This window comes from Canis lupus, chromosome 4 (genome assembly GCF_011100685.1).
Source record: "Canis lupus familiaris isolate Mischka breed German Shepherd chromosome 4, alternate assembly UU_Cfam_GSD_1.0, whole genome shotgun sequence".
NCBI lineage: Eukaryota > Metazoa > Chordata > Mammalia > Carnivora > Canidae > Canis > Canis lupus.
Genome location: NC_049225.1, coordinates 66,544,546 through 66,616,634, shown reverse-complemented (window position 1 = coordinate 66,616,634; position 72,089 = coordinate 66,544,546). Strand labels below are relative to the sequence as shown.

Sequence of the window (72,089 nt, the reverse complement as noted above, 5' to 3'; positions counted from 1 at the left end):
TGGTCATGACATATGAACATTAAATCTCATGGTTTAGAGAGGGATCTTACTTAAAATGACATGAAATGTCATAAATATATTGTATGTGTCTTTACTAAAGGAAAATATTTAATATTTTTAATCAAGGGCAAAAAGATACACTATATTCAAAGATATGCTTCCGAAGAGCCTTTCGTAAACGAAGTTTTAAAAATTTTGTTTAACAAAGCAAAACAAAAAAACAACAACAAAAAAAGCCAAACAAAGTTCTTTGCTCCTATGTGGAAAATGAAGAAATAAATATGAGAAATATATTTTTAAACAACTAAAGAAAATAAAGATAAAAGATTTTAGCTAGCATTCACTTTTTTGATACACCTCCGTAATACCATTTCTACTTTACAGTTTATCAAATCACAGAGAACACTTGATTCATCTGAGGTCATATAGAAAAATGTAATTGAAACCACAAAGTCTCAAAATGAGTTCTGAAAGGTCACTTTTGGGGCGCCTGGGTGGCTCAGTCAGTTAGGTGACCAACTCTTGGTTTTGCTTAGATCATGATCTCAGGGTCCTAGGATGGAGTCCCTCATTGGGCTCCACAGAATCTGCTTCAAAGATTCTCTCCCTCTGTCCCTCCTCCCAGTGACAGGTGTGTATACACACATGCACACTCTCTTTCTCTCTCTCTAAATTAACAAATATTTTAAGATTACCTTAAAGTCTATGATGTGATAGGAAATTAGTTCTCTATTAAAAATATAAGAAATTTTTAGCTCCTCTTGGATATTTTGTAATGAGGTAATCCTTTCTGTGAGCTTTAAAATAATTTATAAAGCATTTGATTGAAATTATATATGCCAAACCAAAAGACTCACTGGTTTGAGCTTATATAAGCTCTCTTTTTCCTGCCTTTTAAACGCATTTTACCTGTGAGTACATTTTTTCCTACTCAACACTTTTCCCCAGAAACTGCTCTTCTGAATTTTAAACTATTCCCTAATTTGTTTTGAAATTTCCTAGATAAGCTACTATTTTTACCCTGCTTGCAGAAAGATCAAACATTTCAATTTTCTAAGTTTATCTACTCAAATATGTGTATTTTATGACTTTTAGTAAAGTTCTGGCACCAGCAATGTTGTCCTTTGGACCAAAAAAAAAAAAAAAAAATATGAGTCCTAAAGTTTCGCTTATCAGCAGAGATTGAAATGCAGGAAAGAAAAGTTGCAATGGCAACAAAAACAAGAATACCGGAGGATCTATTGTGCCATTAAAGTCAGCCCCATACTATAAGTTATGTTTAATTAAAAGCCCTTTACGTTGTTATGTGTGCAATGTTGTTTCTTTTATATAAGGTAGTTCCAGGCTATTTTAGGTTTGCCTTCTGGTCTAACGTGCTGTATTTTGGTTAGAATAAGATTGCACCAAATCCACTTGCAGACCTGCATATTTTCTAATTACCTTTTGTTAAGTATTGTTAATACAATCATATATTATATGATACTATAATGTGATGCAGGCAAGAGGCCAAAGGATATTTCTGCTGGAGAATGTAGAGACTTTGGCATGTTTTTATATTGGAAAATGTCACTTACTTGTTTAGAGATTATTATCTTTTAAAGGTTTGTAGGGCAAATCTTTGGATTTCCATTGGATTCTGTATGTAAATCCACTAGTTTGAATCTGGAAAATCATATACAAGAACATTCTTCTTAGTCTCTTTTCTACATTTAGTGTCCTAGGGCAAATCACTTAGCATCTGTAAGCCTCAGTGTTAACTCATTTGAAACTGAGGCCAATCCCCCTAATAGGCATATTAGTCTTAAAAAACATTCCCGTAGTTTATATCTGTGAACAATATAGTAAATTTTTGGGTCCAGAACTTCCTTTCAAGATGATATGGATCAAAAATCCTCATCCTGAATGAAAAAAATTGTGGCCCTGAGATGATAATAAGGAATGTATTTTACACATTTAGAAACACATTTAGATTTCAAGAATATTTGATTTAATAAGGATCTTTATTATTAAGCTATGAGGGATTACCTCACTTTTATATGGAATTAGTCTATAGTAATTTATGGAAGCATGTTTCCAATTGTATCTGACATAATAATCAAAACTGTTCAATAAAATATGAAGTAAATAAATGTCACCTTGAGTTTTGTATAACTCGGATCTGTGATCCATAAAATATTTAGAATTCATTAATGCCATAATTCTATTTGTTTCATATTGGACTTCCATTCCTCAATAAAATGTAATCTCCATAGAGTTATTAAAAATCCTACAGATTTGTGTTATTTGTTCTTTATGGTAAAGAAACAAAGATATGTTTGGCAGCATATTCTAATTTATATAACTTATTACAAATTAAACTCAGGTTTCTCTTATTACCTGGGCAAATTCCAAATAGCTTACTCTTTATTTTTGTTCAGTCACCAAAATGATTACCGTGGGGAGCAGAGTGAGCTGTTCTAGAACAATTCTGGAAGCACCTCTTTGCATTAAACAAATCCAATAAAAACTATAGGAAAGCCTAGTTGAGATGCCATAGGTAATGGCCCATGAGTAAATTTGATTATGGAATTTTAAATGATTCCTGTGGTGGTGGGGAGCAAAAATGAATCCTGAGCTGTTCACCAGACTTTTTGTTGTTGTTGTATATTATACTATTCTTCCAAAATATAGACATTTTGTTTTGTTTTGTTTGTTTTTATTTATTTGTTTGTTTGTTTTTTAGAATTCCAGTATAATTAACATTTGGTGTTATATTGTTTCAAGCGTACAATACAGTAATTCAACAATTCTATACGTTACTCAATGCTTACCACAATAAGTATACTCTTAATCCCCTTTATCTATTTCACCCATCCCCTCACCCACCTCCACTCTGATTACCCTCAGTTTGTTCTCTATAGTTAAGAGTATTTTTTCATTTGTCTCTTTTTTTTCCTTGCTCATTTGTTTTGTTTCTAAAATTCCACATATGAATGAAATAATATGGTATTTGTCTTTCTCTGAATGACTTCTTTTATTAAGCATTATACTCTTTAGGGCTACCATGTTGTTGCAAGTGGAAAGATTTTATTTTTGATTCTTTATTATTATTGCTGAGTAATATTCTTATGTGCGTGTATGTGTGTGTGTATGTGTATATATGCTACTTTTTTAATCCATTGATCTATTGATGGACACTTGAGTTGCTTCCATATTTTGGCTATTGTAAGTAGTGCTACAATAAACATAGAGGTGGGTGCATGTATCTTTTCAAATTAGTGTTTTCATATTCTTTGGGTAAATACTCAATAGTGGGACTAGATCATATGGTAATTCTATTTTTAATATTTTCAGGAACCTCTGTACTGTTTTCCACAGTGGCTGTACTGGTTTGCATCCCCACCAACAGTGCACAAAGTTTCCCTTTTCTCCACATCCTTACCAGCACCTGTTGTTTCTTGTGTTTTTTATTTTAGCCATCCTGATAAGTGTGAGGTGATACCACATTGTAATTTTGCATGGCATTTCCCAGATGATGAGTAATGTTGAGAATCTTTTCATATGTCTGTTGGGTATCTGGATATCTTCTTTGGAGAAATATTTGTTCCCGTTTTCTGCTTATTTTTTATTTTTATTTATTTTATTATTTTTAAAGATTATACTTATTTATTCATGAGAGATACAGAAAGAGGCAGAGACATAGGCAGAGGGAGAAGCAGGCTCCTCACAGGAAGCCTGATGTGGGACTTGATATCCGAACTGGGATCACACCCTGGACACTCAACTGCTGAGCCACCCAGTCATCCTCTGCCCATTTTTAAATTGGATTATTTAGTTTTGGTGTTGAGTGGTGTAGGTTTTTTATATATTTTGAATACTAACTCCTTATTTGATATATATTTGCAAAAATATTTTCCCATTCAGTCGGTTGTCTTTTAGTTTTATTGATTGTTTCCTTCACTGTACAGAAGCTTTTTATTTTGATGTAGTCCCAGTAGTTTATTTTTGCTTTTGTTTGCTTGCCTCAGAAGACATAACTAGAAAAATATTGCCACAGCTGATGTCAAAGATATTACTGCCTGTGCTCTCTTCTAGGATTTTTATGGTTTCAGCTCTTACATTCTTTAAACCATTTTGAATTTATTTTTGTGCATGGCATGAGAAAGTGGTCCAATTTCATTCTTTTACATGTAGCTGTCTACTTTTCCTAACACCATTTATTGAAGAAACTGTCTTTTTCCCATTGTGTATTCTTGCCTCCTTTGTTGTGGATTAATTGACAATATAATCGTGGGTTTATTTGTGGGCTCTCTATTTTGTTTCATTGATCTGTATGTCTGTTTTTGTGCTAGTACTACACTGTTTTGATTACAGCTTCATGATACATCTTGAAATCTGGGATTGTAATACTTTCAATTTTGTTCTTCTTTTTCAAGATTGCTTTGGCTATTCAGAGCAGTTCCATATAAATGTTAGGATTATTCATTTTAGGTTTGTGAAAAATGCTCTTGGTATTTTGATAGAGATTGCATTACATCTGTAAATTGCTTTGGGTAGTATGGACTTTTTAACAATGTGCTCCCAATCTATGAGCATAGATTATGAGCATGAAATATTTTTCTATTTATTTGTGTTATCATCAATTTCTTTTACCAGTGGTTTATAGTTTTCAGAGTACAGATCTTTCATCACTAGTTTATTCTTAGGTATTTTGTTATTTTTGGTGTATTTGTAAATGGGATTGTTTTCTTAATTTCTCTTTCTGCTGCTTCATTATTAGTGTATAGATATACAACAGATTTCTGTATATTGGTTTTGTATCATGACTTTACTGAATTCATTTTTTGGTTCTAGTAGCTTTCTGGTGGAGTCTTTAGAGTTTTCTATATATATCATCGTGTCATCATCAAAAAGTGAAAATTTTTACTTCTTTCTTACTGATTTGGATGCCTTTTCTTTCTTTCCTTTTTTTTTTCTTTTTTGTCTAATTGCTAAGACTTCCATACTATGTTGAATAAAAGTGGTGAGAGAAGATATCCTTTATCCTTGTCTTGTTCCTGATTTTAGGGGGAAAGCTTTTAGTTTTTCACCATTGTGTATGATGTTAGCTGTGGGTTTTTAATGTATGGCCTTTATTATATTAAGGTATGTTTCCTCTAACCATACTTTATTAAGGCTTTTTATCATAAATGGATATTGTAATTTGTCAGATGCTTTTTCTGCATTTCTTATTGAAATGATCGTATAGTTTTCATCCTTTCTCTTGGTGATGTGACGTAGCATGTTGATTGGTTTGCAACTATTGGACCACTCTTACATCGTGGTATAAATCCAGCTTGATCATGGTGAATGATTTTGTTAAAGTATTGTTAGATTTAGTTTGCTAATGTTTTGTGGAGGAGTTTTGCATCTATAGTCATCAGAGATATTGGCCTGTAGTTCTCTTTTTGTGCCTATGGGGTCTTTGTCTGGTTTTGGTATCAGGGTAATACTAGCCTCATAAAATGATCTTGGAAGATTTACTTTCTCTTCTATTTTTTTTGGAATAGTTTAAGAAGAAAAGCAATTAACTCTTCTTTAAATGTTTGGTAGAATTCACCTGTGAAGCCTTGTGGTCCTGGACTTCCGTTTGTTGGGTATTTTTTGACTACTGATTCAATTTCATTGCTAGTAATCAGTCTGTTCAAATTTTCTATTTCTTCCTGATTCAGTTTTTGAAGGTTATATGTTTCTAGGAATTTATCCATTTCTTCTAGGTTGTCCAGTTTGTTGGCGTATGTTTTGTCATAATATTCCTTTATAATCCTTTATAATTCTGCAGTGCCATTTATTATTTCTCCTCTTTCATTTCTGACTTTGAGTCCTCTCTCTCTGCCTCTCTTTATGAGTCTGGCTAAGGGTTTATCAATTTTGTTGGTCTTTTCAAAGAGCCAACTTCTAGTTTCATCAGTCTGTTCTATTTTGTTTTTGTTTTCTCTTTTAAAAATTTCATTTATTTTGATTCTAATATTTGTTATTTCTTTCCTTCTACTCGTTTTGGTTTTGTTTGTTCTTTCTTTTCTTAGTCTTTTAGGTGTAAGTTTAGGTTGTTTATTTGAGATTTCTCTGGCTTCTTGAGATAGACCTGTATTGTATAAACTTTCCTCGTATAACAGCTTTTATTGCATCCAAAAGATTTTGGACCATTGGGGCTTAATTTTCATTTGTTTCCATTTATGCTTTGATTTCTTCTTTTATTTCTTGGTTGATCTATTCATCATTCAATGGCAAGTTGTTTAATCTCCAATTCTCCATGTATTTGTGTTCTTTCCAGATTTTTTCTTGTCATTAATTTCTACTTTCATAGCATTGTGGTTGGAAAATATCCATGGCATGACTTCAGTCTTTTTGAGTTTGTTGAGACTTGTTCTGTGGCCTAATATATGATGTATTCTAGATAATGTTCTATGTGCACTTGAAAAGAATGTGTATTCCATTGTATCAGGATAGAATGTTCTGAATATATCTGTTAGATCTATCTGGTCCAATGCATCATTCAAAACCACTGTTTCCTTATTGTTTTTCCTTTTGGACAGTCTATCCATTGATGTAAGTGGGGTATTAAAGTCTCCTACAGTTATTGAATTACTATCAACTATTTCCTTATGTTTGTTAATAAGTGCTTATGGGGTTTCCCTTGTATGTAACTATTTTCCTTTTTCTTGCTGCTTTTAAAATTCTCTCTTGATCACTCATTCTGGAATCCCTATAATGCAAATGTTGTGATGCTTGATGGTGTTGCTGAATTCCCTTAATCTATTCTCATTTTTTTTATTAATATTGTTTCTTTCTCCTGTTCAGCTTGATTGCTTTCCGTTACTCTGTCCTTCAGGTCACCGATCCATTATTCTGCTTCCTCTAGTCTACTATTTATTCCTTCTAGTGTTTCATTTAAGGCACATTCCTCTGTCTCCTCATTTTGTCTAAGTTTCCCTGTTTGTTTCTATGTGTTAGGAAAGTCAGCTATATCTCTTACTCTTGCAAGTAGTGGCCTTATGAAGAAAAGGTCCTGTATTGTCCTGCAGTGCAATGTCCCCTGTTCACCAGAACTTGGTGCTTCAGGGTAATCTGCTATGCGTGTTGTATATGGCCTACTGTTGCGGCTGAGCCACATTTGTCTTCAGTTCAGTCATCTTCAATGGCTCTCTTTGCCTGTTGTGGGCAGAGTTTGGGCCCTTTGTTGTTAATGGGACAGTGGGGGGCCACCTTGGATTTGAGCTGGGTTGGACCAGGTGTTTGCCAGACCTGTAGTCACAGTGAACTGTAGGGTACTCTCTCTTTGTTGTCCTCTGAGAATCCTTCATTGGTGGGCAGGATCTGCCATCAGATTAGATGTTTGCCCATAGCTCCCTGCTGGGGCACAGTTGAACTGATATGTGATTATCTTCCCCTCTCTGTGGAGCTGGAGTTACTTTGGAGTTGTGCTAGGTCCTGTTGGGGCTGTTTGCACAATGTCACACTTGTTTGCCAAGACATTTTTTAAATGGGTTATGGTAGTCTATTAAAGCACACACACTTTTTTTTTTTTTTTTACTATTTACTTATTCATGAGACACACACAGAAAGAGAGAGAGAGAGGCAGAGACACAGGCAGAGGGAGAAGCAGGCTCCATGCAGGGAGCCCAATGTGGGACTCGATCCCAGGTCTCCAGGATCACGTCCTGGGCCAAAGGCGGCGCTAAACCGCTGAGCTACCCGAGCTGCCTGCACACACACTTTAAAAAAACATTTTATTTATTTATTCAAGAAAGACAGAGACAGAAAAAGAGATTATGGGGAGAAGCAGTGGGAGAGGGACAAGCAGACTCCATGCTGAGTGTGGAGCGTGATATGGAGCCCCATTTCACAACCCATGAGATCATGACCTGTGCCAAAACCAAAAGCTGGACAGTCAACCAATTGAGTCACCCAGGTACCCCTTAAACCATACATTTTTTACTGAAATTATTCCATTACCCCACATATTGAAAGAGCAATTTATATGTAAGTTCAGTGACTTTCCAACTTTTTATCATAATCATATATTGCATTCATTTTGTATTAAAGACCAATATATACATATGTGAATATATCAGTACATATCTGTGTATAGGTAAAAGCAAAAATGTAAAGAGAACGATATCCTTACTATGTCCAATACAACTTTTTATCTTCTGTTCTATTCTATTCCATTCCATTATATTACAATGTGTTGATCATAACTTTATGAGCTGATTGGTCATAAATATATTAGTTTGAAATACTGGCCCTAAATTTGAAAGAAAGGTACTAGAATCTGTTTCTCTGCAGTCAGAGCTAGTATTAGGGTAACCAAAAATGTGAAATTGGGTATCATATGTCTAGCAACCCCTTTCCCCTCCTTTACCCAAAACATGGTTACCTTTCTCCCCCTCCACAACACTGAAGTTCAGAAAACACGTAGGTACCCCAAATGGAGAGCTGAGGTGACAAGACCAAAGGTTGAGGTAAATATATTTTTTCTGCTGAAGGAACTCATGAAGAGATACAACCAACCTAGCCTGCTTTTCAGGCTTTGGAAGAGGCAGTCTCTTTGCCTCAGGGCCTTTGCCCCCACCATTAGTCTTTTTGGAATACTCTGTCCTACATTTTTCATTTTGCTAAGTATTCAACACGATAAAAAGTTCGGTTTTCTGTTCAAATGTCATTTGTCAGTCTTCTTTAACCCCACAGTAAAAACTGCATCCTCGCAGTTAGTCTCAGTATGCCTATTTCTGTTGCTTGAGAAAAGCCACGTGTTTGTTTAATCTAGCTCCTCAACTATTCTTTGAAATATGTGAGAACACAAATCCTCTCTGATTGTCATTGTTTTATACCTAGCATGTCATGTCACATAGCACCTGGATTAAAGTGCTTAATCAATATTTGTTGAATAAATAAATGAATAAGCTGAAAATAATATGAGGTTTTATGTATCATCTATCTATCTATCTATCTATCTATCTATCTATCTATCTATCATCTATCTAATCTAGAGATTAAAACTGCATAAGAAAGTCAAGGAAGAAAGGTCTTGAAGAGTAATATTAAGAAGTTAGGGATTCATTATGTCACTTTTATATTGAGCTAAATGAACCTCCTAATAATTCAGGCTTCTTGGTTCCTTGCTTTCAGAACTTCAGAGGATGCCTTATTCTTCTCCATGATGACAACATCCCTATTTCCCCAACTGCCTTTAACCTTTATTTGTGTTCTGAGTTAAGCAGAAAATTTTGAGTCATTTTGACTCTTCCTTCTCTCTCACCCAATTTTAAGACCAAATCAGTTTATTCTACTTCCCATATTTCCTGAACTTCCCCTTTCTTTTCCATCCTTGGCATCACCATAATATTATTTCATCATAATTTTTGCGTGAGTTATTGGAAGTATTTCTCAACTGACCTCTCTGTGTCTTCCCTTACATATTTCAAGTTAATCATCAAACTTCCTGTCAGAATGATTTTTTAAAAGGGACAGTTATTTCATATCACTTCTTTTTTTCAGAACCCTGCAATGGCAGTTGCCTTTTAGAAAAGCACAGCCTCCTCAGCATTGCATAAAATCCCGGATGAGCTGGCTTCTGTTCACTATCCTATTTCTCCTGTCAGAGAAGTTTGTGGCCTGGGAATTTTGAAGTTCCTGAAAGCACTATCCCCTCTCTCACCTTTGTGGCTTTTTCATTGCTCTTCCCTTCATTTGGAATATTCTTCCTCATTTTGTCCTAAAAAATTACTTTTATTTTTCATAGGCCACACAGTATCTCCATTTCCATAAAACCATCCCATTCCTGTTGCCCATACAAACCATTCTTTCCTCTCTCCTCTTTGTGTCTGCAAATATTGTTGAACACATAATTATATTTAAATTGTGTTACCTAGATTTTTTTCCATGTAAGCTACATGACATGGGTCCAGAAATTCTAATTGTCATCAGATGTTCTTTAAGAGTGCATGCTCCAGAAGGAGACGGGTGTCACTTCAAATCCTGATTCTGTCATTTACTATCCCTGTGATCCTAGGCAATGTACTTTATCTCTATACTTCCATTTCCTTACCTGATAGTGGGGATGCTAAGAATAATATAGTATACTTATGATCCTAGATTAAGTGAGATCCCGAGATAATGTATGTAAAGTATATAAAACAGTATCTGGCATTTATTAAGTGCCCAATAATTTACTAATTATTAGCTATATTATTATTGCTATAATTTTCATACTAAAATCAGATTCTAATAACTGGTCAGAGAAAATAATGATAAATAGTCATTAATGCTATGATTATTATTGCTACCACTGTTACATATTCTGTCAGAGTATAAAAAGGAAGCAGGCTAAAAAGATCCTTCATGTTACATGAATTCTGAATAAGACAGTTATGACTAATGTAATAAATAATAACACCAAATATCTTTCATTCATTATAGCATAGAACTGATTGTCATGTTCACATTAAACTTCAAAGTATTCTCACTTCTCATAGGAAGATATATCTATTGACCTAAATATGAACAGCAGAAGGAAAAATGAAAGACCTAAAGACTCAGCATAGCCACAGGAGTAAAAATAAACTCTTAGATGTATGTTTTTTAAGATTTTATTTATTTATTCAGGGAAAGAGGCAGAGACATAGGCAGAGGGAGAAGCAGGCTCCCTGCAAGGAGCCTGATGTGGGCCTTGATCCCAGGACCCCAGGATCAGGCCCTGAGCCGATGGCAGATGCTCAACCACTGAGCCACCCAGGCATCCCAAACTCTTAGATATTTGAGAGTATTATTACCTTTTTAAATAGACAGCTGTCTCTTCTATGTCTATTTCTGGAAAGCCTGAGCATTTGTTTTTAGGTAGGCATAGTCATTTTTAAGTGATTTTCCCATCAGCCAGAGAACAGTTTGAAGCAACCATTTTCTTGATGGCCTGTGACTGACCCAAGAACGGTGACCTACACAGGGCGCCTTCTCGTTCTCCCCTTCAATATGAATGGAAGTGAGAGAAATTGCAACTTTTTAAAACACTTAACTTTTGAAATCATTTAAAGATACATTTCTATCTGTCTGATTGTTAAAGTAACCATGTAAATTTTGTTAAAACTCACATAAAATCAAAAAACATATTTTGCTGCAGATAAATGTTAACCCCCAAAAGCACCAAGAAATTGGTGCTAAGTTTTGTGAAGGTTTTTCAAAATCAGTAACTATAAAACCAAGTAGCAGTTTTCAGGTCTTTGGTAGTCTATGTAACATACCAATAGGACAGAGAGGATAACATGGTATTTGGGACAGAATCCGCTGCTGCTACTTTGTCTTCATATGGATGACACCTCAATGTGTGGGACTATTGTCTGTCACTAGAAGCATTTCTGTCCCTGGTGTATGTATGCGTGCTTTTCTCCCCAAACTAATATTGATCAGCTAAATTATAATCAAATAATTTTATCATTTGAGCTTTTCAGGGTAAATTCAATGAATTAGAATTAAAGGTACACATAAGTTTTTAAAAATCTTCAATTTTTCTAAACTATTGGTGACAGAGTAATTTTGGTTGCATAGCAGAGGTGGAATTTGATTACAAGTGAATTAAAGAATGAATAAGAAATAAGTAAATGAAGGCGAATCTCAAGACTTGATAAAACACTGACCATGAATAGAAGGCAGATTTAAGGAGGTGCCTTGAGATGGACAGAAGCAATTTGAAGTGAGACAGATTCAGGAGAGGAGGAGAAGTATAAAGATGAGGCAGCAGGTCTACCTCTGTCTCTTGGATTAGAGAAGAAAAGGCAAAAATTGTATGGACATGGTTAAGTGAGTATGTTGCAGTGGAATTATGGGAAAGATGAAGCTGAGCATGTTAATGGATGAAGGCCACTCTTTTTTCTTTTTAAGTGAAAAGTGCTAATAAGTGAAGGATATCTGGGTAGGGCAGAGTGCTAGGAGAGATGAGCCCTTTCTACCAGGTCCCTCAGATGAGCCCTTTCCATTCCCTACCTCTAAATTCTCTGTAATTTCTACATATTTGTTATTATATTGCTGTTGTGTGTGTGTCAGTGTGACAGCTGTTAATGTTATATCTTTCTCTATTTTACTTCCCCAAAATGGTTTTACTTTTGATCTTAATACCAATCTAGAAAGGAATAAGAAACAAGTAAAAATGAAAATATAACTTTAGTTATGCCTAATTTATCTGATACAGTTAAAGAATGCTTGTAGCTATGAATATGGTTTCCATGTAACTGAAACATAACCCAAACTAGAAAGCCAAAACTAGAAGATGAGGAAAAAATAACTTTTGATGGAAAACATTTTAAAGGGTTGCTAACATTCACCTCACATGTCAGTAATGTGGAGAATGGGTTTTCCTATTTGAGCCCCTCCACTTTTTCCCTGGTTACTTTGTAAAAAATACCATCAAGTGCCTGATGTGTAGCCATGTTAGGACTTGTATGAAGCTGACACACAAAAATAACAAGATAGAAACACAATATCTGCTTTATAAATATAATTAAATTACCATTTTTATAATTGTGTCAATATAGAGCTAGTAAATGTCTCTAATAGGAAATACCTGATATTACTTAAAGTATATCACCCAAATGTTAAAAATCACTGTTATTTACTTCAGAGTACCTGTTTATATCATAAGACAGTGATAGTCTTAGATGTCTGCTTACTGGCTACCTGCCAAAACTTTCCCTGTCATCTTTGCGAATATTCTTAATAATCAGAAGTTAACATTTTTAATAATCATTTGAAAATCTTGTAAGCAATTAGGATGGATGGGCCCTAACAGAAGTTCTAATATCAGAAAACTGCTCTTGTTAGCAAATTCTCCTGGTAATTTGGATATATGTAGTCCTCAAACACACATATAGATGGCTAGTATTTTCTATTCATCCCTATCAGCTTAGCTGGAAGCAGGCTAAATATATTCCTTTTAATTATCATGCTTTAGTAGCCTACAGTTTTTAAAACAAATTGGCAATTTTTCTCAGATACAGCCTTGAATTTATTTTCTTCTAAAACTTAGTGTCCGCTCTGGGGCTGTTCTGTTGTCCCTCAAACATTCTATACTTAGTTGTGTCATTTCATTCATATACACCTTATCTTCTGCATAACATTTGTTTAGTTGTTTTCAAATGACACAAAATTTACTTTAAATTCAAGTTGATTTAAAATGTGTTATACACTTCCTTACCTTTTAAAACAAAATAAATTCAATGTAAATGCTTCTTATTAGTATCCATTGTTAAACTATTAGGCAATATAATTTCTTCTTTTACATTTTCTGTGCCATCTTTTAATGTAAGATGACATGTCAGCTGTTATTTTTTTATGCTGGTGTTATGTAGGTTTCATGGAATCTACTTAAGAATACTCTTTCAAGAATCCATAGGATGTTTCTGTATTGATTTATGTAACTTTCCACATTTAATAATACCTTATTATACATATTTTAATATGTCCAATATATCATAAACTTTTTGAGAAAAGAAATTCTGAATAAATAATTTTTGTATTTTTCTAATACCCAATAGTGTCTTGCCCATAGAAAATGCTCAGTAAATACTTGTGGTAAAATCAAGTTAAATAATAGTAAATAAATGGCAAATGCTAAATAAATGATAAATAAGAATCTAAAAGGCTGTGAATGAGGGGCTAGCATTAAAGTATATGTCTTTAGTGCAGGAAATTTATGACATATCTTTAGGATACTAAAAACATCTTTGGCATTACTGGGTTTCAGAAAGTTAAGGTTGATAAAAGACTGAATTATTTTAAAGTGTTGTAGTTCTATTTTTTGGTAATTAAAGATACGTTCTAGATATTTGCAAATGATATATCCAAAAGGGATAATATCCAAAATATATAAAGAGCTTATATATTAGAGCTTATATAACTAAATACCAAAAACTCCCCCAAATAATCCAATTAAAAATGGGCAGAGAGGGTGCCTGGGTGGCTCTGTGGTTGAGCTTCTGCCTTCGGTTCAGGTCATGATCCTGGGGTCCTGGGATCAAGTCCTGTGTCGGGCTCCCTGCATGGAGCCTGCTTCTCCCTCTGCCTGTGTCTCTGCCTCTCTCTGTGTGTCTCTCATGAGTAAATAAATAAAATCTTTTAAAAAAATGGGCAGAGAACATGAATAGACATTTTTCCAAAGAAGGCATAGAGACCAACAGACACATGAAAAGATGCTCAACATGAGTAATCATCAGGGAAATGCAAATCAAAATTACAATAAGATATTACCTTACACCTGTCAGAATGGCTAGTATCAAAAAGATAAGAAATAACAACTGTTGGAAAGGATGTGGAGGAAAAGTACCCTTATGCACTACTGTTGGTAAGAATGTCAATTGGTTCAACTGCTGTGGAAAACAGTATGGAGGTTCCTCAAAAATTAAAATAGACAAATACCCACCATTTGCTTCAACGTGGATGGAACTGGAGGGTATTATGCTGAGTGAAGTAAGCCAGTCGGAGAAGGACAAACATTATATGTTCTCATTCATTTGGGGAATATAAATAATAGTGAAAGGGAATATAAGGGAAGGGGGAAGAAATGTGTGGGAAATATCAGAAAGGGAGACAGAACGTAAAGACTGCTAACTCTGGGAAACGAACTAGGGGTGTTGGAAGGGGAGGAGGGCGGGGGGTGGGAGTGAATGGGTGACGGGCACTGGGGGTTATTCTGTATGTTAGTAAATTGAACACCAATAAAAAAAAATAAAAAAAAAATAAAAATAGATATACAATATGATTCAGTAATTCCACCGAATTTACCCAAAGAATATAATTCAAGAAAATATATGCACTCCTATGATTATTGCAGCATTATTTACAATAGACGAGATATAGAAACAACCTAAGTGCCATCAACAGATGAATGAATAAAGAAGATATGGTACACACACACACACACACACACACACACACACACACACACAGAAATATTATTCAGCCATAAAAAAGAATGAGATTTTGCCAACTGCAATAATAGAAAGAGACCTAGGAGGTGTTATGCTAAGTGAAATAAGTAAGACAAATCAAGACAGATACCATACAATTTCACTTACATGTGGGCTTTAAGAGACAAAACCAATGAACAAACAAAAAAGAGACCAAAGCGTAAATACAGAGAACAAATTGGTGATTGCCAGAGGGGAGGTGGATGGGGAATGAGTGAAATAGGCGAAGGGACTTAGGAATAAACTTCCAGTCAGCAAATAAATAAGTCAGGGGAATGTAAAGTACAGCATAGGGAATATAGCCCATAATATTTAATAATGTCATATGGTTACAGATGGTAGCTACCTTTGTTGTGGTGAGCATACATAATGTAAAGATCACTCTTGTGTATAGATCACACATAATGTACAAACCACACTTGTAAACCTGAGACTAATATAATATTGTGTCAACTCTACATCAGAAAATGTGTTCTCTATGTATATACATTTTTATATAAATACTTTCACTTTGTGACTCAATTACCAATTTGTTCTTTATTTGGAAACAAAATTAATTATTTGTAACATTGATTTGAGTAAATAAGGAAATAAACAGAGCAAACTTTTAAAAAAAATCTAGCCTCTTTGTGTAAATATGCATACAAATAGGTCTTTATGTCCCCTTAATAGTTTCTTATCACATTGCAGAAAATAGCCTATCATCACTCTATAACATAAAAACTTTTGTCCTTGTGGAAAATACCTTCTATTCCTCATGCTTGAGGAAATGGTAAATATCATTCATACTTACTAATCTAAGGTTCAAGAATATGTCTCACATTTATATTGTTACAAAACCTCACATTTAGATTTTGCTTTAGATGTTATCTTTGACATGCTTTCTTAATTGAAATCATTAGCATTTATACACCATGAGCCGTATTTTATGATACCAATGTTTGATGCTATAATTTAAAATTTTTGAGCTGCCAATTCATAGTGATCTGCATCTCTCCTTGGTTATTTGTTTATTGGAATAGAAGAGGAAAGATGGCATGTAAATGTTTTTTTTTTTCTCCACATTTGTTTACTCACAGGTAAAGTTAGTCATAAATGAGAAAAAATTCAAGCATTACTAGAAGTTCCCTAAATTAAGAATGAATTGTTACTTTCAGTATAAAGTTATACTCAAATAATTTAATGACTTGTTCACATATACTGCCCATTTCTTATGTGTGAATAAAAATCATTGGAAAAGTAAATAAAACTTCACGATGTTGATTGTAGTATATGACACTTCTTTTCAAGGCCCTGAATCTTCTTTAGTGTTTTTTTGTTCCTTTAAAAAGTGGAAAAAAATTGATAAACTTCTAATTTGATTCAAGTGAATAGTCATTAAGATTAATATTGAATGCTCTATGCATCTCTTGATATACTCCAAGTTAGCATAAACTTCATGATTTTTCTTTTTTTATAGTGGGCACATAAAAGATATTATAATTATGTAGAACCACACCCTTCATATAAAGCACACATTCTACAGTTCTTAGATATAAAAAACACATAGCACCAATTTGATTTAGACGAGGTAAGGCATGCTCAAGTTATCTAATAGTTTGGGATGACCATGATAAAAACCTGAACTAGATTCATGCACCTAAAATCTGCCTCTGCCTGTCCTTTGCTATTACCAAAGGAGATTAGGGATGGGTGAACCCAGCCATGATTTGGGTTCATCAAACATCTTGAAATACTTTTCCAATGTTCTGGGTTAGGCAAAACCCAAAATGTGTTTTGCCAAGCACATTTTCTCTTAATTCTTAAACCCAGGAGTATTTTAAGGTAAATTTAATCCATATGCTTCTGATTCATTTACACTAAACTCATCAAAATGTTCTGTCTTAAGAGCTGTTTGATGTGAAAGAAGTTTTTTGAATATTTTATAAGCCTTTTAAAGTCCAATTCATTGGACTTTTACATTTGGCTTGGCCAAGAGCAAGTGAACTCAAACCCTCAAATGATCAAGTTTGGTTGCAAAGTCTAAAGCACCAAGGTTTGCAAAGGTTCTAAACTTGGCTATGCATATTTGATCCTTAGTAAGAATATATATTAACATGATTTTTGCAGAACGTAGATTGTGTAACACAATGAGTAGTGAATAAAATGCAAAAAAAGGGCATGGAAATATAAAGAAGCCAAGTGACAAATAATTCAAAGCAGATTGAATGTCTGTTCTTTAGCAAGAACCATGCACAAGCTAACATAATGGAGGATGACACTGCATCTGTTTTCATTTTTCTTTCTTTTGGGAAAACTTCCTTCTTTTTGGACTGTATTTGGACTTTTCTGCAAATTCTCTCCCATTTCTATCTTTTGGACAGTTACAGAATTTATAGCTAACATTGTAGCACTAACATTAAATAGAGTAAAATTATGTTTAATATCATTTAAAAGACTTTTTCTTATGAAAAAGTGAGAATGGATTACTAACTTTATTTCTTAATGTGTCGTTGTACCATTATAACTTCTAAGTTTAGTAAAGAACATCAAACAGGTTGAGGTTCATTATGAAATTTGCAAATCAAATTCACTATCAAAGTCCCGATTCATAAGTTTAGACTAGATAATGCTAATTAAAATTTGTAATAAATAATATTCTATTTGGTTATGTTATAGGGTAAATTCTTGTTTATCTCTCTCATTGTTATTTCTATGCGATCTGGAAGACCAGACTATATTTAAGATAGATTTGTACATAATATTAGTTTGGGGTTTAGCCATACAAATAAAAAGCCTAAGTAGTATGGCACAGTATGAGAAAGTAGAATAAAAAATTGTCATGGAGAAATCATTTATTACATGCTAAAAGGCTGAAATCTTGTTTTTACTTTTCAGTTATGAAGATTTCTAGAAACCAGACCCAGACATTGAATAAAGTCAAATAAAAACCAATAAAAATTTTAGCATAAGCCTTGACAGTTGCACATGTGAAAAGTTTGTTTTTCCTACTGTTGTTGGCTAAAATGTTTTTTTGTGGCTTCCAAAATATTCTGTTGTAATAAGACACAAATGATAATAAATATCTTTATAATCATTATCTCAATCATCCTATATTCTCTTTTAGCACTTTCTCAGGAATATTGGGCAGTGACGTCAATGAACACAGTAATGGAGAGGGGGAGGTGAAAACAAGTATTTTGCAATGAGAGACTGAAATTCTTTACTAAGATGACATACTTGAACATTCATTTTTCCCCTTTCTCTACATGTCAATTTCTATTTAATAATGCCATACTAAGATTATAGTTTTTAAGAGTTGCAGCTTTGGAATGCATATATTTTAGTTTTTAACCCTCACTAGCTGGTTAGCATTGAAAGCTATTTATCTCTCCTTAACTTCATGTTTATCTCTGTAAATGAGAACAAAATACAGGATTCTTAAAACTATTAAAAATGATGAAATATATGAGAGCTTAAAATCAAATAATTTTATCCACTACTAGAAAAGGTAGCACATATTCCATTAGTTCAGGTCTTTTTTGCTGTTTCAACTCTGCTAGATCACAGCCCCCTCTTACTCAAACACCAATCTAGGTGTTTTTATGAAGGTACTTTATGGATGTGATTAAAGTCCATAATCAGTGAGAGAAGAGAAATTATTATTGACCTTTAGGTAATATTAACTATTCAAGGTAACCTGAGTGGACCTGATCCAATCTGTTGAAATACATGAAGAGCAGAGCGAAGATTTCCCCGATGTAAAAAGAAATTTTGTCTGAGGACAGCACCATAAGCCCTGGACCAACAGTTCTAGCCTCCCCTTGTTAGTAGCCTGCTCTGTGGATTTTGGATATATCTAGCCAGTCTTCACAACTGCATAAACCAATTCACTGCAGTGAATCTCTTAATAGAGATCTACTGGTTCTGCTTCTCTGCTTGAAGTCTGACTGATAGAGGATCCATGCATGAATTCATTAAGCAATACTTACCAAGGTTTTTCTATATACCAAGTATTATTCTTGATACCAAGGACTGTAGAGAACAAACTAGATATTGCTTCTACCATCATTGACCCAACAGAGGATATTCCCTTAAATTATAAAATAAATAAATATTTAAATTTAGATAAGTGCTTTAAGGTAGAAGTACAAAGAGATAGAACTTCATTTTCATATTAGTTTTTTCAGTTTTCTTATGATAACAGTTAAAAAAATTCTTTAGTGAACTTAAATGAGACATAATTCAGTGACAGATTTTTGTTTCTGTATCTAGAGTTTTTATCAAAAATGGAAATAGAAATATTCTTCTAAATAAAAAACATAAATATTTAATTTTTCTGGGTTTGATATATTCATTGAACAAACATTGATTGAGTGCTTCTAGGTACATGAAGCTGAAGTGAACAGGGTGTAAAAGGGCCATTTTACCTGCTTTAGGATCTGTTGTGTTGCCCAAATGATCATCACTGTCAATATATTTTTTATTATCATGTAGCTAATACAGCATGCTCATTCATGTGATTGGAACTAGAAAAACAGTACTTTCGGTGGGAAATATTTCATTATTAAGAGTCTTTATTTAGGACAATAAAAGGACACTTCAAAAAGTAAAAAGAGTTTGGGGTGCCTGAGTGGCTCTATCCATTAAATGTCTGACTCTTGATTTCAGCTCAGATCATGATCTCACCGTTGTGAGATCAAGCCCTTCGTTGGGCTACATGCTGCATGTGGAGCCTGCTTAAGATTCTTTCTCTTGTTCTCCTTCTGCCCCCGCTTTCCCTCTGTCTTTCTTTCTATAATACAAAAAAGTAAAAAGAGTTCTCATCATTAATGTTGGAGATAAATATTAAAAATTTGAAATCTGTGGTCACTCTTTACATGTGTCTTTTATTTAAATCTGGAAGGAAATAAACACATTCTCAGTAAGCAAATTTGAAAGGGGTGCAACCTTTCAAATAGAAAGTGTTAAAACTAATTTTTCTATTAAGAACATTATTTTCAGCTTTTCCCACACTATTCCAATATTATACTTCAGTTAGCCTTTAACTTATATGTACTTAAATGTATTTAAATTCACAAAAGTTCCTTACTGTTTTTCAATTTCAATTTCACAGAATTATCCAGAAATTAGCTATTTGATTGGAAAAACAATTGAATGAATTTTCCCTTTTCTTTGTTGAACACCTACCTCCTGATAACGATGAGCAATTAATAGGATCATTAAAAAGCAGGATTTTTACACATGTCTATCTTGCACATGTCTATTTAAGTTCCAAATTGTCAGTCCTATCCTGGAATTTCACCAGATATCAATCAGATTTTGAAATAAGAGTTTTCTTTAATTACAAATGGAAATGCTTTCTTACTGAACTGGATCAGGATAAAACAAAGTTAATACATGTTTTCACTTTAAAAATAATAGTTTTGGTGACTGAGAAAACAATAAACTTTGCAAGAGTGTTTTAAATATGAATACTCAATTTGCGAATTTTTAAAAATTAATTTTCAGAAATAAGTTTTAAAGTTATCCTGAGCTGAAAGAAAATATAATATGGGGATTTCTAATTTTCCAGATGTTACTAATTTTGAGGATTGAGAAGAAATACCGCATTGTGAATTTCCTTTTTTTTTTTTTTTTTTTTTTTAAGGAAAAGACATGTTCTATATGATCAGCAAATGTCTGCAGATTCTCAGGATGAATACTAAAGGAACAAACTTCTACACGTTAGGACTATCCATACATAACCAAATAATTTAACTATCATAGAAATTGGAGCCAGTACAATTGGTAATTGGTATCATCAAAGCTATTGCTTATTGCAAATGTTACCATTGGATAAGCTACTGGTGCACCAGTAACCAGAAATCTTAAAGTTTCTGAATATTTTACTTCTATAAGCAGTTTCATATTTATATATGAAGATTCAAATATTTTTGTTTAATTATATATTATAAAGTGTTATGAATTAATTTTATTATGCTTTATATAAGCATTCTTAGATCCTCTCCAATTTACTTTACTCTGCCCTACAATTGCTTCGTTTTCTATCTGAGCTATGATGAACCTATCACTTTATTGTGTGAACCCTCTGAGTCAACACCCTCTTTCTTAATTAGTCTGGTTTTACTGCCCTTTGAAAATATAAGTACCCATGAACTAATAATGCAGAACTTCTTAATAACTTTCATGAAAAGGATTTTATGTAAAATTTATGACATATAAAATAAAGACCAAAGATCCCAAAGCACCTCATTTAAATGTTGTGTCGCTTGCTAAAAGCCAAGTAATTCTACAAGTTACTTTTCTTCAGGTTTTCTTCTTTGTAAACTTGCCCAAGTAAGTAAAATGATTACATACAACTAAGCAGAAGATCAATATGGAATAAAGTAAGGGAGAAAATATTGAAGGACAATCTGTAAGCAGTTAGAAGACAATGGAATTTTGAACCTTAGACAGCAGAGTCCACAATGAACAAATCATGCCAGACCATGATAATAGCCTTTTTGATAGAGTTACAAAACTAATTGGATGAAGAGGATGGAACAAACGTCATGTATTTGGGCTCCAGTGAAGCATTTGAAACAGTGGATCATGAACTTTTACTTGCAAATTAATTATAATTGCTTTGGATGAGAACAGAGTCACATGAATTTGGAACTGGCTAAAAGAACATAAACAAAAATAATAGATGGCAATGAATCCAGTTGGAGAATAACTGTAGCAGGTTTTCACAATGGTCAACGTTTTGTGAATCTCTATTTAATAGTAGTTAAAGTGGATTTTTCCTCAGTAATTTTGAAGTAGAAGTATTTTCATAGATACCCAATACAATAACCAGAGGAAGCTAATTGCTAAACTAAGCTAACTGCTAAATAGATTTTACATGAATCAATATCTAATTTAGAATTTATATGTAAGTCGACTTTTGAAAACGTTATGTGAAAAAGTATAAGTGGATAATATTCAGGCAATAAGTTAGTGTCAATAGAACAGAATATTCTTAATAGTAGCCGTTACTGTTTAAGTATTATTAATTATATATATTAACTTAATAGAGTGGGTTCAATAGCAACTCCATTAGAAACACAGCAAAGAAATAAACTAATCTTCTAATTTTTACAAGTCATGCTTGTAAGTTTCCTATATTGGTTAAAATTAAATAGGTTTTATAGTAATGAGAGGACAGGATAACAAATCTAAAGTATATATAATACAGACTTTAAATGGTAGGAGACTGTCAAAAAATAGCACTGAAAGAATCTTTTATAGAAGAAGAAAACTATCTATAGATTTATAATGGAATATAGTAGAATAGTTTTTCCAAAGTGTGGGCTACAAGATAGTTTAGAAATTGTGTGATAATGTTTTAAATTGTAGACATTGATGTGTATTAGGGGAAAAAAACCAATCCATGACATAAATGTTACTTAAAAATATATTTAAGTTAAAACAAGTAATTCATCTCAAACTACGTATTCAGTGAAAAATGCCACTGTAATATAAAGTATGCCCCAAATTCAGGAAATTGGTACACAGAAGATTAATGTTTGGGAAATAGTGTAGTAAAAGGCTGGTATTGTCTCATTCATTGAACTAGAAATACTTTTAATTACATGAAAAGGTAACATACTGAGATAATACAGGTAAGATTCTCAAGGAAAAATAAGGTTTAAAATGACAAACAAAAGTAACTTTTATAAAGTTATATATAGTGCAAACATTTCTCAGCTCCAGCTGACAGCTCTTTTAATTAACCAATATTCCATGGAAATGTTTGCATCACAGCAAATGAACCTGAAGTCTCTTGAGGTTTACTAAGATTTAACCTACCAAAATAACAAATTCTGACTTATTTACCCCTTCCAATTTTTAAACATCAATGGAATGATATAAAAGCATATTAAAACAAAATCACTGTTTAAATGGAAAGAGTAAATTTGCTTCTCGTAACTTGTAGTTAAATGAAAACTACTGCTCCAAGATTATATCACCACTTATTTTTTATTTATAGAATCTAAAAAGATAGTGGCATGAGAGAGCTAGAGTAAAATGCACACATTTGAGGAAAATGCAGATTTTAGAAAATTTTATTCCAAGTAGAAGCAATGAAAATTTTTAGTTTGCACAATAGCCTCCCGAGGGTAAAGGTGGTAGTTACATCACTGGTTGCACTTAAAAGTCACCCTGATGAGCATTGAGGCCAACATTTAAGAGAGTATTCTCACAGGAGAGATTAGATGACCTGTCATGACTTTTCCATCTCTTATTTACTTGATTTTGTTGTCCTAATATTTGCTGGCAACTTGAGTGTTTTCAGTTGTATCCTTGGGAGTTGTCCGGCTGTGTTCAGCTAGAGCTAAACTGTCATCTCCAAACATGGTGAAATTAGGAAATGGCGTACCATAGATCCTAGTCTTTCCTTGAACATTTCTACTAGTAGAGGCAGTGTTAATAAGTCTCAGCTTTTGGAGATAAAGAATAAGCACGACAATTTACCTTATAGATGGAATAGTAATAATTAACCCTATCTATGAATATCTCCTACTTCACCATAATTCTTGGCTTTAATGTGGTCATGACCCTTGTTTTATCATATTTTTGCTTGAACATTAGCATATGTTCATTGATCCATTAATTTCTTCATTTAGGAAGTGTTTGCTGTGTGTATACTCTGGATATTGAAGACACAGTAATCAACATACAGATGTCCTTGATGCCACTGGAGGCCATAATCAGGCAAACGAGCAGTTATAATAAAAGTAATACGTGCTCCGATTACGAAGTAAGAGATGTTTGGGGATTATGTTGAAGGGACATTCAGTCTTCCCTTGGTGGTGAACACAGGAGTAATAAAAGAGATATCTCAGAGTGAATTGTGTGTGTGTGTGCACATGCACGTGTGTTTGTGTGCATGTAGCATATATAATATACATATAGTGACATATATATAAGTGTTGAACATTTAAAGAATTACAAAATGTTTAATATGCTACAGAGTAGAGTCCGAAAGCAGGATGATGAAAGATGAGGCTGCAGGGGCTCCGAACGCTGTCTACTCCACAGCTCCAGAGGCGCTATTCATGTAGACTGTCACCAAGGTAAGGAAGTAGTGATCTGAGTTAGACTAGAAAGATTGAGGATGGAAAGACGTTAATTGAGCCAAGAAATATTTCAGAGGCAAATAAGAGTTCGTGATTGGATATGAGGAGTGAGAGGAGGGCGGAAGGTATTTTGCTTGATTAATCGGGTGGATATGTATTGCTTCTATTAGCAAAGATGAGAAACATAGAAGGAAGAGTCAATTCCAGATGAAGAAACTTTTCTAAGGTAGTTTTAACTTGTTGACTTTAAGGTATGCATAAAAACTCTAAGGGGCTATTTCTAGCAGACAGTTGAGGGTTTGCCCTTTAGGAGAAGAATCTGGATTAGAGATATGTTTTGAATCCATGATAATTGAAGCCTTGGGAAATAGGAAAAAAAATGCAAGGAAGATTAATCTTTTTTTTCTGATTTTGGATAGAGTTGTAGCTATATAATCCTAGTTTTATAATAATTTTTAAAGGGCACCCACAGGTGTATGTTCTGTAACTTGCTTTGATAATACACATTTTAGTTTAATATCCATGTAATGTATTAAGATCCCATTTTCCAAAATAATATAGAAATGTAGAAACTGCAAAGGAAGCCAGCCAGTTGTTTTATATATGTGTATATATGTACATTTTTTCTAAGCATGTTACATACAATATTTAATTTAATCATTAATATAGCTTGGAAAAGGGAAGGGTATTATTGGTGCCTAGATACAGATGAGTCGAGTCAGACTCAGAAAGGCTAGGTCACTGTCCTAAGGTCACACAGCAGGGAAGTGGCAGAAAATGATGGAATCTCAGGTTTCCCTTACTCTAAAGCTACCATTCTGCTACTGAGCTATACCACCGCTCTAACTGGGTAAATCACTTTTCTAGTGCCAATCTCAATTTAAAACGCAAGAGCCAGCTAAACCTTTTGAATTCTTGATATCCTCCGAAGAAGACACATTACCCATAATGTGGTACAGTACATGAAACAGTACATAAATATATATTTATGAAATAAAAAAAATATATTTTAGGAAATAAGATATATATTTCTATCTTCCATAATGAATATGCAATAATTTTATAAGCAGAGATAAGTAAATGCTATTGAATGTTTTTCTAAATTATTTATTTTGGAGAATGGATAATAATTGACTTAGTTTTGATAGTTGGAACAGTTATTTGTTTTCAAGAAATTAAATGAAAACATGAATGAGTAAAAAGCATAGAAACCCCTATTTATTTAATCAAAATACTGGTATCAGCCTTAATTAAGCATTTAGGAGGGCCCCTGAAAATATCAATATGGGTTTCTATTCTTTCTTTCTCAACCCACCCTCTTGTGGAAATAACAACGTAATAATAAAATGCCATGCTATTAACACAAGGAAGGAAAACAAAGAAGTCAAAATAATGAATGAGGTTATCTGTATTCTGGGTAAGTGGTAATTATTTGCCCAAAATTAATGTTGTTTTGGGTATTCAGGGAAAATAGGAATTAAGAGGGACTTTAGTGGATACATTGTTCTTAACGTAGATTACTATGAACAATACAGCATGGTCCTGTACATTGCTCTGAATTTGAAGATGATGCTTTAATTTTGATCACTGGCATGTGGCTATGTATATAGAAATCCAAAACAAGTGAAGTAATCAGTCCATCAATTGGTTATTTTGTTTATACAAAATCAAAAGAGTTAGCTTGACTGATTCCCCCTCCCTGGATGTTTGGGCATTAAATATGTAACCCAGATGTCAGCTGGGGCCACCTTGTCCTCCTTGAAATCTAGATAAAATTGTCTTGAATCTTGATACCCACCTTATGGAAGGCTGATACACTTTTCAAAATGTCGGTGAAATCTGGGTAGCTTGAGTTCTCATGGTTACTCTTTCTCCAGCCTCCTGTGTTCCCTGTGACTTTCATCCACCCTATCATTTCAGATTTACACTCTGATTTTTTTTTAGGTCACAAAACAAAAATATAGCCTACTCATATGAAGCATTTATGCACGTAGAGAACTTTTTGGAAGATTAGGACGTGGGGGGAGTAAGAGAGCAGAGCATTTGCGTTGCTGCAAGAATGAGGACTTCACATTCAAACTCTGGCTACTGTAGTCCTTCCCCTGCCCAGCCAACTTGCCAGGTCTGTTTCCACACCAGATCCTTTGTACTTGCTCTTCCCTCTGCTTCAACTCCTCTTTACCAGCTACCTCACTTCATTTGGGTCTTGATTTCAGATGTCATCTCTTCAATGCATTTTGTGACCATCTTGTCCATCAGCCCTCTAACCCATTTCATCATCCTCTGTCGTCTTGTCCTGTTTTATTTGCTTCATGCCACTTATCACTCCTTGAAATTACATGTTGTGTGTGTGTGTGTGTGTGTATTCCCCATTATGGGAATAATGGATTTATCTATTTGTTGCTATAACTTCAATGCCTAATAGTAAGCACTCAGTTAATGAACACATGAGTGAATGAATGAAGTTATTTACTTCCAAAAATGGAAACATACCGCAGACATCAATTTGCATCTTCTTGGTTTTACCTCATAATATCTCTTGCAGACTTTTCCTTTCAAGAGTGTATATGTTCTTATTGGCTCTAAATGACTTCTCAGTATCACACTGTGTAAATTACCCTGATTGATGTAATCAGGCTTTTTTTTTTTTAAATCAGGCTTTTTTATAAGGAAACTTTGTTTCCAATTTTTGCAATTACAAACAACACTATTATCTACATCTTGGGGTATATATATAAATTCACGAATTTATTTAGAATCACTTTCCAGAGAAGTTGAAGGGCCAGTGGAAATAAAACACTGTCAAGAGGATGGCTGAAGGAAGGGTGGCTTAATACTGAAGTCCTTCCAATGATCATATGAGACAGACCTAGAATGATATTTGTTATAGGTGAGGAACAAGTAGTTGCTGACTTCAGATTCCCAGAAAACTCATGATACTTTTGTGAATCTCTACAGATTCTCTTAATCCAACAAGGCATATTTAATGGGGGAACTTATTTAAAGTTTTCCCCATAGAACGGGAGCAAATGGAAAGATCCACTGAATCTTTTTTAGGCCCACTAAATTTTTTTTTCTTTTAAAAAGGCCCACTGAATTTTTAAGCAGAAATTGTAAGATATGGGTAATTGAATGACAGATGCATACTAAGAGGCAGAGGTTCTGTTTTTCTTGAAACATCCATATCCATTTTATTGAATCATTAAAAGAAACCAATTTCAATTTTCTGAATTGCAATTATCAATATCTTAGAGTAGTCTGTAGTCATGGAACTGATAGAAAAAATATTTTAAAGGAAGAATTATGGAGCTGCATGCTCCAGGGGAGACCGCCAGCTTCTCATCTTCTTGCAATCTATGACACTGACATGGAGGGACAAAATTCAATAAGTAATGTATAATTAGAGTCAAATAGACCCTTTGCCCACAAAATAAATCCCATTGTATTTTCCATTAGTTTCTCCTCTCAGTTAATACCAGAAACACAGCCTCCAAGGCCTTCTATCAATTTGCAGATTCTTGGCCACACTCTCTATATATTTCTAATCTGACCACGTCAGGTCATTCCAAGTGACTCTCTATACTTCCTATTCTGACCAAATCAGATCATCCCCGGTAGTGGTTTCTCTATTTGTGTTGTCTTAGATCTCCTTTCCAAGAACATAAATGTGTTTTGCTTTAGTCACGGTAGATATTCTTCTTTTAGACTTGAGTTCCATCCTAGTCTCATTCATCCAATGCTGAGAATAATCAAGGTAGAATGTACTAAGCAAACACTGGGGAGAGTGAGTCCATTATGAGAAGTCTGCTAAGGTAGAAGACAGTGTATTACAGAGAATAGCAGAAATATAGACTATATTACTTTCCTTTAAGTAGTTGGGACTGTATTCTCTCTCTTTTTAAAATATTTTATTTATTTATTTATTTATTTATTTATTTATTTATTTATTTATTTGAGAGAGAAAGCATGATTTGCAGGGGGTGGGAAGGTCAAAGGGAGAGGGAGAAGCAGGTTCCCCACTAAGCAGGGAGCCTGACTCAGGGTTTGATCCCAGGACCCCCAGACCATGACTAGAGCCAAAGGCAGACACTCACGGACTGAGCCACCCAGACACCGTGAGGCTGCTTTTTCAAGCCAAATTTTTAAGCAATGGTGTCTGATTATGGTCATCCTGCCAAAAGTGTGCGGGGTGGGTGAAAACTAAGGTTTTAAACCTTTTCAGTGGGACCAGTGTTTGCTGGAATTTGCTAAGGGCCATCTTCATGCATTTAATTCCAATGCAGTTCTTAAAATATCATTAAATATTTAAAAATCCCTGTGGGGAGCCCAATGCAGGACTTGATCCAGGATCCCAGAGATCACACCCTGAGCTGAAGGCAGACACTCAACTGCTGAGCCATCCGGGCATCCCTAGAAACAAGGTGAAGAGCACAAAAGTTCAAAGCAGCCTGCCTGTATAAAACCAGGTTAGTATTCAAATCTCTATTGTGAAGTCTCAGCATATGAGATTTCCTGCATGTTCCCTGAGATGAACAGTCATTGAGTGGGTGAGCACCAACTGTCTCATCACAGAGACAACTGGACCTGTTAGAGTCCTGCTGTGTTTCCTGGGAGGCCTATGCCACCCACTCGAAACCACTGTCTTCCTGTGATGTTCACTAAGCACCTTGCCAGGTCTCAGGGCAAGGTGAGAGTACATGTCTGTTTCATGGGACATTGCTCACAATCCCAGGCCTGTCTGCTACCGCTCTGACAGCAAAATGGAAAATGTTCTTCTTTTTTTTTAATGCACATAAGAGGGGATCCCTGGGTGGTTCAGCGGTTTGGTGCCTGCCTTTGGCCCAGGGTGCGATCCTGGAGTCTCGGGATCGAGTCCCATGTCAGGCTCCAGGCATGGAGCCTGCTTCTCCCTTTGCCTGTGTCTCTGCCTCTCTCTCTCTCTCTTTCTCTTTCATAAATAAATAAATCAATCTTAAAAAAAAGCACATAAGAAATTTGAATTTTGGAACTTCATATCAATAACCGGGGGGGGGGGGGGCTGGATTAACTCATTTGCTCTGTGTTGAACTGAGAATGAAGCTCCTCTGCTGCTTTTTGAGCATATTTTTTTCTGAAATACTTATAAAAATATATTTGATCTGGGGTCTCTTGGGCTGTACTGGTTTTGATTTGGTGCTCACTCTTTGTTTTTGTTGTGGATGTTTATTCGTGTGGTTAGCCCTGTGAGAATATTCAAGTTAGACTATTGTTTCCAGACCCATGCTTTGCAATCACATACCTGGCAAGATTCAGAAGCATCAGCTGGGTGCAGGAGCTCAGCCCTCTTTTAATCAACCATCCTGGAACAAGTGAACACAGAAGGCCTAGGGTGGAGAGGATATGATATCATAGTAGTTTCTTTTGCATTTGGGTTGCATTTTGATGCTCTTTAATTTTTTTTTTATTTTTTACATTTGACTATTTTATAGTGACAATGGACAATGTTACTGCGACATCTTAAGTGATTTTGTTTTTGGTCTAATTTCTATCAACAATGTATTTTTTTACAGGAAAGGTTAATTACCTTTAAAACCAGAAGTGGATTTTTATTATAAGCAGAAATTGTTTTTTAAATGTTTTATTTATTTATTCATGAGAGAGAGAGAGAGAGAGGCAGAAACATAGGCAGAGGGAGAAGCAGACTCCTTGCAGGGAGCCTGATGTGGGACAAGCCCAGAACCCTAACCCGGGATCACACCCTGAGCCAAGGGCAGATGCTCAACCACTGAGCCACTCAGGTGTCTCTATAAGCAAAAAATTTAAAGTAGCATTTGTTGATGGCTGTGATGAGAATGACTAGGATGAATAAAATATGATAAATTTGTAGCATAAACTAATTTTGCAACTGTTTCATACTTTGAAAACAGAATGGAACATTAATAGTGAGAGCTTCATTTTCTTTTAATTGCCCTAAGTTGGAATGTGAATCACACTACCTTTAGATCTGGGCAAGCGGAGTCTCTGCCCTGGGACCCATTCCTTACAGGGACCTATTTGGACCTATTTTTGTCATTCTGTGGTGGCATCCCTCTCCATGGAACACATGAGTCCTTGCAATCAAAGAGATAAGCCCAACTGGAGCCACAACTCTCTTCCAGATTATCCTTTTGGTATCTTTGTTTCCAGAATTCCCTGACTTCCAGCCTCTTCCAAGACCTGCATGGGGATCTTACCTGGATTTCTACGAATCCTTCTGAAGTAGCTCTAAACTGCTGGTATATGTGGACATCCCTAGGACTACAGGGCAGCCCAAGGGTGACTTTTTTGGATATCTACAGAGTTTTGACATGCAGCTAAGGTGACCACATGGATCCACGAAAAGCCCCTCAAGGTGTGGAATGAAGCAAGGGATGGGATTGGAAAAGGAGGTCACTGCACACTGGGGGCCAGTGTTTCTCAGGCCACCGTGTGCCAGGGCAGGACTCTGAGGAGTTCAGATTTCTAAGTTCAAATCCAGACATCCACATCCTTATGAGGGTATATATTTGCAAGGTTAGAGATGGAACATATTTCATTTAATAGTTTTTTTTTCACTTTTAATAACTTGTAAATATTTAGAAATTATGATAGTCAAGCCTTCATTTGTATTTGTGTTTCAGGTTCTGCAAATATCAAGGTGTGCCTGTATGTGGCTTAGTTCAAATGATCCCTACAATAATCCTATGGGTGGGTACTATTTCTTTCCCTACTTTATAGAAGAGGAAACTGAGACACAAAATGGTTAGCCAACTACCTCAGGCCATGTAGTTAGTGAGCTCAGTTTTGAAAGCTGGATTTGATGTCCTGAGGTACTTTCTCTTAACCGTGATGATATGCTGCTTCCTAAAAGAATGTGTCAGTAACTCTCATAGAAAATATCTGGACAATAAGAAAGTAGATTCCAATAATTCATTGGAATTCACCTTTTATGTTGTGAAAATTGCCTAAGTTCATGATGTATTTTATGCTGCAAGATTTCTAAACATTTTTATAGTCCTTGCAGTTACAAGGTAATTTTAAGAGAAAATAAGGGTGTGAAAATAAGGTTCTTATCTTCTTTCATCATTTACTGAATTGCTTAATGTTGTATATATATATACATAACATTTTTTATCATGTCAACATATCTTTATGTAAATATGAAATTGCTACAAAATTGCTATTGCTGTAGATAGTGAATATGAACATTTACAGTTGTTTTCTGATCTGACTCAGTTCATTGATGTTAAATTGCAGATTTTTCAGTTTCTTGTAATCATGAGGGTAGTAAATTCCAGAAAATTTCCTTTCTATTCTCATTTGATAAATACCTTTGGGCAAGGTATTGAATCAAGTATTTCAAATGAGACAGGAGAACACTACTTATTTTTGTTTGTTTTCTGATATAGTTAATCCTTTAGCTAATTATTCCTTAAACAAGATTTTATCATCTTGCATCTCTTAGCAATATCTTTAAAGAGTTGACTGGATTTTCTGGCAAAGCATTGCTTATGGCTGGGAATAGTGTCAGAAATGAAACTGAAATACCTCAACTTAACATTAAAGCAAAATGATGTGACTGTTTCAAGACACTGAATGTGTATTTGACAGATAAATACTAACATATCTGAACATATATATTATTAACTATTTCATAGTGTTTCAAATACATTTAAAATTTATTTTTTACCAATAGCAAATATTGCCGACCAAGGAATCTATTCCTTCACTCTCCAAATTGGAGGCTTACTAGAGAAAATGTGAACTTATAAACCTTGTAGTATGACTTGGAAACAAACTTTACTTTCAAATGTTCTTTTAAGCTTCTGGGTCTGTTTAATTGGACAAATTGTCTGTGTGATTCAGAATTTTCTTGGTACTATAACCAAAGTAAAATGTAAACATGTATTAGATGTTGAGGCTGCAACAATCATGCTTAAGTGTTCTCACTGATTGATAGGGAAGGAGTAAACTATAAACTTCAACCTTTTATAATATTATGCTTACACAATATCACTTTCATGTTATTTGTGGGCCCTCATGGGACTCATTTAACATATGGTTCTGCTGTTGAAATACTGGACGAGAAAGTAGGGACCAAGCTGAGGATATGAAGTTTAGGCAAGAGTTGGGGGGTGAGGGCCAGAAGCAGAGTTGAGGGATGGGGATGGAAGAAAAGGAAATGGGAGCCTGATGAAGTCATCCCACATCCGGCTCTGAGTAACGTGCCCTATGTAACTTTTTTCTGGCAACTACCTGCTAATTTGTTCTGATTTACCCAGAAAAGACTGGACAGTCACTAAAGAGAATTACCATATTTACTCTAAAACCAAGCACCATAATCATCACATCAATGTCCTTTCTTCCAGGCTGGCTGACCATTTGACTAGGGGGAATTATAGAAAGAGAAAATGGTCAGGTCTGCTGTGTCTACTTAGGGGATTGAAATTGTGTGATCATGGGAACACGCTAATGCCCTCATGTTTCTTTATTCTTTATTGAACACGCATTTACCTTTTTATTAGCAGGCACCTCACAAAACTAACAGCCTGCATCACTTCCTACAAAGGAAACTTTTTAATGCCCCACTTCACTAATAGCAAACTTATTCTTTCAAACCTTTACAAACAAATGAGATTTTAGTTTAATAAGCACGTAAGAAAACAAAAACCACTTTCAGATATATTTCCCTATTTTGCTCAGTTGTCTCCTCCAAAACAAGATAGTCTTGATATTCCAAAACTGGGAAATGGAAGAAAGTCAAACTTGCAGTCTCCTGGAAGATCTTTGGTGCACACCAATGTCTGTCTCCTTGGTCCAGAGGCACTGACTGAGGAATGGAGCCTCCTCTCACTTCCCCTGTCCCACCACCCACTGTCTCCACCCCAGACAAGGCTCTGATCTCTAAAGAGATTTTACTGCCAGAATTCTATTTGGTGAAATAGTATGGATTTGTCTTTCATTTAGATAGTATTACACTTGAATTCTGTGGTTGCACATCAAATTAAGTCAGAAGAGAGGATGAGAGTATTGGACAAAGGGACTGCTCTGAAGGTAGAAAGAAAGAGGGAAAGCAGACATTGCTAACATGGCTTCATGTCTCCAAATCCCATGATCATTAACTCAATACCAAGATTCAGCAGTTTGGCAGGCCCGGAGCGCTGAATCTAAAGACAAATCATGAGTATCTCAAGAACTCCTCTCTCTCTCTCTCTCTCTCTCTTTAAAAAAGATTTTATTTATTTATTCATGAGAGACACAGAGAGGCAGCGATATAGGCAGAAGGAGAAGGAGACTCCCTGCAGGGAGCCCGATGCAGGACTCAATTTCAGGATTCTGGGATCACAACCTGAGCTGAAGGCAGATGCTCAACCACTGAGCCACCCAGGTGCCCTCCACTCTCTTTTTAATGGGAAAGAAATAAAGCCATGTGTAGTTTAACTGTGGTGACTGCTTCTCATTTTTCACATTGGCTATGGCTATGTGCAGGTTGTAAATTTGAACCTGGAAATGGTATCTTGATAATGTTATTAAAATCTCACTTTGGCTGACTATATCAAATAATCAGAAATGGCTGAGGAGAAAATTGAACAAACCAAATTGTTGACTTTTTCAATTTATAGAAAGCCTTTGTGAGTTAAACCATAAATGATACATTTTTATTCTTATAAATGGGTATATTGAGCCCCTTACTAAGTGAATGCATTTTTTTCCTGATTTAGTAAGTGAGGTATTATCTGAGGCAAAATGGCACAAAGAATGTTTATTTACCAGCTGGGGAGGATAAGGCAACCAAGATCCTATCCCTGCCTTGACATGGATGGTGTGTGCCCTTTCTTTTGGTTCTTCAGCAGCTACTAAATCCTGCTGTGCTTCCTATTGCTGGCTGACAAGAAACAGAAACCTCTTCCCACAAGTGACTGGTGGCAGATGGATCAAGCCACTGAAACCTTACGCCCCAGACTTTCATCTGCCCAACTGAACTGGGTAATTACAAAGTGTGCTTTCACACATTGCTTCTTTTCAGGCTGCAATTTATGTGTAGTCTGTGAACAATAGTTAGTTTAATTTAGCGAGTTTGTTTTAGACATTTACTATATGCCTGGTAGCATGCTGTTTGCTTTCCAAAGGTTAAGAAAGACATGGATACAACATATTAGTTTGATGTGTTTAATTTTTTTTCCTGCCTGGTATGTTTCATTTTTAAAAGGAGTAATGAATATAAATCTAGGAAGACATATCGCTGAAATAAATCAAGGTCATTTGGTCCTCAATTTTCCTGTAGATTAACAAATTCTTTTAGGGGCAATTAGTGAACAAAGTGACCAGAAAGAGAAATGAATGGGATAAACATTATAGGTATTTGGGGAAAGGGGGTGATAAATTTTAAAGTCTTAAAAAAATTTATTATACATTGAAATTTAAGTAATGGGTATTACTATTTACTTTTTGGGTTTAGGTACAGAATTATAGAGAACAGTTTTGTTTTGTTCTTATTTATTTCTTATTATTTTTTAATAATAAGATCCTGAGACTCCAGGATCACAACGCTGAACCACCCAGGTGTCCCATGTTTAGTTCTTATTTCTTTAAAGCTTCTATCTACCTACCTCTCCATCTGTCTATACACGATTCATCTATCCATTTGATCACTTATTTTGTATTTAAAATTTTATTTGGTGAAAACTGAGTTTCTTGGGCAGGCTGAGTGGCTCAACGGTTTAGCGCCACCTTCAACCCAGGGTGTGATCCTGGAGACCTGGGATCGAGTCCCACACCGGGCTCCCTGTGTGGAGCCTGCTTCTCCCTTTGCCTGTGTCTCTGCCTCTCTCTCTCTCTGTCTCTCATGAATAAATAAATAAAATCTAAAAAAACAAAAAACAAAAAACAAAAAACAAAACCAAACAACTGAGTTTCTTAACCATTTATCATATAATCCACAATTAAATTTTATTTAAAGCTGATGATGGAGGAAAAGCAGCTCTGAATCTATTATATTGCTTAGGATTTCCATTCTAAGAAAGCCAGCTGGTGGGCAGTACTGCGTCAAAAGGAGGCTGGCAAAAGTATCCAAAAAAAAAAAAAAAACAAAGGAAAATCTTATTCTGCAGCTTTTTATGAGCCCACAGAGTGCTTAAGCACTTTGGGAGACATAAAGTGGAAAACATCTGATTTCAGACTTCCACTTATAGTCCAAGGCAGGAAGAAAAAGTGGGGGGCAGTTTCATGGACTTGTTTTCTAGATACAAGTATGAGAATGTCTTGTTCATTCAACCCAGAATCAGCTGAGTATTTCTTTTTTTTTCTTTTTCTTAGAAAACCCAACAAGTGGGCAAATTTGGTGGACAAACTGAATAAACCCTAGTTATATTTGCTGTTTTATGGACCATTAACTCTTCAAGTGCCCAGCAATAAAACAAATGGTCTGTCCTCTTGGTACTAGATGAGTATGTGAGTTTAAAGACTCATAAGATTACTTTATCTGAGATTTAATGCAAAATGCATGTCAATTACAGTTATGTGAAGATAGGCATTCAATTTAATTAACATGTAAAATATGCCTCTTTAAAAACTTAATACATTAACATGATGTGTTTTTCAAAACAGAATGAATATGGCCAAGTACATTTTGGTGTAATTGTACATTTTCTTTCCAAGCTAATGCTTTGAAAAAGTAATAAAAAGCTTTCCACTGAAAGAAAATCAGGTAGAAATGCCACCGCAGGAATCCCTGGGTGGCGCAGCGGTTTGGCGCCTGCCTTTGGCCCAGGGTGCGATCCTGGAGACCCAGGATCGAATCCCACGTCGGGCTCCCGGTGCATGGAGCCTGCTTCTCCCTCTGCCTCTGTCTCTGCCTCTCTCTCTCTCTCTGTGTGACTATCATAAATAAATAACTAAATAAATTAAAACCTTAAAAAAAAAGGAAAAAAAAGAAAAAGAAATGCCACTGCAATATAAGTATGAAGTATAGAAGATGATCTAGGTGATAATTATCCCTTTATTGGCTAATTCACTGCTTTAAATGTCTTAACAGTCATAGCCTGATCCTTACGTTGGAGCTGATGAATTGTGTTGCAACTTGAAATATCTGGGTCCAGTTCCTTGCCTTGTGGGCACTGGAGATAATATCTGAGTTTTTTGAATCTGCAGATTTCACCCAGGAATTTCGTCTCGGTATTTCTGGCAGAGCCTGGGAATCTGTATTATTATAAGGCCTGCAGACACATCTGGGAATCCTGCCAAATTTCGCCAGGATGTACGTGTAATTTGTGACTAGTTGGTGAACTGAATTACAATCAATTTAATGTGAAGTCCATTTTCCTAATGGTTTTGACTCCTCTGTTGTATCCAACTATTAGTGCCTATTTGAAAAATACTATCTAAAAAAAATTTCCATCTTCCCCATACTTTCTCCCTCTAGAAACCTATTTATCCTTGCAAGTTGATACAAATGCCACCACTGCCAGGTAGCCTTCCATGATCCTTACAGTCAAAAATAACCCCTTCCTACACTGACAGGGATTGGTCTTCTACACAAATGATTTCAGGAATATGCTTTTTGGTGTGATATGTGTGTCTCTTTGAGGAACATATCTTTCAAATTATTGTGGAATCTACTATAATGATTTTCTCAAGGACATCATCCCATAGTGCCATTGTGAGGATCAGAATGACTTTTTTCCCTGTATGAATTCTTGTATTTTTCTGCAGGTTGTATGGCAGAACAATTAGGGACACAGACTTTGTTTGTTTAAGATTTTTTTTTTATTTGAGGGACCCCTCAGTGGCTCAGTGATTTAACTCCTGCCTTCACCTCAGGGCATGATCCTGGGATCTGGGATGGAGTCCCATATCAGGCTCCCTGCATGGAGCCTCCTTCTCCCTCTGCCTGCGTCTCTGCCTGTCCCTCTGTGTGTCTATCATGAATAAATAAATAAAATCTTTTAAAAACAGAGATTTACTTAAAGATTTTATTTGAGAGAAAGAGCATAAGCAGGGGGAGAAGCAAAGGGAGAGGGAGAGAGAATGTCAAGTAGATTCTCTGCTGAGCATGGGGTGGGGGGGTCTCCATCTCATCACTCTGAGATCATGACTTGAGCCAAAATCAAGAGTAGAATGCTTAACCAACTGAGCTACCCTGGTGCCCCAGAAACAAAGACTTTGAAACCAGACTGCATATATTAATATCTCAATGTTGTTATTTACAAGGCATGTGGCTTTGGGCAAGTTACTTCATCTCTTTTGCCTCAATTTCTTCATCTGTAGAACAAGGATAAATATAATGTCCATCTCATAGAGTTATTATGAGGATTAAGAGTTGATATATATAAAATGCTTAGAATAACACCCAGCATTTTATAATTACTACATAAGATATTTGCTATTATTATTGTTTGCCATAAGTGTTTTTACTCTTATATTATGAATTCTGAGAATTAATCAGGTTTTTTTTCACATTGACTAAAAGTAGCTAGAAAGCCAAGTTTGTGACCCCACCATAAGATGGGGAGAGTTTTTAGCCTTGTTAATGGCCCCACTTTTTATCTCTTCCACAGTATTTCTTATCTACCATTTGATTTATGCAATCTTGTATAATTTTATGAATTTGTGGAAGTCACTTGATATTCTTTTTGGAAAGCCATAGAGCATGTAAAAATAAATAAATACACATTTCTTTCTATTTATCTTGGTAATTGAGTTGCACAAAAATATGAAGGAATTAAGGGATAACTTCCTTCTGGGACAAAGAAAAATATAAAAAGTTGTCATTTAAACAGAAGAGTTTGAGGGGGGAAATATGTATAGAAGAAACAAGAAAGGTTAATGTGACGCAGTAGACAATTTTCTTATTTTCCTTACTGTCATTTGCAGAAATTTATACGGTTTAGTACAACTATCTAGTGTGATCTTCTATAACATTGTTAATGGACTCCTTTTGTGATAGGGATGAGATTTCAGAATAATTGAATGACATTATAGTAAAATTAACCTGACAATTTGGAAGCCCAAGGCCATAATATTCAAATAACCTCTGGGCATGTGTAACACTATTCATAAGAGGTTTGTTGTGGTTTGTTTTTTTTTTTTTAATTTCTTAGGTGACTTTTTTAGACTCCTGTCTTATGCTGAAAATTTTAACCATAAGAACAACAAAAACAATTTCTTCTCCCCCTCTATAAATAGCACTGAATGACTATGGATGGATTTTTACCCTTGAAAGTTCTCAAAGGCTCAGAATGTTTTTGTAAACCACAAGAGCACTGCTTTTCCACAAGAGCATTTTGTCTGTGGTTTACAATGTCATCTGGTCTTCTTGATTGATTTGTAGCATAGTTATCCAGCCATCTCAATTCATTAACTTAAGTATTTTTCTCAGCTTAAGTCCCGTGTCCTTTCAAATCAGGACTTCTCTTTAGTTCTGAGCAATGCCCTGTTGCTGGAATTCTGTAAATGCCAGATTAGGAAAAGGTCGCTCAACTTCAATGATTCATGTCTCCAACTTTCATTGAACAAAACTATTCACTCAGAAGACTTACACCTTGTGAGAACTGGTGACAGCATGTTGGGTTGGAAGGATAAAGCTATCAGAGATGGCAAAGATCCACTGATGGAGCACTAGGAATTCTTCCAGATAATTGTAAGCCCCACTTGGAGGGGAGTTCCATGCCTGCAATCCAGGGAATGAAATGTAAGCATCACATATGAATTTCATTGCTTACTACTTACCTCTACTGGTATTTTTTCCTTATGTACCAATCTCATCTGTCTGGCCTTTAGTAAGTACAAAAACCAAGTAAACCTGTTATTTACAGATTTGTTACTGCTATATAGCGATTACCAGTAATAGAAGTAATTTTAGAATTTATAATCTGGTACACAAATAAGTGAGATGAGAAAACTGTGCATAATAAGCCGTGTATTAAAAGTGCAATTGTTCAGTAAAATATGCTAGAGAAAAAAATGACAATTGGTTAAATTGTAACAATATCCTTGGATACTCATAGTAGGCATTTAGGTAATTACCGTGTGGAACAACAAAAAAAAAAGGATCTGGAAATATTTTATTTAAAAAAATTCACTAAATATATAAAAATCTTGGCTGCCAAGATATTTATTTCATCTCTTATTTTTCATGCTATTTTAACTAGGTCATAACTTTTACATGGTTCATTTGAAATCTGGGAGAGAATTCTCAGTCTACAAATGTTAGTGGTCTCATGAAATATCTTGCTTTGCATGTAGACGTCTATCCTCTGCCTTGTGTTTTGCTGAGCAAGAGTAATGAATGTTTTGGTGTAGAATTTTGCTTTTGGAGTTCTGTCTCAAAGAACAATTTTGTCAAAGTAAAATTTGGAAAATAATATTTGAAATACTTTTGAGCATTCTTACTTTCAGAAATTTTATTTAACTTCTACCATCTTTTCCCAAAAGAACTGGATGAAGGGAATACTGAAATGTTCTTTATCTGTGATAATAACAAATGTCTGTACTATTGATGACTTCTCTTTATATCTCATATTTTAAGTACTAGACATTTCTCCTTTTTACGGTTTTTAGGAAAGAAAGTAGAGAGGGTGAAACAGTGCACAGAATATGGATTTCAAAAGACAGATGTGTACCTTTTGAAAGGCAATTTATGTTTTTAAATACAAATAATCTTTATGATCTAAATTTTTAAATTGTTTCATAGTAAAAAAAACAATTTGTGTCTTCTCTACTTATGAAATCTGAAACATTAATGTCTCACTGAGATGTAGTTTTAATGGGGTGAATTTATATGTACTCATGTTGACTGAAATTTTATACTTACTCATATTTATGAAAATGCATTTAGAAAAGGAATTAAACATACTTTGCAATTTCAAAAGGGAAGATTATTTGTAGCCCAATCAAAACCCCTTATGTAAATTATATTGAAAAGCATGCATCAACTATACATATACTGTTATTCCTAGAAGAATGCCCTGTAAAAAATATAGTTATGATTTAGAAAAATAAAAAGAGGCACGATTCACCCAATCAGAAAACTCATGGTTGTCCTTAGAGTTGGAAGATTCCCTTTTGGTTATAATCTCTGAGCATTCAACTTGAGCATTTTACACTCATGGGATATAGTGGGAGTCTTTGTGATATTGGATCTGATCACAGCCAACTCGCTGATAGTTAAACATCTTATGATGGGAATAAAATTTTATTTTTCTTCACACTCACTTTTCCCTTGTGATTGTACCTTGCATCTTTTTCTTAAAATTCTGGACATAAGAAGGGCTCCTTTATTTCACAGTTCTGTAGATCTCTCTGGCTAATTATGTATGTCATTTAGCATTTCTTTTCTGAATGGCAAGAAAGCCCATGAGGAAGCAGAATCAGCCTTTTTTGTTAAATGTCTTAATAACATCAATTCCAACAACTATCCATTGCAATCTAGAAATGGATTGAATCTAGCATTGTAGTTCTAGAAGTGTACCCTTGGTAAGTATATGAACCTCTTTGAGTTTTAGTCTCCCCAGAGTAGTCACTATTAGGGCATCATAGTTACCTCATCTATGCAAGTATCAACTGAGACAGAAATCTCTAATGGTAAGACCTGGCAAGTGAAAGTACTCAATAAATGCCAGATTTTCTCTTTTGATTATTTTCATACTCTCTGTCTTCCTTCTTTCATAGCCAGATATATTTATTGTAGATATATCTATTGTATAGAGGCAAATGTAGATATACATCTACAGCTATTACCATTTTTTTGTGCTTCATATTATATATTACTATTCTCTGATTTGTGTGTAAAGGTTTTCTTTATTTCTGGAAAAAAGATATTTGAAAGCAGATGCATATTTTCTTATGTTCTACCTTGTCCTGTGTTGGATGCATGGTACATGTTGAACACACCTGTTTACCAATTGGTTAACATAGGTCAAGACTTCTTAAAGACTAGTACTTTTGACATACAAATGTTCTTAGATGTGTGCTCATGACCAAAGATAATTAAGAGTTGCCTGTGGGAATCAAGTAGTAACTATTTGGGGTACATAGGATGAAAGCTGTGGGTACAGAGGAAAAAAGAAATAATTATTTGTTAAAATGTGTCCTCAGCTGTAGTAGTAAATATCCTTTAAGCACAAGTTAAAAATATTGCCATTTCCAGTAACATTGCTCCATCTGAGTAGCTAATACTATTATACTGAATTTGAGAAGCTGCCGGGGATGGGGGAATGAAATTCTCACTAGAGATTTATCTAACAGGAAATATCTAAAAAAGATTTAAAGTTTTATAATTCACTGAAACAATTACATTAGTTGCACATAAATTTCTCTCGAAACATAGAACTTCAAGGAGGAAACTTCTAATCCACAAACTAAAGCATGCAATTTACAGTTGGAATATTGTATGCATGTGGAAAATATTGTATGCATCATTCCCAGTTGTATCAGGAGGATTCATTCATTATAGTAGTATTTACCACATTCTTGACAAGCTATCCATCCAGTAACTGAAGACCTATTGTAAATAGCCTATACATGTTTACCAAATAGGAAATAATATAAATATAATTTTATTTATTCACTGTAAAGTATTTTATTTTCTTCTCTCCACAGCCTAGAAATATAGCATATATGTGAATATAATTTCCATTAACAAAGACAGAAAAGGTAAATTTATAACAAAATTCAGATACTAATTATCCAAAATATAGAAGACCACTTCTAGAAATTTTATGTCTGCCAACAATATTATTAAAAGTTAATGTAAACTCTAGAGTGGGATGTTAGACTTGCCTATGACAGATTGGAAAGAAGATTCTGGAACATTTCAAGGGTAAAAGAAAATAGGACTTGACAGATTAAAGAGCTCTGAGCTGTGGTCACCTTTCTCAAACTGCCCTTTATCAGATGGATTAATGCATTCTTACCATTGGAAACGACAGGCTGCTACCTATGACAGTAACCAAAGAGTTTGTTAAATGTGGCCTGGCATTAGTTGGGGAAGAACTAGAAATGTTTATTTCCCCTGTCACTATATTGAAAGAAGTAGACAGCTGTTGGCCAGTGGCTTATCTTAAACTAGCTTCATTAACACAAAGAAGCAAGTTGGAAAATAACAACATAGGACTGGAAAGTCTAAATGCCTAAAAAGCAAGACATCGTTCCAAGGAGTGTATTTAATGGGTAAATGGAAGTTACTTTGCAATTTTGCTTATTTTTAATAAGGGATATATCAGGTCAGATTCATCTCTGATTAAGAAAAATTGGAAAATGTTTGTAGATTGTTATTTTCTTAAATCATTGACTAAACATTAAAATTTTTTTCACATTAGCTATACTAAGGTATAAAATTCATAAGATAAAATGCACCTATATCAAGTCTGCAGCTCCATGAGCTTTAAAAAATATATGACCATATAAACACCACTCTGATAAATATATAGCACACGTCAATCATCCCCCAACTTGCCTATACATCTTCTCATTCAACCCCATCCCCTAATCCCTAGCCCTAGGTAAATAGGGAACTGCTTTGTTATGCTATAGATTAAATTTGCCTCTTCTAGATTTCATAAATCATCTAGCATGTTCTCTGTTGCGTCTTGCTCTTTTACTCATTATGTTTTTTTTTACTCATCAAAATGTTTTTGAGCTTCGTCCGTGTTGTGTGAATCTGTAGTTTGTTCCATTTGTCTTACTAAATATTAATTTCATTGTATGACTATTGCACAACTTGCTTACAGATTCACTTTTTGTTGTATGCCTGTGTTGGGTCGCTTCCAGCTATATACTATTATGAATAAGGCTGCTTGTTATATGTATACGTGGCTGTTTGAGGACATATGTTTTCATTTCTTAGGGTAAATACCTAGGAGAGGAATTGCTGGATCATATGATAAAATTTTAACAACAGAAGAAACTATCAGACTGTTTTCCAAAGTAGTTTTACTACTTTACATCCCCAACAGCCATTCGTAAGAGTTTAAATTGCTCTTACATCCTTTTCCTAACACTTGGCATTTTCAGTTTTTATAATTTTAGTCATTCTAAGAGGTGTGCCGTGGTATCACATTGTGGTTTAAATTAACGTATCCTTCCTGAATAATAACATCGGGTATTTTTTCATGTATTTTACTTGTCTGTCTTCTTCGGTGTGGTGTCTATTCAAATATTTTGCCCTTTTTATTGGTTTATTACTAATAGTATTATTTAGTTAGGAATACTTTACATTGTAAAATACATGTAACATTATGAAGAATTTATTTCAGTTCATGCCTTGTTTTTTGATTTTGTAATGGAGTTTTTCAAAGACCAGACTTTTAAATTGTCATAAAATTCAATGTATTTATTTCTTAATTACTAGTGATTTTCATGTACTGTTAAAAAAAAGTATTTGCCTACTCCAAGGTCACAAAGATTCTCAGCTATGCTTGCTTTCAGAAGTTCTATAGTTTTAGTTCCTACATTCAAATGTATGATGGATTGCAAGTTAATGTTTTATTTTGCTATGATATAAGATTGTGTTTCATTATTTTTTGCCCTTTTCTTTTGCCAGCTGTTTCAGTGTCATTTGTTGAAAATGCTATCTTTTAATAGAACTACCATGGCACCTTGGTCAAAAATCTATTTATTATATTTATATGTGTATTTCTGGGTTTTCTCTTCTATTCCATCAATCCATGTATCTATCCGTATGCTACTTCTACACTGTTTTGATTAGGATACCTTTATGATCTTACTTTAAATAAGACAGTGGAATGTCTCTAAAATTGTCCTTTAAAAATTATTTTGGCTATTCTAGATATTTTGCATTTCCATATAAATTTTATAACCATCTTTCAATTTCTACAGAAACAGCTTGATCATTTTTGGTGGCTCTTTGTTGAATTTAGGGAGAACTGAGCACTGAAAAATAATGAGTCTTCCAAAACATGACTGTGGTATATTATTCCTTATTCCATTTATTCCTTAATTTAACATGTTAATTACAATTGGTTATTTGCAGATACCTGCATGTTCTACATATATATATAATTACATTGTCCATAAATAAAGTCTATTTTGTTTCTTTAATTCCAATATATTTCTACATCTATTGATTTGTCAATCTTTCCATTTATCTATATTTTTATTTCTTTTTCCTACCTAATTACACTGCTTGGGACCCCTAGTTTAATGCTGAATGGAAGGTGCCTGGGTGGCCCAGTCAGTGGAGCATCTGCCTTCAGTTCAGGGTGTGGTCCCAGGATCCTGGGATTGAGCTCCACATGGAGCCCTGCATTGAGCCCCAATTCAGGGCTTCCTGCTCAGTGGGGAGTCTGCTTCCCCCTCTGCCTCTTCTCCCAACTCTGTGCTTTCTCTCTCTCAATTAAATAAGTAAAATCTTTAAAAAAAATAATGCTGAATAGGGATGGCAAAGGTAGACAGCCTTGCCTTTTTCCTAATCTTAACAAAGAATTAGTTCTTTTCCTATTAATTACATATTAGCTGTAGGGTTATTTTGAGATGCCATCAATATGTTGAGAAAAATTGCTATTATTCCTCATTTGCTGGAAGGTTTTATCATGAATGGATGTTGAATCTTGTCAAATGTAGGGTTTTGTTTTGTTTTGTTTTTTTGCATATATTAAGGTAATTTCATGTGGTTATTTTGCTAATAGGGTGAATTACTTTGATTTTTGATGACAAACTATCCTTGCATTTCTGGAATAACTTCTACCTTGCTCTTTGTATATAACTTTGGGGTCATTTTGCTAATATTTTGTTAGGAGTCTTCATGATTATGTTGAAGCAGAAGCTTTGTAATTTCTTTTTCCCTGTTATGTCTTTGCTAGAATTGATATCAGGATAATGCTGGCTTCACAAAATAAATTTGGAAATATTTCAGCCTCTTATATTCTGAAAGGATTTGTGTAAAATTGGGATTTTTAAAATATTTAATGTCTGAAAAAATTTCCTATGAAATCATCAGAGCCTGGAATTTTTTTGAGGGGAGACTTTTACTTGTAAATTTTATTCTTTTAATCTTAAACTATTCAAATTTTTAAAATATATTATATTCTTGTGTTAGTTTGGAAATTAGTGCCTCTCGAGGACTTTGTCCAAGTCACCTTGAATTTATTGGCATAAAGTTGTTTATTTTATTTCCTTATTTTCTTTTAAATATGTTTAAGATCTGTGATAATCAGATCTTTATTTATTGTTCTAGCTAGAGACTTAAAATTCTTGATTTTTCAAACTATCGGCTTCTAGTTTCATTGACTTTCTTTTTTGTTTGTTTATTTTTTAATTTCTTTCATTTCCGTTTTGGTATTACCTTCTTCCTAATCACTTTGGATTTAATTTTCTCTTCAACCTCTTAAGTTTGAAGTTTAAATTATTTATTCTATTATTTTTCTTTTCTAATACAAGCATTTAAATCTGTAAAATTTACTCAAAATACCACTTTAGGTATATGCCCTCAATTTTGATAACTGTTTTTCTTCTGTTACAATTCAATTAAAAATATCTTCTAATTCTTTTGTATTTCTTTTTCTGACCTATGAATTATTTGGAAGTATGCTATTTAACTTCAAAATATTTTAGTTTCTTAATTTTTAAATTGATTTATTAATAGATTCATTATAGTCAGAGATGCATTATACTCTGCATTATTTCAACTTTTAAATTAATGCTTGCTGTATGTTCTACCATATAGTCTATTTGTGAATATCCCATGTGCTCTTGAAAAGAGTGTGCTTTTTAAGATTACTATGTGTAGTGTTCTACAAATTTCAATCAGGCTGATTTGTTGTTCAGTTTTCTTACCACTGTTTATGTCTCATTTTCTTGCTTCTTGAGAGAGAAGTGTTTGGATATACAACTGAAACTTAGGTATATCTATAGCACCTTCCAATTTTTCACCTCTAGAAGTTCGTTGTGGTTTTTTAAAATAAATATCTTCCATTAATCTCTTTATTATGTTCAAGTTTTCCTTCAAATACTTAGACTTATGTAAAATAGCTCTTTGAAAGTCCTTGTGTGCTAATTCTATTATCTCTAATATTTCTGAATCTGTTTTGATTGATGGATAGTTCCACTATTTATAGGAAACATTTTCCTACTTTTACACATGTGTAGTCACACTTTATGAGATCCTAACATTATGACTGCTACATTGTTGAGTTTCTGGATTTTATAGTTTTCCCTTAAAGAGCATTACAGTTTGTTTTGACAGGCAATTAAGTGAGTTGTAGATAAGCTTGAGCCTTTTGAAGCTTGCTTGTAAACTTTGTTGGGGCAGAGATGTCTAGAATAGCCTTTACTCTAAGTTAGTTTAGCTGCACCATTAAAGCTAGACGCTACTAGGGCAGCTATTATGTTCCCTGTATGTTTAACAAGTTTGTTTCACTTTGGCTGGTCAGAACTCAAGCATCTCCTAGCAATGTTAATTGCAAAAAGTGATCAGCCTACAGCTCCCAAGCAATATTTCTTTCTCTGGTAGTTACCTTTTGCCTGGCCTCATGGAGCTTCACCCTATACAACCCAGTTCAGTATTTGGCTGTAGACTTGAAGAAGCTCTGCAGAGTTCTGGAACTCTATCTCTGCATAGCACTGTCCTTTCTGGTCTTCTTCAGTGAGACTAGTTTGCTCTGCTTGGGTTCTTTATGGTTTCCAACAGTCCAGAAAGCACCTACAGGCAGGTCTCTGAGTAATTTATAGGGCTTACTTCATTTGCACCCCTTTTTGTAGGGATCTTAGTCCTATACGATCTGATATAAAATGCCTGGAGTTAGTTATTTCATATATTTTGTGTCATTTTCTAATTGTCGATCATGGGAGAGCAAGTCCAGTACCAGTTACTCCATTATATCCCAGAATGGAGATCTACAGGTAAACATTTAGCTTATAGAATGTTATAAAGAAAAATGGAAAATACAGAGTGTGGTTTTATTTTTTAAAGTTCAAAACCAATCCAAACTAAACTATCATATAAAAGATCTATGTATAGGTAGTAAAAATTGAAAGAAAAAAGGAAATTAAGAATAATGGTTAATTCAGGGTAAAAGATGGAATTGTGGGCAGAGAAAGACACACAGTGAAGCTAAGGGCTAGAATTGTTCTGTATCTTAATATGGGTAGTGACTACATGCATGTATGGTTTATGTTTATTCTTTGAAATATACATTTAAGCTTTGTACATTATGGCATTTGTCACAATGTAAAAATATTTTACACACATATGCATACATGCTTATAATGTTGAAACCACTGGAAAAAGATCCTGTCTTTGATTTTGTCTCCTACACCTGAGTGATTACACTCAGGAAGGAATACCTGGTCTTCACAGTCCGTGCAAATTTTGATGTTGCGGTGACATGGAGTTTATTAAAAGCTTCAGAGTTTAGAAGCATTTGCTTTTTTTCAGATTCCAATGCAGTATTATCCTGGAAAAGATCTACCCTGGAACAAAGAAATGCCCTGTAAAAGAAGTAATAGAAAAATTTTGGTGAGCTAGGTGACACCCTTAATCTTCTAATTTTAGCATTTCAGAATTTCCCAGCAAAAGATCAAACCACGTGTTTTTGCTCAGCCCTGAGAAGCCTACTCATACTTTTCTATATTAACTAATGGATATCACTTTGCCTTACCTCATGTGTATCATTTTGCCTTATTTGGTATTCAGTGTGACTTGTTAGAAGGCAAATCTGAAAGCCAGAAAGGGGTTGGTTGAGAGCCCAAGTCACTGTCAAAAGCATTGGAGGGAAAAATGTACAATATCATAATTACCTAGAAAGAGTCTCTTACAATTTAGAAAATGTCCTTTATTTAGTATTCAAGGCTTTCATTGTTAATAAACATCCAAGTATAAAAAGACTCTTTTTGGCTTTCTGGGAAATGTTAATAATTTTCAGAATATTTAGTCCATTTCAGTTGGCAGGTAAAACAATTTGATACCCAGCCATGAAAAAAAAAGTTTCTTCCTGATATAATTATGATGTAAAGTTATTGAAATTATTCATGCCAATATGCAGTCCCATGTGTTCAATGGAATACTTGCTCAGTTTTGGGCTCTGGGTAAGGTGAGTCCAAATGTTTTAACTGACCCAGGGAGTAGCTGTGGATCAACAGTGTGAGTTCTAGCAAGTTAATTAGAGGGAAGCAGTAGGCATTGGGAGGCTGTTTGGATTTATTTGTTTTGAAGTTTTACATCAATCAACCCAACATAATGTGGCCTGTCCAGTGTAAGTTCATAGTTGAAAGAGAGGAATGTAAGGGAAAATGATGCATTTAAACCACAGTCTTTGCTCCATTGATTCTCTACTTCTTTTTGTATCTCATAAGAATGGAAAGAAAAAGATACAGCCCCTTCTAATGTGAGAATGGCGTGTCTTGTTTCCATTGTGCAATATTTAGTGCTTAAGGATATTACTCAGAGTTATTGGGTTGTCCAAATCTTTATTAAGAAAATAATCAACAAATGCAGGAGGTCCAGATATTTCAGAAGTGAGTGTGAACACCAAAACCCAGATATATTTCTTGTGAAATTGTTCACTGTGAAGTTGTACTGTTTTATTTCATACATCTCTGAATGAAATCCTGACTAATAAGTTCAAGGAGTCAAGACACATACTCCTTTTCAATTCTTAACATGGATCCTATGTTTGTTACTTAACACTTGAAATATATTTGACTTTTTGTTTAATAAGACTTTTACTGAATATATTTCCTTACTATAAACTATCTTGGTGACCTCCAACAAGTTCATTTCTAGCTCTTTGGGGCCTGAATTTTATAAAGAGTGAATACTATTTGCCTAACGGCAACTCTAGGATCTCTTCTGATGCCAATTACTGAGAACTGCTTATGATAATAAGCATCATTTATTAAGGGATTAAGTCATGATTATATTCTAGGAATTGTGCTAAACAGTGTACAACTCCATGAAATTGAAAGCCATAAAAAGGGAAATGGTTGAGATTAAATTATAACCAAAAGTACAAAAAGTAAGTGCCTAAGATAAAGATTGTATGCAGACTAAAAGTAAAATACTAGAACAAAATTCACATTAGAAAATAGAAGGACCATAATAAGCATTATGAAAATTTGAATCACATTGAATCTGAATACAGAGGAAAGGAAGAAAAGGATTAAGCTGTGGAAAAAGGTAATGGTACAGCAAATAGAATTATAAATGATCCTACAGAAGAATTAGAGAATTAAAGCTCAATGTGCTCATTAGTACATATTTAAAAACTGCTCTTTAAAAAATATTTTGAAGTATGAAGACAGAAAGGACTTGCTTCTTTCAGAAAAGAGAAAGTGAATACAGACCTACAGATACAAAGACTTGGAACTTGGGACTTTTCTCATTTCAAGAATAGGCAAACCTTCAGTTCAATAAACATGCAGGAAGAAAATGCGGTTGTATACAAACAAGTGACCTTCAGGCTAAGACTCAAACTCCTTTCCAACATTAAAAGCCAGAAGCTAACAAAACAAAAATCTATGAAGTTTTGAAGCAAAATCTGTAACCAGAGTTGTATCATTGGACAAATTATCATTTTGTAATAACAACAGAAAAGCTTCCTTGGTTGGATAAAGATTCCAAAGACGTACCACCCACGGTATGGGTATGTTCAATAGAAAGTTATTTTTCCTGGAGATGATCATGCCACTTGGAGTTTAAGATTAAATAGATCAAAACCTGACAACGCTATTGAAATTCACTGGTGAATTATCTATATTGAACATTATCCTTGCCATGCCAAACAAAATAAGGGTTTGACTAAATGTTAGAAATTGTCCTACAAACTCTTAGTTAGCAATTTAGCTCTCTGACAAATGACCCTTCAACAGATCTACTCATTCAGCAAATACTTATCCATGTCTCATTACAAGGGTTTACAGTCTAGGAAGAAAAGCAGACCAGTGAACAGACAATCCCATTACAGTTACTGGTGGCTCTGATAGAGGAGATGGGTGGTGCTACAAAGACACAGAGCAGTCACTGCCAATTACCTCCGGAGATGGAGGACCGCATCATGAAAGAGGTAACCTAAGCTCAACCTTTAGGACACTGAAGAGGAGCACCTGGCTGGCTCAGTAGGTTGGAGTGTGCGACTCTGAATCTCAGTGTTATAAATCTGAGCCCCACATTGGGTGTAGAGATTACTTAAAAATAAAATCTTAAAAAAATAAATAAACAAAGGATACTGAAGAACAAGTGAACCAAAGTGATGGAGATCAAGGGAAGGTTTTACAGAAACTGATGGGGGCGGGGGTGAGGGTGGAGTTTCACGCTGCTAGAATGAGATATGAGTGGAGGAGCATTAGCAGTTAGGCAGGGTCAGTGCCCACCATCAGACAGGCCTCCTGCTTGAAATTTAATTCTCTGTGGTCACTGTCTTAAATGCTTAATAATTTTGTCTTTGACTTTATGTTTTGGAATTGAATTTTGGTGAAACAACAAAGTATGCACCGGCGGCCCACAGCCTGAGCTCACAAGTGACACTACTCCCCTCTGTATCCACTTCCTTGGACCAGTTGTCAGCTGCGGGTTCCCCTGAGTCTTACCTCTGCCCCTCTCCGCCCCTGCCCTCTGCCAGCCCAGTGATTGCTGCTGGGTTTCACAGCTGGAAGTTCTAGGCTGCTGGGGGTTTGAAGTCAGGTATCTCCAGGCATTGAATCTGATAGGCTTCTGAAAAAAGTCATCTCTTTTTTGCTGCTTTCTGCATAATGATTAGGAGTAAAGAAATAGAGGGCTATAGAGACCTGTTCTGAAAAATTAGAATCCACCCTTCCCCCCCCCCTCCCCCGGTATGCTGTTTTTTCCTTTCCCCTAATAGCAACCCTAGTCACAAGTTTAGTTGGAATACTATTCCGATGGCAGCTCACTCAAAAGGGGGCCAAGACATTTCCAATTTAAATCTAGTTCAGCAGCTGGATTCTTTTGCTGGATTGTCCTGGTCCTAGATCATAAGGGCATGACTACTTGGTTGACTTCATTTCTCATTAGGTCCCTCTGCATGAGCCTAAGTGGAAGACATAATGAATCCCTGTAAGTTCATAAAAAATGCCCTTGTTCCTTTTGCACCTGACCTTTCTGGATAAACACTCTGATGCGAGAAGAGATATTTGGGGGAAAAGGAAGTAGAATGGGACACTCTAATTTCTTGGTGGTAGACTGAGAACAATAGCCCTCACATCTACAGAAAGAATAACTGACACCCCAGGAGGTATAGGGAGGGATGGTAAGAATGACCTGTGTCTTTCATCTCCTACCAGATGATTTTGACCATAATCTGGTCACCATTCCTCTTGACCTTACCGAGTGGTCTATCAGAGAAAGCTGGGATGGCTCTAGCTCATACATGTCCCATGCTAAGCCCCTGCCACCTCCAGACGTCTTTCCTACAACTATTCCTATAGCTATTGTTCAGTCATTTTGTGGTATGGGTGAATGACCCCTGGCTGGTGGTTTGGACACACAGGACATTTTGGACCTGCTACCCTCAGGCAGTCCCTTTAAGAATAAAAACTAGGGGGCAGCCCGGGTGGCTCAGCAGTTTAGCGCCGCCGTTAGCCCAGGGCGTGATCCTGGAGCCCTGGGATCTACTCCCACATCGGGGTCCCTGCATGGAGCCTACTTCTCCCTCTGCCTGTGTCTCTGCCTCTCTCTCTCTCTCTGTGTCTCCCATGATTAAATAAAATCTTTAAAAAAAATAAAATAAAAAAACTAGGAGCACCTGGATCAGTTGAGCATCCAACTCTTGATTTGGCTCAGGTTATGTTCTCAGGGTTGTGAGATCAAGCCACATTCTAAGTGTGGAGCCTATTTAAGATTCTCTCCCTCTGACCCTTCCCACCTCCCCCCTAACAAACAAACAAACAAACAACTGGACTTGATTTTTCAAATTGAATTGAGAACCCAAAGCCTACCAGCCAGCCAGAAGGCTATGTTGGGGGCACTATTGTGTTGTGCCTCTAACTAATGGAGTTCTCACTCAAGGATCCCAACAATTATTAACATTTTCTTTCTGAGAGTACTATGTATGACTTGGGACAATACTTCCTGAGTGGAGGCTAGGCACTAAGTTGTTACTAGGGCAGTGGCCGGAGCCTTAATCACCCCAAGAACCACAAAGAAAGTGAAGAAGTCCATGACCTTAGCCAAACTATAAGAATAAAACTTTCATCTAAAGCTCTGAGGGGCACCTGGGTGACTCAGTCAGTTAGGCATCTGATTCTTGATCTTAGCCCAGGTCTTGATCTCAATGAATTCAAGCATCGTGTTGGGCTTGTTGCCCAGCATGGAGCCTACTTCAAAAAAAAAAAAAAAAAAAAAAAAAAAAAAAAAAGAGAGAGAGAGAGAGAGAGAGAGAGAGAAAGAAAACCAAAGAAATGCTCTGAAAGCTGTGCTTTTATCCTTTTAATCTGTTTTTATGAAATTGTTTTCTTTGTTTTCTTCCTTTCTTTGTTTTCCTGGCATATTTGTGTTCTGGTTATCCTTTTCTCATCACATAAGCCATTCCATTCCTTCATAATGGATCAGATCAGGCAAAGTAAAATCGCTCAGTGAACACATATTCCCAGCCATTTAGAGCTACCTACTTGACACCTGTGACCATTTAAGTTTTGGTTAGTTAAGATGAAATAATATTTGAAATTTAGTTACCCAGTTATACTAGCTGTATTTCCAGTGCTTGATGACTACTGCATGGGACAGTGCAGATATAAAACTTTGCCATTATTACAGAAAGCTCTATTAGTGATGATTAGAGTAACAACTATCCCTGTCAACTCAAATTATTTAATAATAGATAATTATAGAATATTAAATGTAACACTAGCTTCCAAACCTAGACCATGCTACAGGATAGTAAATAACTTCCAGGAAATTAAAATGTTATAATATTCTACTGATGTGATATTTATTTTAAGGCACATTGTTATTTTTAAGCATCATATGGAAATATTTCTATAGTCCTGATTTAATTTAGGTTTGAAACTTAAATATAATAATTTATGCTGTTTTACTGGTAGAAATACCATTTAAAATTTGTTTATGTCATATTTTGTTTGAAAGAAGGACATTTGACATGTATGTATATCCCTTCACATGCCCTCCTTTGCTAACATACATAATAGGCTCACAAACAGGTTTCCAGCCTTGAACAGACTGGAACAGAGTTGTCTCTATGCACTCAGAGTACTTTTCCATCCCAATAATACAGTATTATTACACGCATAAATATTCAGGTTACATCCAGTGTCCTCCGAAGGAAGACTATTTGGGCAACATTTATGATTACTTATTTTTCTGTCTCACCCACTAACTATGACTCGCTTGAGGACAAACTACAACAAAAACAAATATTTTCTGGACACTCACAGAATGCCATGTACTCTTTATTCTTTGAAGATAAAACAATGAACAAACAAACATACAAGTACATATTTTCTGGACACCCTCAGTCTAGTGGTAACTGGTTTTTTGATTTACTTGTTTATCTAACACTATTTCTGTCAGTGGAGGGTGGCTTTTACCAAATGTTTATGTAAACTGAATTGAGGGCAAGGATCAACCCTCTATATAGACAAATGGTTCGCAAATGGAGTGATTTTGCCCCCTAGGGGATTTCTGGCAATGTCTGCAGATATTATTGATTGTCACAAATGGGAGATGCTGCTAGCATCTAGTGGCTAGAGGCCGGGGATGCTGTTAAATCTCCTACAATGCACAGAACAACCTCTCACAACAGAGACTTAACCTGGTCCAAAATTTCAACTGTAGCAAGACTGAGAAACCCTGATATAGTCCAAAGATTCTTAATCTGGGTTTAGTGGACCCCTAGGGAACTCAACAAGACTTTAAGAGGTGATCTAGTAATTTTCAGAGCTTGTATTCAAAATGGTGCGTGTTTCCATGTGCATTTATATTCTAGAGAAAGAATATCCTTAGCTTTTAGTAAACTCTCCAAGAGGTTAAGAACAAGTAGGTAATATAGATCCTCTCTGTCTCCTCCACTTGGCATGGAGCCTCAATACCCTTTAGGGACAGTTGGTATTTTGCATTTTCCATGTTTGAGGAAACAGTTTCATTCCATATTCATATATTTTTGACCTAATGGTCTAATCTGTGATCCCTGGAGGGGGGAAGCCCTGGCCACTAGACAATGAAAAGAAGCTGTGTGAAGAATAGAATGCAAAGAGGACTACATGAGCAAGTGCAGCCACCTACGAGGAGTGTTTCAGAGGGAGGTGGTAGGGGTTGAGTTGTGTTTCTCCCAAATTTATATGTTGAGCTTTTAACCCCCAATACCTCAGAACATGACCTTGTTTGGAAATAGAATCTTTGCAGATGTGATTAGTTACGGTGAGGCCATTCTGGAGCACGGTGGGCCCCTAATCTCACTGGTGTCTTTACAAAAAGGAACACAGACATGCACACAGGGAGCACAGAAGCAGGGGTCAGGGTGAAGATGCCACAAGAAAACCACAAAGGTGGCCAAAAACCACCAGAAGTTTGGCAGAGGCATGGAGAAATTCAGCCTTATAGTTTTCAGAAGGAACCAAGCCTGCTGACACGTTGATCTCAGGCTTCTAGTCTCTAGAATTATGAAACAATAAGTTCCTGTTGTTTAAGCCACCTGGTTTGTGCTACTTTGTTAAGGCAGCTCTAATGAATACAGGAGGATTATTTTTCTTCATCTGCATAGGAATAGACTTTATCCCTTCTCACTTTGATACTACCCTCTTAGATTATGTAATAATAATAATAACAACAACAACAACAACAATAACAGAGCTCTAGGGCAACTGGGTGGCTCCATCAGTTATGTGTTGATTTCAGCACAGGTCATGGTCTCAGGGTTTTCACATTGAGCCCCATGTCAGGCCCTGTGTTGACTGTGGAGCCTGTTTGAGATTCCCTCCCTCTCCCTGTTTTGCTGTCCCTTCTCCCTCTAAAAAAAATACAGCTCTAATATGTACTGAGAATTGACATGCCATTTACCACAAAGTACACTTTACTGGATTGTTTTATTTATTCCTCGCATTTTACTTAAAATTTAGGTATTGTTATTATCTCGTTTACACTTATAAGAATAGAGGGGCTTGAGGGCTAAGTAACCTTCTCCTGACCATGGAGCCAGTCAGGAGTTAGGTAGGGTGAGAGTTGGCTATCAGGCCGGGAGCCCTGTAGCTGGTACATTGGCTTTCCACTGTGCTCTCTTGTGACCTTAGGGCATTCAGGTTGTGGGAAAAGGTGAACACGGAACTGCACTAGCTTTCATTCTGGCTTCATGTCCTAAACTCAGATCTCTTTCGCTAGTTTAGTTAGTGCGAAACTGGGCTTCTTACCCTCACCTGTCACATACCTTCTCACACCCGCAGCCTTCAAAATGTCTGTCCTTCTATCTCAGTGTCCTACTGATTCTTTGATCTTGTGCTTCTGCTTTCTCAGCTATGCTGGAACTCAGAAATACAATATTTCCCAAAATTATTTTAAGGCCATGTTAGTGTGCCAGTTATTCACAGAAAAAAGAAGAGAAAGTTGAGAATTTCCATATATTTTTTTTCCAATATAATTTTAAATAAATGTTTTATTCACATTTTACCAGAAGAAGACTGCAACTGTTCAAATATACCTACTCAACTCTAAAAAAGTATTCACTATCTGAAAATGAAATTTAGGGCTTATGTACTTTAAAATGTTAGAATCACTAGGTTTTTTTTTTTTTTTTTAACTTGGAAACTTTGGTTTATCTTTTTTTAAGATTTTATTTATTTATTCATGAGAGACACACACAGAGAGAGAGAAGCAGAGATGCAGGCAGAGGGAGAAGCAGGCTCCATGCAGGGAGCCCGACGTGGGACTAGATCCTGGGACTCTAGGATCACACCCTGGGCTGAAGGCAGCGCTAAACTGCTGAGCCACCTGGGCTGCCCACTAGGTTTTTTATATTAAAAAAGAAATCTGAGGGCAGTGCCTGGGTGGTTCAGTGGTTGAGCATCTGCCTTTGGCTCGAGTCATGGGTCCAGGATCCCGGGATCGAGTCCTGCATCAGGCTCCCTGCAGGGAGCCTGCTCCTCCCTCTGCCTGTGTCTCTGCCTCTCTCTGTGTGTCTCTCATGAATAAATAAAATGAAATATTTTTTTAAAAATTTGGATAAAAAGAAAGCAAATATGAAGGTGTTTGATGGACTTTAAGTGGCACCCTAAAATACACGTCTGTGATACTAAGTTGGGACATTCACCTTGTGGTAGAAAACCAATGCAGAAATTTTCCAAACTTGTGAAAATCAGAAGTATGAAATATTGGGAATTTGTTTTTTTTGTTGTTGTTGTTTTTTAAAAAAAATATTTTATTTATTTATTCATGAGAGACACAGAGAGAGGCAGAGACATAGGCTGAAGGAGAAGCAGGCTTCCTGTTCAGAGCCCAATGTGGGACTCCATCCCTGGATCCCAGGACCATGACCTGAGCCAAAGGCAGACGCTCAACCACCGAGCCACCCAGGCGCCCCAAAATATTGGGAATTTGATTTGTAAATCTGTTCTTATTTCATTGCCCAGTATCTCAAATAATGGCCTATGTCAATTCAACTAGAGGAATTTTACTAAAATAGAGGGTTGAAAACTAGCTTGATTAATAATGCATATGTAGTTAATAATGTGTGTGTTGCACACGTGTGTGCACGTGCTTGTGTGTGGATGCACATGTGTGGACTGACTACTCAACTCTGTAAAACCAGTTGCATATACTATAGAGATCTACCCAGCTCAGATCCTTACCTTTACACTTAGAGATTAAATCCAAGAAGTATTAGTACAAATTCCCAAAAGCTAAAAAAAGAGGCACAAGGTGGTCTTCCTTATTTATTTATTTATTTATTTTGTTTTGTTTTTTGTTTCCTTTATTTCCATAAAGAGATTAATGCTAAATCAAGGAGCCATCATGCGAGTTAAGGCGACTCTGTTTATGCCCTCATTCTTAACGAGTTTTGCCATTCTAATCCAATCAACTTGTCAATATAATCAAACAACGAGCTACTTTTTTAAAAAGTCAACCCAGTTGATGTGATAAACTTGACATATGGAAATTTATCTTTTTGTGTGGTGACTCCTGCCTCCAGCTGTCTTTGCTCTTTCTCAGAACGTACACACACACCCCTCACTATGGCCACTTACACTTTTCAGTTCATTCCTGAATATGTCATTTTTTTTTCAAGCACCCTTAAGTCTTCTGACACTGAGTCAACCTTCCCTTATATTTTCAGAGCTCCTTAATGTTTTAAGACTCAGTTCAAGTAATCACCACCTGCATGGCTTGATGTGAGTTTCTATTTGCTGCTGACTCCAAAGAAGAGACATAGTGACATATCACTCTATAGTCAAATAAACGAAAGACCGATTTCTGACTGAAGATAGGTAATTTTCCTGAGTTCACTTGAGCCAACCATTTGTCATAAAATCCCCCACTGCCTTCAAGTCACAGCCTCAATGAAATTGGTTTTTCCCTATGTTCTGTGCACAAGTGGGAAGCCGTACAGTTCATTGAGGTAGGATGTCTGAGTAAAAAGATATCTGCATTAGAGGGAAAAACGAGCCTGTGCTCTGACTAGAACATTTGATGAACTCCTGGATTATTGACCGTGCAATTCTTCCTAGTGCCATCAGTTGCTGTTCAGAGATATAAATTTCCTGAGAGGAATCAATAGTCTTTGGACAGCGTCACTGATGAAATTGTAGATACCCAACTCCAAACCTACATGACTGGCATGGCATCAGTGTATTAAATCACCTCTCAGGGTGACTCAATAAAAGAAGAGAAATGAGAATATCGTTTTTCCATTAGAATTCTTGAGAAGTATGTTATAGGTAGTTTCATTTGGAAAGTAAAAACAAATGGAGATAAAAGTATAAACCAGAGTCAGAGCCCTGACTCAATTTAAGAACCTCCTCTATTCTATAATAGAAAGGGAAGGGCTTAACATTTTTCACCTATGGAAGAAAATTAATCTGCTTCCTGCTGATAGGCTTGATTTAATTTTGCAATATGTAATACGAAATTGTTTAATTTCCATTGTTTAATTTTGCAATATGTAATACGAAATTGATATGGACTAAGGTCCTTAGGATCTCCAAAACTGCAAGAGGCGACAGTGACAGGTTACCTCTTAGTTTTCTCTGTGGCAGCATGAGAATCCCGAGCCTTGTCGGGTGTGTGCTGGCTTACCTTTTCTTGGTCCAATGCTGCCATTGTCATCCTTGAATCTCCGCATCCCATCCTCCAGTCCTCCATCCCTTTCAGACCCTTTTCCTATGCTCCCTGAAACACCCTGTCTTTGATCAACAGGATTTCCTATATCTTCGTTCTCTTCCAAATTTTTATTTCTCCTTTTTGCTTTGGCTAAAACCAGATTAAGCTGCTTCCCCTGAGGACCTCTCAGATGGAGGCTATTTGTTCCATTTCCCCAAGATCGGGCATTATGTTATGTGACCCCTTGCTGCCCATTGCTGCTTTGAAGCCATTTCATTTCCTTTCATCCTCCTTCCAAAACCCTAGGTCTTTTAACCTTCATTTTGTCCAACTCTCCCTCTCATATAGCTGCTTTCTAGAATCACGGTCACTCTCTCCCACTGACTGAAGGCTCCCAACCCTTTTCTACCTCAAGCCCGCCATATTCCTGATGACTCTAGCATCCAAGGGAGTGATACATATCACACTATTCAATCATTTCCTTATCTGCCTTGCATGCTGCAATCTTTTGAGTCTCCTTAACCACTCACTCCCAAATCCATGCCCTGGTTTACTTAATCACTAGTAATGGCACCACATTTGAAATCCTCATTTTCAAGTATTCCCCAATCTGATCATTATCCTCTTTATTTTCAGCTTTCTGCAACAATTCTGCTGCCATAGTAGGACCTCTAATCCACTCACTTCAGCACTTTTTCAATAACTATCATTCCATCCTGTGTTCACTTTCGTCCAATTCCATGATTCGTTATTGTAGTATTCACTTGTGAACACACTTAGTTCCCTTACCTGGAGCACTCTAATCCTCTTTGGATCCAAGTTTCCTCCTTCTATATCCTTGTGAATATTATGAAATAAAATGATATAAATGATTTGGCTGGTTTTATTTGAAGTTACCATTTATAAATGCTCCTGTCAAATGAAATCCCCTGTATTGGTGCTATGGATCTCTCAAGGATTTTGCCTTTATAATCATCTTATCTTTTTATGCAGCATCAATATTTATTTCCTTTCTACTGAATTATTTCCATCAGTATTTAAAATGTTTCAGTTTCCTCCATCCTTAAAAAAAAAAAATAAGCCTAGCTTTAATGCCATTTTTTCTTTTAGTTACTGGCCATTTCTCTGTTTAGCTTCACAGCAAAATCTCTTAGATAAATGGTCTACACTTATAATATCCACACCTTCACCTTCCATTCAGATTCTGACCCATTTTATTTTCACTTGTATCTCACCACCATTGAAACTCCTGTTTTCAAGTTCAACAAAACCATCTTATTACATGTAGTAAATCACTAAAGTCAACTCTTTCAAATACCCTCTTGGTCATGTTCGATACCACTGACTCCTCTTTATCTCCTTTGCAATTTGTCTACCTCCTCCTGTATCTACTTCAACCTTGACTTTTTCTGTTGGAGTTCCTCAATTTTTTTTCCTGAGTTCTATTCTTTCTTTTTCATTTATATTTTTTCCCTAGGTGGTATCATCAAGACTCTTGACTTTAAATACAATCAAATACTGATTATTTTCCTGTTTTATGTTGATATTTCTAGGGCAGATCAGCCACTGAGCTCCATATTTGTATATACAACTGTCTATTTGATGGATGACTCAAAGTTATCATGTCCAAAATGTACTAAGCTACAAAATCTGTTTCTCATCCAATTGCCCTCATCTCAGTTAATGCCATCATCATCTACTCAAGCAACCAAGCCAGCTAGAAAACTAAAAGTCCTCCTTTTCTTTCACTATCTTTCATCAAATCCATTAGTCTTTCAGCAAGTTCTTATGTATCCAAAATATACCTACAATCCATGAATTTTTCTACTGCCACCATTCTAGTCCAAGGCACTATTATCTCTCATCTAGACAACTGGTATGCATGTCTCCATGCTTATACACATGCCCTCCCAATTTGTTTTATACATAGGAAACTTCTATTAAAATTGTAAGCCAGATCATGATGGTCTCTTGCTTAAAAGAATTATGACTTCCGTTTAGTTCGAATAAAACTAAAATTTCCAATTGTGATCATTTGGCTCCTACCTTCCTTTTTTGTATTATTTTGTACATTCTCACTCACTTTGCTGCCAAATATGCTGAAAAATGTATACATATATACAAAACTTCCTACTCTTTTTCTTAACATCCTTAGTTATGCAGATGTAGCATTGCTATAAAAGCATCTGCTCCCAGTTTCCTCAGTTGATGCTCCAATTTTATATCCTGGACTTGGTCTAGGTATTTCTGTAGGACATAATTTATCTGGGCATGATTTGACATGTAAGTTCACTTCTACCTCCATAATCATGGACTTGCTATCATTTCTACCTCCCATAAGCATAGATATCAGAGTCACATAATCTATCCTGATCTGTGAACTGCCTGGTTGCACCTCTCTCTAGCCTGCTTTTGGTGGGAATTAGATTTAATCATTACAGACAAGACTGAAATCTCATTAATTAATAATAATGGTGGGTACAAATTAGTTTAACCCAAATGATTTGCTTAAGTAAAGGTACATGGCAGAATTTCAATTAAGAATTTGTCTTTGTGGAGGATCACTGGGTGGCTCAGTGGTTGAGCTCCTGCCTTCGGCCCAGGGCATGATCCTGGAGTCCCGGGATCGAGTCCTCCCTGCATGGAGCCTGCTTCTCCCTCTACCTGTGTCTCTGCCTCTCTCTCTCTCTCTGTGTGTGTGTGTGTGTCTCTCATGAATAAATAAATAAAATCTTAAAAAAAAAGAATTTGTCTTTGTTACAGAGTAAGGTGTAGCAAATCTAAAAAGGATAGTCAGTCATCTTTCATGGGATGCTGAAGCTGAAGCTTGGTGGAAAGATGAAAAATTGGTTTTATCCTAATTTTGAATATGCTATCAATTTTAGTCTCAAGGACTTATAAGACCTTGAATTCATACTGGATAAAATATTTAGAAACTCACTATTGATAAATTCCATATGTTTAATCTTTGCTAGTTGTATATTAGAAACTCAGTTTGCATACTATATCTAAGTGCTTTTGGAAGTAATAAAGCCTGAAATTATCTGCAAAAGCTGGTTTTGTTTTTTTTTCCATAGAGAATTACCATATATTCTAATAGGCAGGTTCTTAAAAAGAGGTTCAGAGGATAGGAGAATGTGATCACTTAAGGAAAACAAGTATCCAACCCTATAAGCTCTAGTAAGTCTGTCCTTTCTCCTATTGACAATGAAGTCAATAAAGTAATAATTTTTGGAAATCTTTGGTATTTCACTATTTCATGGAAAGAGGTAGAGTCTAATCAGAGCTAGAATTGGCTAGTCCAACAAGAACCCCAAAGCTGCTTTTTTGGTAGCACCAAAGAAGTCTGGGAAGTTCTCTGTCAGGTATCACAAAGGTAATTGGTGGAAAACACATGGCTTCTTTGGAAGCCATTATCAGTGTCTGAAAAGCATAGGCAGCTGGGCAGACAGACTATCAGTAGCGTGTGAGGGTGTAAGAATGGATATGGGGGGAGAGTGGCACAACTAACATTATGAGAAATCAGCATTTGCCAGAGAAATTGCTAGCATGGGAGGAGGGCAGTATTGTTAACATATTTTTTACCAATGTTCTTAAAAATTTGGGAACTTTGAAATAAAGTAATTAGTCTGTTACTTTTTAACATTAGATATCCCTGCTTGTTCACTGTTTTTACAATTGGTAAAAATTGGTATCTTGTCACTTAGATTCATGTCAATGTAGAAGCAATGAATTATTGGTGGTGGATATTTTTTAGCTGTCAAGATTTTTTTTTATTTTTTTTTTTAGATTTCCAGTGACTAAATCCTTCCATTTCAAGAGCTCCTCTGACATAAGGTTTACCTAGATGTGTGATGATTTCCAAATTAGCACGTTAGGAACTCAAGTAAATTGAATTAATGGAGTTTAACTTTTGAAACCAGTTTTAGAAAATTACATTGCAATTCATTGTCATTCAGAAAAAGAAAAAAAATCTTCGAAAGTCTATTTGAAATCAATGATTATCTGAAAGTTGTTAAAAATAAAATAAGCTACAAAGGGGTCAGTTTATGTTAAATTTAAAGTTTTAAAAATTTCCAGGGAAGTAGAATATACACAAATTAAAAGCAGATGTTATACAATTGATGCTCTGGAAAAACCCCAGGAGGCTCGATCCTCTGCAGGGTAATATTGCTTCCCCCAAAACTTCATTTGCCAACTTTTGCAGTGTGGATTTTGACAACTGTACTATTCGCAGAACAAATGTATATTTTTATAATATCCTAATGCTTTGTTTGTTTCTGCGCCTCACAACATTGAACAGGCGGCTTACCACTGCCTCACTTATAAGTTAAACAGCATATATGTTCGTTCTTCAAAAAGAAACCAAGGCAAATTTAATACTTGGGAGCTTAACATGTAAATCTGTAGCCCAATTTATTACTAAATCCATGTTGGCTAAGGTTAATTAAAAAAATAAAATCCAATATGTTTTTGGCCCTAGTTATTTCTCTTTAAAATCATTTCAGCAAAAAAAGGGTAGAAAACAGAGCCAGGTCAATAAGTCCTTTGGATCCCAAATTCTATATTAAATTTTGAATTATGGAGATAGTAACTAATCAATTCTAACTGATTTCCTGAGACTACTGAGCCTCATTTTCTACAGTGCCTACATTATTCCTTGGTGAGACAGTCATGGAGACACATTAATTCCTTCCTGCCACAGAGATATTATTTCACCTATAACAAACATTTAAAAATCCTTAATATCTGTGCTCAAAGACATTGCTATAGGAAACCTCATTAATGTGTGGCTGCAAAGTCAAGACCAGCAGTTTTCTCTTCACTTTGCTTACGTGAAATCTGCCCTTTCCGTCCTGTGCACTGTCACTGCCTGTTTAGGACTCTGCCTTCTACTACATATGGGATTATGCTGAAGTATAAGGCCAGAATACTAGCTCTGCTTTTCTCAGCCTAGCAGATGGGCAGATGACCAGCTGTAGTCAGTTTTTAGTAGCCATATTTTCCAGGTTACTTGAGGGCATGTTTCATAGACATGCAGATTGATAGTTGACATAATTTCTTCATCTACTACATACCAGTGTTTCTCAGCCTTGGCATTATTGATATTTGGACCTGATAATTCTTTGTTGTGGGAGGATATTCTCTGCATGATAGGATGTTTACCAGCTTCCCTGATCTCTAACCTCTGAATGCCAGTAGCATGCCCCCATCCCAGTTGTGACAGTCAGAAATGTCTCCAGATATTTCCAAGTATCTCCTAGGGTGCAAAACCATCCCCATCTGAGAAACGCTGCTGTAGACAAAGGGAAAATGAAAGAAGCTTGCAGCAGAGAAGGTTGCTGAGAAGGAATAGCTGGTGGCACTGAAGAAGAGATGGGGTGGGGGTGGGGGAAGAGCCAAGGAGGATGCTTAGAAAGAGAAGAATTCATATGAGAATGATACAGTGACCAAGTGAGTTTTCTTTGACTTCATTTCAGGAAACGTTTATTAAGCTGGTGCTATGTGCTAAGCACAGTGTTTATTGCTTGTAGATATTTAGACTAGTGATGCATTTAAATTGCTTGCAGCCTGGCAGAGGAATTAGGAAAGGAAACAATTACAGTCATGTATGAACTGCAAAAGGGAACTTAACCCAGTTAATTCAGAAAGGAAAGGGGAGATGCCAACAAGAAAGGCTTCCCTGGAAGATTGACCTATGTGATGAAGGTCAAAGAAGAGTTAATCACGTTTAGAGGGGTGTTTTGTACTTGGAAACAGCAGGTGCAGAAATGTGTGTGTGTGTGTGTGTGTGTGCATGTGTTTGGGGAAGACAGACAGACAGACAGGGTGAAAATGCAAGGGACTGGTACATTTAGAGAAATGTAAGTAAATCTCCCTTGCCAGAGAAAAGATGTTTAATGGAAGAACAACAAAGAGGTGATGCTGGAGAAGAGGTCAGGATTATGAAGGGTCTTGGAAAGTAGTTCAAGTTTCATCTGCAAGGATTGTGAGTTGAAGCATGATATGATGTAATTGGTATTTTAGAAAGGGGCTTCTGGAAGCAGTGAAGAGAAGACACTAGAGTTGTGGATAGGGTGGAGGCAAAAAAATTGGAGGCTATCGTAAGTATCCACACAGGAAGAAGAAAGATTTAAGAGGGCCAACAGTAGAGGATATTGCAACAAGCTACCCCTGCCCCCTCCTGACTCCCCAAAAAATCTCAGTTAAGCTTTAAGTGGCAAGAAAGGAGAGGAGTGCCTGTATTAGATGGATGACAGATAGAATCTAGAGAAAAGCTCTATGGTAAGGAATGAAGAATGAAACCTATTGGAATGACCCCAAGATCTCTTGCTTATGTGGTTGGGTGTATGGTAGGCTCCTTTATCAAGTGAGGGGGAAAAGAAGAAAAGGAAAAACAATCGTGCTTATCAGGAATGGTGATAAATTTCATTTTGGACACATTAAGCTTACTTGTCTACGGGATACTTAGTGGAAACATATAATGGGTAATCAGATACATGGTGTGGAGTTCAGTAAAGGGAAGCTGGTGGGAGTTGTAGGCTTGTAAATCACTTGTGAAGACGTGGCCATTGAAACCAAGGTATTAAAGAATATTACTCTGGCACAATGAGTGACAACACAGCAAAGACGGAAAAGACCTTGCAGTGAGGAAATAGAGCAGAGCCAGATGTCGAATCGAGGTCTGTGGATCCACACTCTGGGTTCTGAGCCATTGTGTAGTTTTGGCTCTAAGTTTTTTTTTTTTTTTTTTTTTTTAAGATTTTATTTATTTATTCATGAGAGACACACAGAGAGAGAGGCAGAGACATAGGCAGGGAGCCTGATGCAGGACTCGATCCCGGGACCCCAGGATTATGCAGTGAGCCGAAGGCAGACGCTCAACCACTGAGCCACCCATGTGTCCCGATTCTAATTTTCAATACCTGTCTGTAACTCATTTTTAAAAATTACATTTCAAGAACCATGTTTGTGGGGTCTTTTTACATCTCCCTAGCAAGACCGACAGTGCTCCTGGGGGCACCACTGTCCCCTAGGTATATCTTTATTGTAGAACTCAACGTGCTAAATTGCATTTTGTTTTCAAATGGATATTGTGGAGGGAAGAGACCTTTTCATAATCAGCTTGTATTTCCTGAACATGACAGAACTACTGAGTTTACTAGCTGCTCAATAATATTTGTTGAAGGAAATGCAAATTATGAAAATGGGCCTGTAAGAGATTACAAGTTGAATCAAGGGGAGTACATTTTTGATAAGCTCATTTGTTTGCCATGACTTACAATTTTTGTTAGCCTTAAACTATTTTATACTCATGCTATTTTACAGTATGTGACCACCCACAAGCTTACTATTCACCATATTCTCATTTTTTTCAATTTATATATTGCTAGCATTTCTCCTATTAAAACCAAACTACAAAGTTCAGTAGAAATGTAACTTTGGAAAATAGGAATAATAACAAACAGGCTGCCTAATTGGATATCTTTATCTTTACAAATGAAACTCTAGAAGATGGCAAAAGAAAGAAGATCCAATTCCTTTTATCGTTAATGTCCATAACAAAGTCATTATCTTTTAATTTAGAATTATGAGTAATAATAATTCAATCTACTTTTTTTGTTTGTGATGTATTTTATTGCAGAAGTTTGCAAAGGTAGACTAATATGCTCATGTAACAAAACCCATAAAGTCCAGGGTTGTCACTCATTTTTCAGAGTGTTATCCAAATCACTATAGATGGATCTTATTTCTTAAATTATATTAGAAATAGATGTGTGTGTGTGTGTCCCTGAGTCTGTGTGTGTCTGTGTTTATCGAATTTGTTTAGAAGTCAGTATTACAGCTGGGAACAATGTCTTAAAAATTGCCTGCTTATTCTTTTCTTCTCTGGGCATAAGTCAGGCTATATTCCTCTGGAGCACTGACCATGTAATTTGTATGGTATGAAAATGCTAATTTGAAGTGATCTTTACAATAGTAACAGTAAGCCAATGTAAATAAGTATCCTAAGTACTAGCTAATTAACTTACCAATATGTAATTTGCTTTGTGAGATTTCCTCCCATTATAGAAAAGTTGAGTTGGCCCAGATGATCAAATTTAGCACAACACTAAGGTGTCAAAGTGAAGAAAGTCCTGTAAAAAGGCAAAAGAAGGGACACACTCAAATCATGATCTGAGGAGATGAAATTCCTGAGTTTAGCAGTGGTCTTGAGTTCAAGATACATTTGTAGAATGTGGTCTTGGAGCCATTCAACCTTGACAGTTAGGACAAGGGACAAGGGAAAAGATTAAAATTAAGTGAGGTGAAATGTCTGTCTCTCCTCTGTTTTTGTAAATTGTGTCTTCAGTGAGATTTACTACATGATTATTACTACTGCTCATAATCATATTCTAAAGGGGTATACACAGTACATATACAGTATGAACTGCTGCCAATGAAATCACAACTGGATGGAGGATGGTTTCTGTGCACCAGGCATGAAGATGACGCAATGCATCTATAGTCAGTTGGGCATGTGCTCTGAACTGTTTTTCTAGTTGTGGTGATAGATTTGAATTGGTTTGTCTGCACTTTCTCACCCACTCTGCTTTGTGGCCAAGGGCACATATTTTGTGGACAGCTGGCTGAGGCTAGTGGTAAAGTCTGTGGCCATGGAACAGAGGAATTCAAACTGGCCAAACCCACAGCCTTGGCCTCATGAGTACTGTGCTCCAACCAACGAAGTTAACTGGCGGCAGCTGCAGTTCTTCATGCCGCACACATTTTGAGAGCATTCCAAAATGGGCCCACCAGATACCAACTGGGCACAAATGAATCCTTGTTTATTTGCATTGAGGCCAAAGAAAGCTGCACATAGTGGTTTGGCTTTTCTTAAACATCCATCAGAATTGCCTGTCATTTCCCATGTTTATGGCTAAATGGGGCTCAAGTCATCAGGCTCCACTTCTGACATGAGGTTTTTATCAGTGGAAAAATGGAAGCAGATGATTCCATCATCTTTTAAAGTGGTGACATGGGGTGATGCTGACATCATGTGAAATCTGTGTTGAAACCACCTTACTATCTACCAATTATTTCTTGAAAAAAATTAATGCCTTTAGAATTTTATGTAAGCTTTCCTAAAAGGGCTGATTCTCAAATATTCAGTTGGGGACCTTTCCTCTTGAAAAATGCTTTACCTTGATTTCCCACAGATTTTATCCTCATGTGCTTATCATAAAACAGGTTGGAGGCAAAAACAAAAACTAAATTGCCTTAAAACAGAGATTCTCGGCCTTGCCTACACATTGGAACCATTTGGGAACTTGAAAAATCATTGATGCCTAATCACAGTGGTCTTGGGTGTGGTCTGGTTCTGGGGAGGTTCAAAAATTCCTCAGGTGACTCTTAAGTTCAATCCTGTCGTAGACTGCTGCCTTAAACTTTAGGAGCAAGAGGAATGAGCAGCACTATTACTCGGTATTTTACATTTGGCAGAGTGCTTTCAGAATTCCCATAAATTTAACTAGGTAACACTATTTCCGTATATACATTCTATATGACATTATATCAGCCCTAGAATCTCTGTGGGATTTGCCTAACATTTGTTTTTCACCTTAGAGAAAAAGCCCAGTGTTCACTAAATAAATGCAAACTCCTATGAAATGTGTTAGGCTTTAGATTTCAGGCCTATGACTCTACCAGGATCCATTTTAAGTTAATTCTAGATATTGTTTTTATGTACGTTTGTATTTATTTATTTTTAGATATGGTGTTTAGAATGCTATATTATCGTCAATGGCTTCCTGCTACTTATTTTCTAATGCTTTTCTTAAAGGGAGTAAGTGAACTGACTTCCAGGTAAAAAACAGATACTCAATTGTCAGCATTATCCACTGGGCAGCTTGGTGGTTATAGAAGATAGGAAGGTTTCTACATCATTTTAAAGAGATCTTCTAGGGATACCTGGGTGGTTCAGTCCATTAAGCATCTGCCTTTGGCTCAGGTCATGATCCCGGGTCGTGGGATCAAGCCCTGCGTTGGGTTTCTCTCTCTGCTTGCAGCTCTCCTCTGTCAAATAAAATCTTCAGAAAAAACAAAGAGATCTTCTAATTTTGATAAGAAAAAAAACAGTAATTAGGATGTCATATTGACACCCTAAAGATGACATTCTTGAATAATGACAATGTTAAGCACCATATTAAAATTTATTCCTATTAATTTTATTTTTCATTCAAATTCCTAATAATCCATGAGAATTCAAAGTTCTTGTTCTTATTTTAATGATTAATAAATTGGGAGTCAGGAAGATTAAGTAATTTGTGTTGATTACACAGTCAGCGTATAGCCAAGGCAGATTTAATTCCATGTCTGCCACACTTCAAAACTAAATCAAGAAGTCAAATCATTCAATAACAATTAGTGTATGATAGTGGCTTGTGATCTAGTGATAGAGGAGAGGATTGGGAATATATACTGATAGGACATTTTGGTTCAATTTCCTGCTTTCTCTTTAAAGGGGTAGATGAATTCCATTGCTTGGAAGGCATAGCAATATATTGTTTTGTTAATGAAAAGTGCTTGACAATGTTTTCTGTACTTTAGTTCATATATATGATATCATTTATTTAAAATTTGAAATTGAGACTGTACCAGTAAATGTTCACATAATAGCAAGGGATTAAAATATTTGACCCTGTCTCATTAGTATAAACCCCTAAACAGGAAGCACAGTAGTAGCAATAATAGCTAACATTTGCAAGGTGATTTCCAATTTACAGAGTACTTTTGCACAGTACTTTTGTAACTCACTGGGCTCCTTTTTTTTTAAAGCACAGAAACATAAGAAAAGACACTTGAAATTTAGTTGTGTCACTTTTCATTTTATAACATTGATAGATCACAAATTTAATATGTGTTACAGGTTTCTGGTTATCCCTGCAAAAGTAACCTTATGTCACAAAATGGCCACATTATTTGGCTCATTTAGCAGTTTCTGCGCAATAAAATTACATGGAGTTTGACTCCTGCATTATACATTCAAAGGTTTAAACATGTACGTGTTTATTTACTTTGGGAAACTGGCGTCCATCAGATTCTCAGGGTCCTCTTCATCATAAAAAGAAAAACTCTGAAGCGATTTACTTGGCAAGTTTAGTGGACATCGTTCAAAACATCAAATTATAAACATAATTTACTAAAAACCACTATGTTTTCTAATCTACTTTACATATCCTTATTTGATCGAAAGGCATAGAAATGATTAGAAGCTTCTAAAAATAGAAAAATATTAAATTCGATGTCCATTTGAAAACAAAATCGAGTAATAGCTTCCCCATATACTTTTCAATACAAGTAAATTGGGTCACTTTGATTTTAACCTGGAAACTCCCAAGGCATTTTATGATTTTACTTTTTTGTCCTTAAATAGAAAACTCAGAAATTATTTTACTTACTTAAGAGTTGCACATTTGTATGTAACCTTTAAGGTGTTAAAATATTTTTAAAGCACCTATCTCAGTTGTTTGCCCCACAGCATGAGTATCCTATATGATATCACTAAGAAGGCATTGATCATTTAAAGTGATAGGAAACCCACTACCTCTTTAAGCATCCCATTCCACCTTTAGAATTGTTCAACAGTTCTTCCTTATATTGAGCCAATTTTATTTCCCAGGACTTTCCATCTTCATTTGTACTTTTTTTTTTTTTTTTTTTTTTTTTTTGTCTTTTAGGGCATGTAGACCTAGTCTTTTAGCTCTCCCAATGGACAGTTTTTCAATTTTTTTTTTGAACATGCCCTCTTTAATTTTCTTTACTATATTTTTTTTTTAAACATTTTTATTTATTTATGATAGTCACACACACACAGAGAGAGAGAGAGGCAGAGACATAGGCAGAGGGAGAAGCAGGCTCCATGCACCGGGAGCCCGATGTGGGATTCGATCCCAGGTCTCCAGGATCGCGCCCTGGGCCAAAGGCAGGCGCTAAACCGCTGCGCCACCCAGGGATCCCTCTTTACTATATTTTAAAATGAATTTTTATTATACTTCTATAGCTATTTACAAAATTTATTGATTTCATATATACTTACCACTCTAGAATGCAAGGTCCTTGGAGTAGGAGACACACCTCTTGAGCTCAAATTAAATTCCTGAATCTCAGTGCAATGCCTACCACATAGGATGTAATCAAAATATATTTGTTGGGGCACCTGGGTGGCTCAGTCAGTTAAATGTCTGCCCTGGGCTCAGGCCATGATCTTGGAGGCCTGAAACAGAGCCCCACATTAGACTCCTTACTCAGTTGGGAGCCCGCTTCTCCTTTTTTTTTTTTTTTAAAGATTTTATTTATTTATTCATGATAGTCACACAGAGAGAGAGAGGCAGAGACATAGGCAGAGGGAGAAGCAGGCTCCATGCAGGGAGCCTCCCTCTGCCCTTCCCTGCATCTCATGCTTTCTTTCTCTCTCCCTCTTTCAAATAAATAAATTAAAGAGAACTTTTTTTTTTTTTTTTTAATTTTTATTTTATTTATGATAGTCGCACAGAGAGAGAGAGAGAAGCAGAGACATAGGCAGAGGGAGAAGCAGGCTCCATGCACCGGGAGCCTGACGTGGGATTCGATCCCGGGTCTCCAGGATCGCGCCCTGGGCCAAAGGCAGGCGCCAAACCGCTGCGCCACCCAGGGATCCCCTCAAATAAATAAATTAAATCTTAAAATATAGGTGTGTGTGTGTGTGTGTGTGTGTGTGTGTGTGCATATATATTTGTTGAATGAAATAAATGAAGTGTGCTGGATTATATTTTTGTTTCCAAATATTTCATTGTGCCTGCCAGAGGAAGGTCATACATCATGTTAACACCTGAAGCTCTCCTGTGCCAGCATTACCCATCTTGCCCACTTATAGGGGACCCATGCCCTGTCTGAGCAGATGTTCAGGAGGCCTTGCCTGGTTCTATCAGTTCTCTTGCTTTTTCCCTCGGCCACAAAACTGGTAAGTCCCAAGAGGGGCTGCCTTCATGCTTGGGTCTTAAAGAACACCAGTGGCCCACCTACCAGCAGATCCTAGGCCTAACATTATATAATAATAATAATAACAATAATAATAAATAATATACATAATAATATATTTCACATAACATATATCACCATTATGTGATATGTACATATATAATATCATGTTTGTATACATATATATGCAGTAAATTAATATGAATGTTCTAACATCATGCTTTGCTTCAGTACCAAATTATTTGATTTCCAATGAAAAGAAGAAGGTAAAATCTCTCACCTTTTGGCCACAAGCATGATATTTATTGGTTTCCAGTCTTCTGTGATCCTTTCACAAGTCTAACAGTTGAGCAGACAATTATTCAGAAATCTATTTTGCAATTCTCTAAGTACCTTGAGAGCTCGACCTCTCTTAAAGGGTAGATGATTGACACCAGAACTACTAACACTGTAGTGCTCTCTTCCTGATGTTTGTTTTGTTTTTCAGTAGGTAGAATTTGTACTCAGGAGGAAATTGAAGCAATCGAAAAGACTGCTAATCTTTCCATTATTCTTCAACTCTAGACTATGTAAATATATGCAAAAACTATGGAAGTAGTTACATGCTTTTCCTCATAATCCTGTCCTAGGGATTTGCCCCAAGAATACTGCACACAAGAAAAATGATCAATGGAGGATGATGCACTTCTCATTATACATAATAAAATATAAGAAAATTGGGACGCCTGGGTGACTCAGTGGTTGAGCATCTGCCTTTGGCTCAGGTCATGATCCCGGAGTCCAGGGATCAAGTCCCGCATCAGG

General features: G+C 35.7%; 1 long non-coding RNA gene across 1 annotated transcript; it reads left to right on the top strand.

The window, feature by feature from the left end:
- Window positions 1-28,122: 28,122 nt before the first annotated feature.
- On the top strand, window positions 28,123-34,076 carry LOC119871543. The gene is made up of 4 exons (XR_005358497.1): window positions 28,123-28,524; window positions 30,224-30,428; window positions 30,697-30,763; window positions 33,907-34,076. It is a non-coding gene; the product is annotated as an uncharacterized LOC119871543 (long non-coding RNA).
- The last annotated feature ends 38,013 nt before the right edge of the window (window positions 34,077-72,089 follow it).